Source organism: Rattus norvegicus, chromosome 4, assembly GCF_021556685.1.
Source record: "Rattus norvegicus strain SHRSP/BbbUtx chromosome 4, alternate assembly SHRSP_T2T, whole genome shotgun sequence".
In the NCBI taxonomy this organism is placed as follows: Eukaryota; Metazoa; Chordata; class Mammalia; order Rodentia; family Muridae; genus Rattus; species Rattus norvegicus.
In genome coordinates, this window is record NC_141537.1 from 59,326,602 (window position 1) to 59,398,088 (window position 71,487).

Consider the following 71,487-nt stretch of genomic DNA (forward strand, 5'->3'; position numbering starts at 1 on the left):
CAAACTTCTGTCGTTGTGGCCTCTGCTGATTATGGTCATCATCTTTACTATCTCATCCTCCTGTTCTCCTTTTCCTCCTCCTCTTTGTCTTCCTGTTCTGTCCTAATGCATTACATAAACCCAGTGGAATTGATGTACTTGGCCATTCCCTGTCAGTCTGTGCTTATTTGCTAGCATGAGTAATGTTAGAATGACCAATCTTCATTTGGTTTTGCTTATTAAGATACAATATAGCCTAGGCTGGCCTTGAGCCCTTGATTCTCCTTTACCTCCCAAGTGCTGGAATTAAGGGCTTGTACCACTACACCTGGTTTATATTAAAATTCCTAGGTGCTTAAATTCTTGACTTGAATAAATATTTGTCATAGGAGTCTAAAAATTAAACTAATTGATAAAAATCAGCTATCTATAACATTTGGGTAGTTATTGCCAAATAGTTCTTTAGAATGGTTGAATCCATTTATGAAACTTAATCTCAAACTTTGCATTTCCAACATATCTAATAAAGACATGATGATCCAGAGCATGAATCAGTGCAGCTCTGAGTACTCTAAAATATAATTATATGTCTTCTTGCATTATTCAATTGTTATTTCCAGGGAGGGGGAGAATGATTTTCTAAACATTAAGTGGGCACCCCATTGTATGTCTGGAGAGAATTTGGAAATGTAAAAATGAAATGATACTGGGTACTGTCTGTGCAGAAAGGGCTCACAGTCTTGTCTCAGCGTTTGTCCTTTATCACAGTGCCTAGAATTGCTGTGTAACTGAGCTGTTCCTCTCGTCTGAGGTCTAGTATTGGGCAGTGTATTTTTACCAGTATTTCCAGTTGTACCAGATGAATACGATTGGGTAGTTTGGGAATATGGACTCCCTTTCTGTTTCAGCCATTGCTTGTTGAAGAAGGAGGTAGTTGTCTAAGTCTGCACAGCCTGTGCCTGTCATTCCATTGCTGCTGATAATGAACTTTTCTTCTATTCTCTGAATATACAATACACAGAAGTGGAAAGAGGGTGAGCCACTGGGCGCTTTACTCTACCACTTGCACTCCTCTGAAAGCTACCTCACATTGACACTTAGGGCACAGAGCTTCTGTAGGGTAAACCAGCCTTTGAGCAGGTGCAAACCGGGACTTTGGGCCATGGGGGCAGAACCATGGTCCCCAGCATGCTCTTCAGGGCGTTCAGCCTTCTCCAGCTAATCCACTTGGCTCTGGTCTGCCTTTCTCTCCTCAGCACTTATGTATTCAGTTTGCACCGTATGAATCTGCACTCGTTTGCATGTTGCTTTGTATTTCCTTCTCACATATGTATTGTTTTGTGTCCCCAACTAAAATGTGAGCTTTCTGAAGGCAGAAACCATGCCTTTGGTTTCTTTTGTATTTCCCATAGCACCTTTTACTGTGCTCAGCAGAGAGTGGGCGCACAGTATATGTTGTGGAATGACCTCCTGAGTGATCCCTCCCTGGCTGGGCCTAAGATTAAATTCCCTGAAATGGAACAGTCCTAACCAACCCAGGACAGGTATTCTCCATCTGGCATGTTGGTTGCTTCTTTTGACTTGCTATTTAAAATGGCTCCCTTCAACTTCTTTCTGTCCCCAATGTGGGGGACTTGTCCCAGCTAATGATGCTCTCACTGTGTGTGTTCCAGGCCAGCCTGCGGACCCCAGAACTGACCTGGGAGAGAGTAAGATCCCAAGTTGACCATGTGATATGGCCTGATGGCAAGAGGATAGTACTGCTGGCAGAGGTAAGACCAAGGCAGCTGACAAGCAACTCCACTGACAGCACTGCTCCCCTCCCAACCCAGTGTTCCCTGATCCTTTCAACTCTGTCTCTTAAGCACAAGTTTAACTACTTTACCAATGGATTTTACTTGTAATTGTGAAAGGTCTTTTCATTCAGCAATTAAGAACCTATTCTGGTTCCTCACTTTCACCAATTATCCTGTCTCCATGTCACTCTGCAGGTTGAGTCAGATGATGACTATTATTACTGTTGAAGGAGTTAGCAGATAGTCAGTGCAGCTCAGAGAGAGAACGTCTTTTGTGGGTTTAATCAGTAAGCAAAGTAGATATTCCTGGCTGTAACTCAGGCTGTCTTTGGTAAGCTTTGGGGAGTCGTGTCTTTGCTGCTAGTGTCTCTATTTTAGTGTCTTTTGAACTGATGAACTGAGCCAGATATGGAGCAGGTACCCAGCTTTTTCTGTTAATGTTGCTTGATGGATAGTTCCCCGTCCTGTTCATCTAGCTCACACATGTGCACATGCTCACACATGTACACATGCTCACACATGTACACATGCTAGGCAAGAACGCCACCACTGAGCTACACTCTCCAACACTGAGCTGTGCACTCCACCGAGCTATAGATTTCCAGCCCTTTGGGGGCTGGGGGTGGGATATCTTGTACATGTTACCTTTGTGCTTGTGGAGTCAGAGGACAACTTGCAAGAGTAAGTTCTCTCCACCATGTGGGTCTCAGGGATCAAAAGCTGGTCCTCAGCTTGGCAGGCAATAGTTACCCTTACCTGCTGAGCCACCTCACTGGTCCTCATACTTAGTCTTGACTTTCAACCCTTGTAGCCTTTATCTCTGTCCTACCATTTTCCTGCAGTGAAGCCTCTGCCCACCTACCCTGGGATTCCTGGGTGCTGGTGATGCTTCTTTTCCCATGAAGCTTTTTCTTTTAAGCAAAGGCCCTAAATAACAAGGGGATAAAAAGACTTTTCCTAGGTTTCAGTTTCCTTTGGTTTTGTTTCTTGTTGTCAAAGAAACCAAGTATGAAAATGTAAACAACATCTTATGTAGGGACACATGGCCAACTTTACATGCCCTTACTGTTCTTTTTATCTTTTGTCCTCATTTAGCTGACATTCTTGAATGCTTTAGGGCATGTCTGGGAAGGCGTGTGTATAGCTCGGAGAAGAACAGGTTGTTAAATGTTTATTAATAGCCTTGACGTCACCCCTGTCTGGCAACATTTCTAAACTGCCCTGGGAGGTCCCTCTTAGCAATTTTGGTGATAAAAGCCACGACTAAAGGTGTTTTTGGCTATATAGCTGAGCAAAAACAGTAGTCAGGCTTCCTAGGAAGCAAAGCAAGAAAAGACAGCATGGGGCAGGGTTTAGCTCTCTTACTGTCTTCACTGTCCACTCAGATGTCAAGGCTCCCTGCCCCTGGAGCAGAGAAACAAACAGAAGCACAAAAATCATCACAGCTTCCTAAATCCATAGTTGTCTCCCTCCCAGCCTGGAGAGATTGACCCTTGCCCTCACTGCTCCTTTCCTAAGACAGTCAAAAGAATGCCAACCCTCAGAAGAAGGGTTATTTTGCTACAAAGAATGGGAAAATTGAGAGAAATACAAGCCTTTGCACAATCATCAGTTTCCTATGACTGTCTTTATTCCTTTTTATATAGTCCCAGAAATTGTTTAGAACATTTATCAGATTTTCAGTGCCGTCATTTGGATATTTCCAAAGAAGACATGCAAATGGCCAACAGACAAAGGGGAAAATGTTCAGCATCACTAATCATCCAGAAAATGGAAATTAAGCCACAGTGAGGTATCACCTCATCCCAGTAAGAATTTCCATTATCAAAGAAATAAAAGATAAATTATGAAAAACAGGATGAGCTCCTCAAAAACTTAACAACAAAGCTATTGTGTGTTCCCATAATCCTATTGTTATACATCACAAGAAAGCAAATCAGCTTATCAGATACATGCACTCCCTTCCTCGTTGTAGGCTGTTCACATGAGCCTGGGAATGGGACTGACTGACAGACATGTGGTACATGCAGTGGATACTGTTTTACCATAAAGTAAATTCCTGTCATTTGTTAATGTGCAATAATGTTAAGTGAAGTCAGCCAGGCATAAACAAGTAATGCATATTCTCAATCCTGTGTGAGCTAAAAACATTGGTTATGCAGCCAGAAGTGGTGGTGCATACCTGTTGTCTTGGTACTCAGGTGATAGAGACAGAATTAGGAGTTCAAGATCAGCTTTGGCTATCTTGTAAGACTGAAGACAGCTTGGGGTACATAATAAGACTATCATCACCAAAAGGAAAGGTTAAATCTACCGTGATTTATAATACCAAATAAATATAAATCAATAAGAGAATGCCCATGTAAGCCAGAATAGTGCTATCCAGTGAATTTATGAGCCTTTTGTTCAATACACTGATCTCATAGAAGTTATGAGAAGAATGACTATTGGTAAGCCAGGCATAGTAGAACATTTCTATAATCTCAACAATTCAGGAGGCTTAAGCAGGAGAATTGTGAATTATAGGCCAGCTTGCAGTTACATAATGAGTCACACACACACACACACACACACACACACACACGATTGCCAGGGTTTGAACTGTGGGTGGTTGGGGTTTGGCATAGGCTGATCAGTGGATGCTGAGTTTTAGGTAGCTGGGAATGTAGATAGTTCTGGCATACGTCAGCATCCTGTGACTATAGGTTAACTGTTATGTGCTGGAGATTTTTTTTTTTTTTTTTGGTTCTTTTTTTCGGAGCTGGGGACTGAACCCAGGGCCTTGCGCTTGCTAGGCAAGCGCTCTACCACTGAGCTAAATCCCCAACCCCATGTGCTGGAGATTTTTAAAAGTTGGAAGAAAGGATTTAAAAATGATGTGTTTTGAGAAAATAGATATATGTACTCTTGTATTGAAACATTACATGGTATCCTATAAGTAGTATAATTTTTGCTTTGATATATCAGTTAAAAAAATAGATTTTGGGGGCTGGAGAGATGGCTCAGTGGTTAAGAGCACTGACTGCTCTTCCCGAGGTTGTGAGTTCAATTCCCAGCAACCACATGATGGCTCACAACCATCTGTTTGTTTTTTGTTTTTTGTTTTTTTTTTTTTCCCGGAGCTGGGGACCGAACCCAAGGCCTTGCGCTTGCTAGGCAAGTGCTCTACCACTGAGCTAAATCCCCAACCTCCTCACAACCATCTGTAATGGGATCCAATGCCCTCTTCTGGTGTGTCTGAAGACAGATATAGTGTACTTGTGTACATTAAATAAATAAATATTTTTAAAATACATTTTGGATAAAAATCTTAAAACATTTAAAATATGGTGGCTCATGACTTTGATGCCAGCACTTGGGAGGCAAAGGCAGAAGGATATCTGAGTTTGAGGCCAACTTGGGCTACATAACAAGTTTCTAGGACAGCCAAAGCTATACAGAGAGACAGACAGACAGACAGAAAGAAAGAGGAAATAAAATGAATTGAAAAGAATATCAATTAATTATTTTGTGAGTGCCTGCTTTGTCTAGCAATCTCAGTTGGGAAGAAGTTGGAAGTTGGTTGTCATTCATCCATCATTCTTCAGAGGCCACTAAGGGTCTGGTCTTAGGGTTTCTATTTCTACACAAAACATCATGACCAAGATGCAAGTTGGGGAGGAAAAGGTTTATTCAGCTTACACTTTCCACATTGCTGTTCATCACCAAAGGACATCAGGACAGGAACTCACACAGGGTAAGAACCTGGAGGCAGGAGTGGATGCAGAAGCCACGGAGGGATGTTACTTACTTGCTTGATTCCCTGGCATGCTCAGCTTGCTTCCTTATAGAATCCTGGACTCCCAGCCCACCCTACTGATCACTGAGAAAATGCCTTACAGCTGGATCTCATAGAGGCGTTTCCTCTATGATAACTCTCCAGCTTGTGTCAAGCTGACACATAAAACCAGACAGTACCGGTCCTAATGCCCTTTCTTCCCTTTACTTTTGATCACCAGGGCCGTCTGCTGAATCTCAGCTGCTCCACAGTGCCTACCTTTGTGCTCTCAATCACCGCTACCACTCAGGTGAGCTCTGCAGTGGAACACTAGTGGGCTGAAGAGGGCCCTCAGAGAAGCCAGCTGTCACAGCTTTGAAAGGCGAATCAGCATCCATGTTTCTGCTCTTTTAGGCTCTCGCCTTGATAGAACTTTACAACGCTCCTGAGGGTCGCTATAAGCAAGATGTGTACCTGCTGCCCAAGAAGATGGGTAAGTTATCCTTTCTTCCCCACTCTTACCAAATTAGTTCACTGTCTGAAGCTCGGAGGTATTAACTTCCTGTGCTGTGGGCAGGGAGGGGAGGGAAGAAAATATATCTTTGTCCTATAAATTAGGAGCTGGGACTCTAGACTCTAGTCCAAGGTCGTTTGTGTACTTTCATAAATGTTTTTCTAGGGAGGGTCTTGCATTTTGCTGTGGTTTGGAATATCTACTGAGAATGATTTTGTTAGGGCCTGTCGCATTGCTTCACTTGTATGCTGGGAGACAGGGCCTCACGATGTAGTCAAGGCTGGCATCGAATGCACTCCTGTTTCCTGTCTGGGATGACAACATGTGCCTGGCCTACCAATTGAGTTTTAAAGATTTTCTATTTTAAGGCATCATGAATGTAAAAATCTAAAAGGAGGGGGAAGGTACACCCCCCCCCCAAATATCTCTGGCCTTGTGATATATGGCTTGTTGCAGTTCTAAGATGCTATAGCCTCTTCTTTTAAGGGCTTTAGGTTCCTGATGAGAGTTAATTATGTGGGTGATGGCTATAATAGAAACACTAAACTATCTTAAAGCTTTAAAGAGCCTATCTCAGGCACCGAGGTGACACATTGTATTTATAAACTCAGGAAATAAATCAGCTCTGGTTTTGCTGTTACAAGTAGCTATATTCCCTTTAATACAGTTTGGTTGGGTTTGGTATGGAGGTATAGGTCTTTAATCCCAGTACCCAGGAGGCAGAGGCATGTGACCCTCTGTGAGTTCAAGGACAGCCTAGTCTACATAGTATGTTTCAGGACAGCCAGGGTTACATAAAGAAATCCTGTCTCAAAAAAACCAAAACAATAACAAAAACCAAACAGTAAAAAAAACGACCAGAGATTGGAAGGGTGTGAAATGAATTAAATGAATAGAGCAGTCCATATTCTCTCTGTATGTGTAATGAAGCCGTGAGTGCAGGGTAGTCAAAGGATGTAGAATTACCTACACAAAGCATACATTTCTACACCCTCCCCCCATTCCCATGGGTGTTAGGGTTTCTAGAACATATACATAGTGTTTCTAGTGTAGTGTAGTGTAGATAGCAAGGCAAAACTAGAGGTTGAGTTTCCCATTTTTAAGTCTGGTGCTTCTTTTCTGGAGAAAAGGCTTTAGAGTAGGGAGAGTTACTGGAAGTTGAAGCTAAAGGCAATCATTCCTTAGAGCTGAGGACCTAAGAGCAAAAGTCAACCATTTTCCCATCACCTCCAAGAGCTAGAGCATGTCTTCCAGTGTTTTAGCCTAGCTTGAGGAGAACAGCCAGATAGGAAACGTGAATGCTTATCCCATCTGTGGTCTTTTTAGATGAGTATGTGGCAAGCCTACACCTGCCCACCTTTGATGCCCACCTGACAGAGCTGACAGACGAGCAAGCCAAGTATCTGGGACTCAACAAGAATGGACCCTTCAAGCCTAATTACTACAGGTGCCTTGGGCCCCCCAAAATCAGAGGAGGCTGGGCAGTGACGAGCTCCCCAGAGTACAGCTGACCCTTGCATCTTTTCCACATCCCTTTACATGAGCTCAGAAAACCAGCACATTTCTTCCATGTTTCCCACCTCAGACTACTCTGAGATCTGCTTTAAACATCAGTGTCCTCCGCCCCCCTGCCCAGAGCCCCATAAATACTAGCCTTTTAAAATTACGTTTTTGTTATTTATTTTATGATTGTGTGTGGAGGTGGAGGTGGGTGTATGCCTTAGTCAAGGTTTCTATTCCTGCACAAAATATCATGACCAAGTTGGGGAGGAAAGGGTTTATTCAGCTTACACTTCCACATTGCTGTTCATCACCAAAGGAAGTCAGGACAGGAACTCAAGCAGGTCAGGAAGCAGGAGCTGCCGCAGAGGCCACGGAGGGATGCTTCTTACTGGCTTGCTTCCCCTGGCTTGCTCAGCTTGCTCTTTTATAGAACCCAAGACCACCAGCCCAGGAATGGCAAGACCCACAATGGGCTGGGTCCTCCCTCCTTGATCACTAACTGAGAAAATGCCTTACAGCTGGATCTCATGGAGGTATTTCCCCAAAGGAGGCTCCTTTCTCTGTGATAACCCCAGCTTGTGTCGAGTTGGCACACAGAACCAGCCAGTACACTTCATGTTCACGATGCATGTGTCCTGGTTGCACATGTGGAGGTCAGAGAATAACCTGTGGGAGTAAACTTTCCTTCCACCGTGTGGGTCATGGGGAGATTGATGGACTTGGTGACAGGTGCTTCTATCCTGAACCTTCTCGATGGCCCAAGGCCTTTTTTCACTGGTATGAAAAAACCACAGATATCTATGCTTACTGTACACTAGAAAAGCCCTTGTCTCCCTGTCACACCTTTAGACAGGCTCCGTATGTTCCAGCCCCACCAACAGATAACATCAGTTTCATCTTTCTTTTTCCCTCCAGGTATTAAGTTCCTGTAATGCAAACCAGAAGACATGTTAAGGAATAGAACCAAGCCTTTTCTCCACTACTATCCAAGGAAGAACCCAGCAAGCTGCTTCTCCAATCAGAGCTGCCCGCCGTGCTCATCCTATGTGTTAGGTTATTTATTTATTAAACTCTAAAGTCCTGTGCCTGTAGCCTTGGCCCAGAGTGTGGTTACTACTCCTGGGGCCGTGAGAGCCACAGAGGACAGGCTGAGGAAGGAAAGAAATGGGCCAACCATTCCTAGTGCATCATTCGCATTATTGCCCATTAGTGGAGTCCTCAGCGATGGCCATTTTTCTTTCCAGGCTCAGGAGTTAGTTCAGGGATGCCAGACTCCTTGTTACTTAGGGTTTTCTGGAATAAATTTCAGCAGCTGCCTTTCTCAAAGCTTTGGTCCTTTCCCAGGTGAGGCCTTTTGGAAGCCACTGAATTAACAAGGCCTGAGTCCACAGCCTTGATAGTTACTGTCACTGCCTTCCTTACAAAAAGGCTGGTGAGGCAGGAGTGGTAAGGTCTTGTAAGCTGCACCAAGAACTCAGCTGTGCCTGTGTCCGTGCCTACTGGGACTTCTTCTCTCACCCAGGACTCCTTTCTTCTCCTTGAATACTATATCCATTTCAATGCTTTCTGTTTCTAAGAGGGTTGTGACTCCACGATCTTAACAGCTCTGCTGTTGGCCAGGCATTTGTTTTGCTTTCTAACCCTACTAAACTCTGCTCAGGAAGTAGCCAGCTCCACTGGGACCCATAGTTCTGCTTCCTTCCCATTTAACTGGACTGTTTCCTAGGAGGCCCCCCTAACTGGCACTGTCAGAGGAGAGCCCCTTGTGGACAGTGCTTCTGTTGTTGCCTGAAATGGCCTCTGGAGCTGAGTCGGCAAGTCTTTTCCAGGAAAGACTTTGGAGCTGGGCTGCGGAAGACAGGAGACTGTAATGTGTATCCAGATGATGAAACCTAGTTTGAGGTCTGGAGGTTAGCTCAGTGGTAGAGCCCTTGCCTGGCATGGATAAGGCTGTGTGCTCGATCATTGGGAACTCGGGAAAGGGATGGGCACTAGTTTGAACCTCATCAGACATCCATCCCTTTGGCTGTTGGCCGTGGTGAAAGTGAGATCTGCAATCTGATAGCTTATCTTTCTTTGCTGCTGCTGCATTGTTATGATCTGGCCCCTCTGTTTAAGGATTCTGTTTCAGAGAGTTTCTTAAGTAACTCCAGCATTATAAAATAGTAATGTAAACAGTGTGAAGTTTCTCATTCTACCCAGGAGTTGGATTTTCTTTGGAGATGGACTGAACAGTTTCAAGGTTTCCACTGGGATCAGTTGGTTTCAAGAATTAAAACCTGGAGTGACCCTAGGAATCTTGAGCTGAATGAGTCCCTCTCATGCCCCCCTATTTAGAAGTCTCCAGTTTGTTTCCCATGTCTCTCTTACATTGTTCTGCTGTAAAGTCTCAAGATCAAGGTCATTCAAACAGAGGACAGCCAGAATCACTAAAATCTTCAACTAGATCTTCTCCCCTGGCTACACCATCTCCACTGTCTCTTGGTGTTTGTGTGTGCCCCGGAAGCTAGTCTGGAAGTGTCCTTATTTTCTAAGCTAGGGAAACAGAACTGGGTAAGTGGCTGTTTACCTTATGAAATGGTATACATTCCAGCTCACCCCAGAAGATGTACTCTAAACAGGGCATGTCTGTGGCTGTATTCTGTTGTGCAAGGAAGATCACAAACACTGAAGAGTTCACCAAGATAGTCAGTCCTGATTTGTGTGTGAATAGAATGCTCACTCTCCCACTCCCACCCCGTGTTGGTTTTTTGTTATTGTTGTTGGGGTTTGTTGTTATTTTGAGATAGTCTCACTCTGTAACCCAGGCTGGACTCAAAGTCATGGCAGTCCTCCTGCCTTGGCCTCCTGAGGCCAGTGCTACCGTGCCTGGCCTCTTAATTGGATCTGTTTAGCAAAGATTCATATCTCCGTGCCTCATCTCCAGAGCAGATTCCATTAGGCAGATATCTGGCTTGGGACACCCAGGTCATAACTTGGTGATTTTTTGCAAAGTCTTGCTCTCTACAGAGCTTCCTCTGGCTGGTACTTACACACTACACTATGCCACACCATAGAGAAGAGATCTGCTCAAAAAAAAAAAAAAAAAAAAGCCATGTGGGTTTCTAAGTTAAGTTGCACCTGGCTGCCCATTGTGAGGTATCTGCCTGTGAGTTGCAGATGACATCTGTTCCCTTTTCTCTGGAGACCTCTGTGTCATCAACCATTAAGAAAATAGCCAGAAATAGGGATATAAGTCAGTGATAGGACACTTGATTAGCATGTGCCAGGCCCTGGGGCAAATCCCTAGTACAGCAGGCTTGTGGAGAGTTGGAAAGAAAGAAAGAAGGTAGCCCAGGACTCCTATGTAGGCTCTATCCTAATGTTATAACCAAATCATTGTTCCCTCTAACCTTGGAATAAGAGCAAAATCCTTATTCCAACTCTTCCTCTAACAAGCACTCTAGCTTCCAGGAGACAAGGAAAAGAAGGCTGGTTGTCTCTGGTTATGTGACCCTGGACAGAGGGGAAATATACCATTTATCTACAATGAATTTGTGCTACTTCAAGGTCTTCTTGCTGTCTCAGTGGAAATATTGTTTCCTTTTTCTTGTTAAACAAAATGCCTCTAATCTACCTTCCCTCTGCCCTCCTCCCTCCTCATGTTTCCCTCCTGGGAGAGCAAGGCTCCCCATAGCCACACACTCCTGCAAAGCTTTTGTTGCTGCTTGGCTTTTCTCTGAACAGATCTGAAATTGCTGCTCCTGTGGTTTCCTCAGAATTAACTTTGTCATGGTTTAAAAAAATCAGAATGCATTGTTGCATTAAGCTTTTTTAATAAAGGAGAATTATGGAAAGAAAATAGGTAACACCAGCAAATTATATATTGACATTGACAAGTCTAAACATATATATATATACATATCTATGTAAAACACATATCTATACCAATAATCATCTAGTTCTTACTGTCATCTTACTGAAAGGAACGAAGCCTCTAAGGATCACCAGTTCTGAGAAGCTCTTGGAAATCTTTATGTCTAAGTGATTGTATTAGATCAGCAATAATGACTATGTAATCTTGAAAAATAAAGTATTCTTAAAACTGATTTGTGTCCTGGGAATACCACTTGCTTCTGTGAACTGTGAATTCAGAGCTGAGAAGTGTGTGGGCAAAAAAATAGCAAAGCTACTGGTATGCCATAGGATGAAGATGTGAAAGCTGGTGCAGTTACCAGCAGGTGTTGGAGTGGCCATCACCCTGAGAGTCTTGTTTTACACTGCTATCAAGTACCTTGTCCCCCACCACCACCACCCCTCCCTCACCCACACCTGGCTTGTGTATGAGGAGCACACCTGGACCACAACCTTGAGGAGGTGAAGACTGGGAGATTGCGATTAAAACAAAACAAAACAAAAAACCCTAAAGCATGGATCTAGGTCACCCAATTCCACTGTTGCCTGGAGTCTGACTGTATCCAGCCATAGGAAAAAAGGAGGAAGGGAGGAAAGAATGAAGGAAAAGAAAAGGGTCAGGCAGAGGTTTATCTCTTAAATCAGCAGCTAGAATATGAGTCCAGTTACCTGTTCTGTCCCAACCTTTGTAAGGGTAGCCATTAGGGGTAATTTGGGAACTGTGTATTCTTTATCTATGTTAATGTTTTATTAGCCTGTTGTATTTTTAAAAAAAAATACTGCTCTGGACTGGAGAGATGGTTCAGTGGTTAAGAGCACTGACTGCTCTTCCAGAGGTCCTGAGTTCAATTCCCAGCAACCACATGGTGGCTCATAACCATCTGTAAGTGGGATCTGATGCCTTCTTCTGCTGTGTCTGAAGATAGCTACAGTGTATTCATATAAATAAAATAAATTTTTTTTAAAAAATACTGCTCAAAGTAGGCCTGGAGAAATAACCCCATGGTTAAGAGCACTGATGTCTTTCACATGACCCAGGTTCAATTCCCAACATCCATAAGTTAGCTCACCACTATCTGTTACTCCAGCTTCTAGGGATCCAACACTCTCTGCTGGCTCTGCAATATATGCTTTTAAAAGGTGGGGGCGGGGGGATACTGCTTAAGATACTAGCGCACACCGATTACTGCATAACCTCCAGTCTGGGTCTCACGCTAGGGCCCTATATAACCTCTGCTGCACCATGGGCCTCATGTGCTCTATTTTATCCTGTCTGCCTACTGGTCTAGAAAACATGGTACTTGAAGACTTCCTGCAACATATTTTTAAGCTGTCTCATTGCCAAGTACCATCTATTTAATAAAGTATTTTACCTTTGTGAATTAGCATACTTAAATGGAGAAAGGAGTGTGTTTTATCTCTAATTATTCCTATTTTTACCATTAACCTTCTGTCAGAAGCCTGAGTTTGGAGGTAAAAATCTGAGTTTTGGGATGAGGGAATTTGGTAGTATAGTGTTGTGGGGTTTATCATCATCATCATCATCATAGTTTAAAGGTTTTGTTTTTAAATTATGTATCTGTGTATGGGTACATATGTGTGAGTGCAGGTGCCTGTGGAAGCCAGAATTACCTACAGGTGGTTGTAAGCCACCAGATGTAGGGGCTGAAACTGAACTCAGGTTCTCTGGAAGAGCGTCAAGTGTTCTTAACCAATGATCATCTATACTAGCTCCAATGGTATAGGTTTAAATTAATGGCAGCATATAGCAGCCTTACGTTATCTCCCAGGTATACTTCTGGGTGCTTCTGTAGCCAGGGGTATCATGATTGTCACTCTTTGGTAAAGAAGTTGAATGGCCTACAGTTTCAGAGTTTTCAGTTGATTGAAGTTTCCAATGACTTCATCCAGTTTCTTCCCGAAGCACCTTCCTCTTCACGACAAGTTCTAAACATCTGTCTGGGCTTAGATTAAGCAGATAGATGTCCAGTCTTTGCTGTTTTACCATTCACTAGGAAACAATTACATTCTGAATCCTTGAAATCTTCAAGTCCCATTTCTAAAAGTAAAGCCAGATGGAGCTCTAGGCTTAGCAGTTGCCTTTGGATAGAAGCCATGAGAGAAGACCTCCTCAGTCCCACTCCAAACAGATCAGTCTTTGCCCTAAGGATATGCAGAAAAAAGAAAAAGGCCTCAAAAGCAGACCCTGTGAGGATGTTACTGACTGACTGGGATCACAGGATAATCACTTCTGGAACTGTTGATCCTAGAGTCCTAAGTATCAATCTGACTACAGGTACAGGAGAGATAGACAGTGAACTCTTTTGTAAGAAGCCCAGTAGGCTGTGCTATGGCAAGCACGTCACACTAAAGCAGGAGTAAACTGGGCATGGATTGTGAATTTTAATGTAGATTGTACATTTTTAAGAGTTTTAACAAGTTATACCCTGAAAAAATCCAAAATCAAATAGTTTGTGCCTTGAGCCAAAGACTTTCTTGGAAATTCACATGAGTTTATTTCCAAAGCCAAGGTATTGCAACAGGAGATTTTTGCTCCCCAGGGGACATATTGCAATGTTTAAAGGCATTTTTGCTTATCATAACTAAGGGGGAAATGCTGTTGGCATCTTTCAGGGACAGACAAAAGCTCTACTTAACAGCTTAAAACACATGGACACTTTCCCATAATTTTTCTGTCCAAAATGTTAATAGATTGCGAATTTCTGTATGTTAAACATATAGAAATGTGGTACGCAAGAACCAATGAAGAATCAGGCATAGTGGTGCACTCCTGTAGTCCCAGAACTTTGGAGACAGGAAGATCAGGAGTTCAAGGTCATCTTCAGTTAAACCATGTTTTAAGCCAGTCTGAGCTACATGAGACTGTGACTCAAAAAATAAAATAAAATAAAATAAAATAAAATAAAATAAAAGCATACAATCACAGTGAAGCTTGGTCCTCTAAAGACGCTTACATCTACAATGGAGAAGGGGTGGGAACGGAGGGGAGATGTTGGGAACCATGAAAAGTACCCAGAGAGTTCCAAGGAATATGGTCTTGGTTGATGTCCCTGCTTCCCCTGCCACCTACCAGAAACAGAAAGTGAAGGAAGAAAGAAAGTTAAAGAAGGCCTGGGGTGATGGCTCAGTTGTTAAAACCACAAATTGCTCTTGCAAGAGGACCTGAGATGGTGGCCCCCAACCATCTGTAACTCAAGTTCCAGGACATCCAACACCCTCTTCTAACCTCCATGGGCACCAGGAAGCATTTGATGCACAGACAAAACAACTTATATGCATAGTTTTTTAAAGAAATTGGGTTAAGATGTGTACAATGTCTCGTCTCGTGTCTGTAATCCCAGTACTCAGGAGGATGAAGGAGGGTTACCATGAGTTAGAGGCCTGGCTAGGCTATGTAGTTCTAGACTATTCTGGGCTACAATGTGAGAGCATGTCTAAAAAGAATGGAATTATCCCTAAGATATAGGAAAGGAGAAAAACTCCATTGTTTGAGGAGAATACAATTCTGTAGTTTGAGGTCCCAGCAAAGTTGGTTTGATAGCAACACATTTAATGCAGTACTGAGGGTCCAAAAAGAAGAAGTCTAGAGAAGGGGTCATCTTAAAGAGCAGCAGCTGTGCTGGCTGGTTTTGTGTGAACTTGACACCAGCTAGAGTCATTTTGGAAGAGGGAATTTCCATTGAGGAAAAAAAAAAACCAGCAGAGTGACCTATATTCAAGTTTATGGGGCATTTTCTTGGTTGATGGTTGATGTGGAAAGGCCTGGCTCACTGTAAGCAGTGCCACCACTGAGCAGGTGGTCCTGAGTTGTATAAAAAAGGAGGTTGTGAAAGCTAGGAGGGACAAGCCAGTAAGCAGCTTCTGCTTCCCTAGGTAAGGAACTGTAGGCTATCAGATGAAACAAACACTCTGCTACTCAAGTTACTTTTGGTCGTGTGGGTTTTATCACAGCAATTGAAGACTGTAGAGAACCAAGAAACCGGAAGTTTCTTCCGTAGAGCAGCATACTTTACTACACTGAGACAAGATTCAATATAATACTTTGGTGTTCTCTACGCTTCAAGATTTCCTCATCAGTAAAAAATCGATTCGTGAAAAATAACCTGTCAGAAAGAGGTGTGGTAAAAGACTTGGTACCCAGAAAATACTTGCAATGCTTGGCACGGTTCCAGCTCAATGATCCTTTCACTGTCTTCTTAAAGTCATGGGTTATCATAGTGTTCTCTCCTATTCCCTTCATCCATTGTCAAGCCAAACCTGCGAATATATTTAGATATTATTAGGAAAGGGACTAACCCACAGCCTTCACCTGTTCAGTTACCTTTCCGGTTACCTTTAGCACTTAGGGTGTAGGGTTGGTTTTTTCTTCTTAACTTAAATATGTATTTGTATATGTGGGAATGGGGGAGGGCATCAAGGAGCATGTGTGGAAGTCAGGTGTCAGAGGACCCAGGGATGAACTTTTGACTGTTCATTCTCTCCTTCCACCATGTGAGGACCCAGGGATCGAACTCAAGATTTTAGGCTTAGATTAGAAGGAAAGAGCAGCGGGCGAGGGTGGGAGCTTGCTATCTATGCACCACAAAGAAAGTGCCCACACTGCTAGGAACAGATGACAGAGAACAGCTCCTCAAGGGTGTCAGGAATTTCATTTATGTCCCTCCCCACAACTCCCATGCTCTTCGCCAAGAGTTCTCTTCAGAAGGCTTCCAGAGAGGTTATTTGTGGTCTATCCCGAAGGCCAAGCCCTTCCCTGAGACAAGCAAAGCGGGATGTTAGAGGCTTGCAGCATCTGGGATGGGGAGTCGGGTCTATGGTAATGATGAAACGTAGGTACTAGGTGCGTTGAAACAGGGGGGGAGACTAGGGCTCTCAGTAAAAGGCCGCTGTGTGGGACAAGACAGCACTGAAAGAAGCATGCGGCGCGGAGCTAAGCTGCCTTGAGCTCAGGGTCCAGAATTCAAATTGTGTAGCGAGAACCTGGAGCCTACTAGTCCCAGGCTGCCAGCAACTGAGCATAAAAATGCCGGGGGTTCGTGGGGAAAATATTCCTTGAAAGAGACCCCACCTCTGGCTGGCTGATAAGCCAATCGTATCGTGGGGCGGGGCCGCAAAAAATAGTTACAGCCAATCGAAGTTTAGGAGGCGGGGCTTGGTTCCGGGCGCGCGCTGTGGCGGGGTCGCCCGGGGCAGAGATCTTGAAGCTGCGGTAGGCAGCCGCTGAGGCGAACCGCTAAAGGGAACCTTCCTAGTATGGACGACCCCGCGGCGCCGGGGCCCTCCGGCTCTCCGGCTAATGACAACGGCAATGGCAACGGCAACGGCAACGGCAACGGCGGCAAAGGGAAACCGGCTGTACCCAAGGGCCGGGAAGCGTTCCGCAACCAGCGGCGGGAGTCGGAGGTGAGGAACCGGGAGATATCCGCCAGCGGGAAGCGGAGGCTGAGGTGAAGCGGCCCACAGCCTGTTCCCTTCCCGCTGCGGGTCGCCCGCTATCTAGCCTTGGCCTGCGGTTTTCCTAACCCGCGCGAAGAGCGTAACAGATACTTTCCAGATACTTGACAGCTGCCGCCGGGTGAAGCCTGAATTTGGATCCCGTTGTACGGACCGGGAACCAGCGCGTAGAGGTGCAGTGACTGGACGGAGGGGCGGGAGCCCGAGCTCTGCCGGGGGAGGGAAGGGTGGGCAAGCGGGCAGCACGCCCTCCCACTTCAGACTGCAGCAACTGGCTCTGGACTGGACCAGACCGGCCTGGAGTACCAGCCTTCCCTTGCTATCTCCTGCCCTCGGGTGATGGCGGTGGCTTAGGAAGCGCCTTCCGTGAACAGCCCCTTCCCTGTCTAGGAGGGTTAAAAAAGACGTGATTCAAGCTGGGATAGGACCAGGGCGACGTTTGAGTGCAGCCGTCCCAGGATGCAGCTAGAGGGATGACTATTTAAATATCTTCCTCCTCCTCTTAAAAAGAAAAAAAAAATCTAATTAGGACAATGAAAGGAATGGGTTATTATCATTCCCCCCACATCTTATCTAGCCATATTCTATCAATCAACCAAGAACAAAACTACATCCAAGCAGGGACTCGGGGGAACAAAATGTGTGTGGAAGGCGCTGTGAAGGTCATCTGGTTTAGTATTTATTTGATTCGATTTCATCTTAATTTAATTATTTGAGACAGCCCAGGGCAAAGGCTATTGACAACAGGGCTTCACTTGTTCTGGCTGGACTTGAACTCACTATGTGCTGAGGAGAGCTTTGATCTTCCTGTCTGTGTTTCCCAAGTGTTAGAGCTACAGCGCATGCTACCACAGGGAGCCTAACCTTTCATTTTACTACATATAAGACACAGTGTTGGGAGATGTGGCTCAGTGGTGGAGTGCTTGTGTAGCTTACGCAAGACTCCAGAAAGGGGGTCTGGTCATCTAGAGATAAAAGGTAAAAGAGATAAAGCCGGGTTGGGGATTTAGCTCAGTGGTAGAGCGCTTGCCTAGCAAGTGCAAGGCCCTGGGTTCGGTCCCCAGTTCCAAAAAAGAAAAAAAAAAAAAAAAAAAAAAAAAGAGAGATAAAGCCAACTCCTGAGATCAGACACTTGGCAGACAGACTGGCCAAGACCATCAAGTTTCAGTGTCTTCTGGGCCAGTGTTTGTTTGTTTGTTTGTTTGTTTCAGTACCTCCATTTATTATCTGTGTGGCTTTGGCCAAATTACCTAACCTATCTCAACTCCACTTTCTTTTGTAAAACGGGGTTACCACTGCGTAACTCATAGGGTTGAGATCATTGAACATAAAGCCTTTAAAACAGTTCATGTAATTAATTGGTCAGTACTTATAACTGTCATCATTCTCGTGGGTAAGGGGCAGAGGGAGTCCTAGTCTATGTGATTCATTTAAATAATATTTCACAGTTTCCAAAGTGGTTGATTTGTCTATTTGGTTATTTGTCGTACAGAGAACAAAACTAGCATATGCACTGCCATTAAGTGTTCATCCCCAGCTGCTAGTTTCTAAAAGGTAAAAGTGGAGGGGGAAAATTGTCCCCAAAGTCACCACCTTGCACAGACAAGGTTTCTTTGCTAGGAATTTTCTTTCCTAATTTTTCCCCCAAGAGAGACAGTGGTCTGTTTTTTAATGGGGGGAAAGATTAATTTTGGCTCTTGGTTTCAGAGCTCTAGTGTGGTGGTGAGGGCATGTTGAAAGAGAGCTGCTCACATCTTGGCAGCACAAAACAGAGGAAGTGAAACATTGTTCTTGATCAAATACTTTGAGGGGATAGCAATGAAGTTACTAGGTGCTAATTGATGTCAGTGAACGAGGCAGGAGTGCCCTTCCCCTTCTAGAGCTAGCACTCCAGGAAAGGTAGGGAGATACAATATGCAAATAAATAAAATGATGTACTGGCTCTCCGTTCTGAAGTAGAGGCACCATCCTCACCCATCACAGCTTCCTTCAGGAAAAGGCTCCCATAGTGCTTTTGCTAGTAAGCTCAATGTAGATAACCCAGAGTTTTCCCCGATACTGCTGTGTACCTTCTGAATTTCCGCAGCTGCACTCTTCATGCTTGGAAATAAACAACTGTAGTAATCATCTCTAGCTGGGATCATTGCCTCCAAAAGGCCTTCCTGGGAAAAACTAACTTTACTTCCAGCATCCAAGGCAGAGGATATGCTTGTCAGTATGTCCCCTGTCATCTTTGCAGTGCCCAGATCTGCTTTTCCTACCCTCTTTGTTTTCCAGTAGAGGAAAATCCTTAGGGGAGATAGTTTTCTTTTGCTGAAAATTTTGCTAGAAGGGAATTACAATTGGCACAGATCAAGAGAGCTCTATACATGCTGAGGGTGTTTCTTTACGAAGTCTTTACGATGACCCAGTGAGGAAAGTCTTACCATTGTCCTCTACTTCAGAAGGGAGAGCCAGTACATCATTCTGAGGTCATTTTATTTATTTGCATATTGCATCTCCCTACCTTTCCTGGAGTGCTAGCTCTAGAAGGGGAAGGGCACTCCTGCCTCGTTCACTGACATCAATTAGCACCTAGTAACTTCATTGCTATCCCCTCAAAATATTTGATCAAGAACAATGTTTCACTTCCTCTGTTTTGTGCTGCCAAGATGTGAGCAGCTCTCTTTCAACATGCCCTCACCACCACAATGTGGGTGAGAAAAACAAGCGTTTTCCAACAATAGTTACTGATGCCAACCGAGTGTCCTACACATGAATTCAATTCTGACACCGATTGCCCAGAGTTAGTGCACACACAAGAATGCCCCCAATTCACATGCAAGTCACAACTGAGGTTCCTGGATTATATACCTTTCTACTTGGCCAACTGCAAACTCAGGTTACTATTACCCCATTCAAGTTTGATTAATAATTTGCTAGAATGACTGAACTCGGGGTTGTTTATACTTAAGATTCTACTTTTTAAATAAACGGCAAACCAGAAACAACCCAATAGAAGAAACTCATAGACAAGGTATGGGCTTGGTTGGGTATGGAGACTTTGTGTTCTAAGAGTCACCACCCTCTTAGCACAGCCAGTCGTATTTTGTTTTGAGATGGAGTTTCTCTGTATAGAACTGGCTCTCCTGGAACTCACTGTGTAGACCAGGCTGGCCTCAAACTCAGAGATCCACCTGCCTCTGCCTCCCAGGTGCTAGGATCGAGGCCTTGGACCACCAAGCCTGAGCACAGCCATTTTTTTTTTTAATTAATACCAACCCAAACTGCAAGTCATTGTCTGAGGAACCTTCTCACCCCCACCCCACCTCTTTCTTTCTGTGCTGTTGGATGTGTACATGTGTGTGTGTGTGAGAGAGAGAAGGCCAGAGGGTAATCTCATTCCTGAGCCATTCATCTTGTTTTTTCCGAAAAAAGTGAAATTTGGGGTATATTCTTTCTTTGGCAACCTCTTTTCCCATTACCAGAAATTTTTCTCTATTATAGGGCTCTGTGGACTGCCCTACTCTCGAGTTTGAATATGGAGATGCAGATGGACATGCAGCAGAATTGTCAGGTATGAATAGATGGGTCAGTCGTGCATGGAATGTGGTCGGGGGAGAGGGAATAGGCCCGTAATATCCCCTGACGGAGAGCTAGTGAACGAGGCTGTTATCATTATCTTCCTTTCCCCACCCCAAGGGTCTCTTTCATGTCTCTCTCTGTGAATTCTTGGTAATAGTAGTCGTAGTTCAGGCTGTTCCTCTTTCCTGCTCTCAAATCAGTTCTCTCCACTTTCCAGTATTCACTTCTCTTTTCCTGTAATCGATGTGTTTGCATGTCTGGGTTCTCGGACACCTTTCTTTTAAAATCACGTTCTATCTCTCTCTGTCTACCCAGCCTTATTCCTTCTCCCAGTACTTGCCCTTATTACAATTCCAGCCACCGCTGAAGGGGATTATAGGTAATTGGCTGGCTGAGTAAGGCTGGACATGTCGCCTACATCAGTCATGGTCAAGCTCTGGTCTAGGTATTTCTGGGTCGGGGTTAAATGATTCCATTCTTTTCTCAACTCTGGGCTGCTTCTTCCTGTCTGGAATTTTAGAAGAGGGCAAGCGTGATCTCCTCACATTGAGGGCCTCCATATCACACGTGCCATGAATGCTAGTTATTAATAAAGGAGCTTTGGGTGGAGATGGTGTGAAAGTTAAATATTCTGTCACATGGAAATGACACTTCAAGACACGCTTTTTCAGATAAAAAGACAAACATTTTTTGCAGAAGTTCTGGTGAATAAGCACAGGGAATAAATTTTGCAATGAGTGACAGAAATAGCAAGGTTTAATAATGAACAAAGGATTAGAATCTAGAATGTGAATCTGTAGGGAAAGAAAGAGATAAAAAAGAGAATGACTAATCTGATAGAGAAGTAGACAAAGAATAAGAACTCACAGGAAAGAAAGTCAGAACGTCAATAGATAACATGAAGGGGCATGTATGAGACTCTCTGTTTAATCCACAGAACCACAAAAGTATGTGATATGTGTGTGTGTGCGCCCATGTGTGCATGTGCGTGTGTGCACGCGCATGTGCCTATGCCTGCGTCTGTCTGTATGTCGGTATATATGTCTGAAAAGATGTTCAAGGGTTTTTTTTCCATTTTATTTTTTATGTACATTGGTGTTTTGCCTGCACATATGTCTGTGTGAGGGTGTTGGATCCCCTAGAATTGAAATTACAGACAGACTGAGCCACCATGTGGTTGCTGGGAATTGAACCCAGGCCCCCTGGAAGAGCAGCCAGCACTCCTAACCACTAAGCCATTTCTCCAGCCCAAATGCTTTAATTTATGGAGAAAAAAATATTTTTAAAAAACAAGATACTATTTCACAACCATTAGACTGCAAAAGTTAAAGGCTGGTAAGATGGGTCAGCAGGTAAGGCCATTGTCACCAAGGTTCATGGCCTGAGTTTGAATCACAGACCAGATGGTGGTGGAAGAGAACTGACTCACACAAGTCATCTTCTGACTTCTATGTGTGCAGTATGGCACTCATGCCCATACGGGCACGCACAAAATTAATTAACTAATTAATTAAATGTTTAAAAACACTTCAAAGACCTAATGAGCATTTTCCTACACAGCTATGTGTAGCAGTATGAAGCCGCAAAGTATAAAATTGGAAAGCAATTAGGTCATATCTAATAAAGTTGAAGATGTGGACATATTATGACCCAGTAAATTTACTCCTAGATGTTCAATCTAAAGAAATTTATACTTGGGCACAAGAAAGTGTTTATTTCAGCTATGTTTTTAATTATGAAAAGTGGAAAACAACCTAAAATTTCTATTTGCAGGGGACTAGATAAACTAGCATGTAAGTATAGTTGGTCTGCATATAGCCATTAATATAATTGATTAATATCAATGTACTTCAGTATGAATAAATGCCCCAAAGCAAAATAGAAGCAAAGAAACAATGACAAAGTAATTTAGGCAATTATGATAATGTTAAGATTAAAGATAGAACAGTATCAGAGATAAATTTTTTAGATTTATTTTATTTGATGTGTATGAATGTTTATCCTGCATGCATGTCTGTGTACTATGCATGTGCCCTGGACCTGAGGTTATGGGTAGTTGAGAGCCACAATATGGGTACTGGGAAATGAATCTAGATCCTCTGCATATACCTACCCAGTTTATAGACACATACAAATGTAGTAAAAATCTAAAAATGGGCATGTGAGAAATATGTACCAATTTCATGATGGTGATTACTTCCAGAGAAGGAAATGATACTGGAGAGTAGTCTGAAACAAATAGACAAATGTTATATTTGCTTAATCTGAGTAGAAGATACATGGGTATCTTATAATTATCTGTAAGTGAAATGTCACTATCTTAACACTTTAAAAATAAGGACAAAGCTCAGCACTGTTTACCTTCCTGACTAGTGTTTCCTGACCTTTCTGGTCTAAATTAATAAATGTATACACATATAGTTATATTTACATTAATGAGCTAATGATTGATGTTTAAATTTTAAAGTTGAGATTTGTTCCTGGCCACCCCCAGATTCTGAAACACAAGATTTAAGAGTTCTAACTCCCAAGTAATTTTCATCCTTTAATTTAGTTGACTGGAGTAGAGGTAAATTTCTATTGCTTTATGGTATAGATGGAATAGATTTTGAGATGACCTGTTTAATTTAATTCATCTTCTGTAAAATGAGGGTGCAGAGTAGTGTCCTGGTTTCTGCAGGAGCAGGGGACATTGTTATCCTGTTTTATAGTCACAGGTTATGATCAGTAGGGTTACATTTTCCTGAACACAAAAGCCTTTGGCAGTGCTAGGTGCTTTCCACATAATTTGCCACCTCATCTGCCCTAGTGGACATATGTGGGAGCCTAAATTTCTGTACCCTTTAAGGAGATCAAAATGCCTCCCAACTGGTGTTTGCGTGTGCCTCTGTGTGTGTGTGTGTGTGTGTGTGTGTGTGTGTGTGTGTGTGTGTGTGTGTGTTAGTCCTTGTCCTGGCTTCTTAAACAGCATAGAATCTTGTCTCCAAAACTCTAAGTTTTGCTGCCCTTCTCTTCCCTAATTTTAGGCTGCTTCTAGCCTAGTTTGGTGGGACAGAATGGACTGCAGTCCTAAGAAACAGAAGTGATGACATTAAGCCCTCTGTGCTCCACCCCTCTGCCTGGCCCTTACCAAATGTCCACGGCTGTCTTCCTTCTCTGCTGCCAGCCATCTGGCAGGAGGACAGGTTTGATAGTTTAATCACCCAGGGGCACACGAGGCTATTTTTAACTGTTCCGAAAGGGAGGAGACTGGCTCTAGATTGAACTGGACACAAGAATGTGTTGGAAGCTTCAGCTCCTTCAAGCGATGCTCCCTACTCTATGTTCTTCATCGGGGGGTTCTAAATGTAACTGTTTTGTCTTTCTGCTACAGAATTATATAGCTACACAGAGAGCCTGGAATTTACCACTAACAGGAAGTGCTTTGAAGAAGATTTCAAGACTCAAGGTGATGCTATACCTTTATTCACAGAAATATGCTATTTTCCTCCATGATATCCCAGTCTGATCTAGTGAAAGACTAAAGCAGAGTTTGATTCTTCAGCCTCTTCACAACCGCATACTCTTCTTGCACATGGAATTCAGAATGCCTTCTACAGGGAAGATGGCATTCTACAAGAGAAGCAGAGGGATGGCTCAGCAAGGCTGAACTAGTACCCTCCTGCCCTGTGGAATCCTGTGCCTAACCTAATCCTTGAGGTTTACTTCTGTCTCTAACTCTGCCACACTGCCAGTACCAGCCGTATATTCCCTTACTGTGATCCCTTCAGATGCTTCTCTACTTTCTCTGGGGCAATTTAATTCTTAATTCCACAAATGCGTGTGGAGTATCTGTCGTGTCAGAGATGCAGGAGGCAGAGGTGGAAGTAATTTGCAGCATCTACAAATAAGTTGCATAGTCTGGTAGCAGTGGGAAGCTATGCGTGTCACAGAAGAAGCCAAGGCCAGGGGGAAATGTGAAATGCACGGTGAAGTAAGAGTGTTAGGGGCAGAGCTTTTGGTTGGGCATCAGTGTGGAAGAGGGCCTCTCGTGTTAGGATGTAAGGGTGCCTAGGAGTTGGATGTGGATGGACATGGAGGGGCACCTGAGGAAAGGCAGAGAACAGAGTATGCTGTGTGGACCAAAGTGGGAATGGTAAAAACAGAGTACAGAGTAGGTTTAGACGAGGACATTCTGGGTCCCTTTCCTGCCCGCTGTGTTTTCTTAGCTAAATAGTGAAATCTGAGCTAGGGGTGTAGCTTAGAGTTTACCTAGCATGTGAAAGGCCCAGGGTTCAATCCTCAGCACCTAAATAAATAAATAAGAAAAGGCTTTGGAGAGAAGACTCTTTGGGATCAGAGGTGGGTTTATGATCCGGGCCATCTCTAGGAAGACATGGCGGTAGCCAGTATTTTTTTTTTTTTTTCTTTTTTTCGGAGCTGGGGACCGAACCCAGGGCCTTGCGTTTGCTAGGCAAGCACTCTACCACTGAGCTAAATCCCCAACCCCGGTAGCCAGTATTAACTGTGTGTGGCTTTACATTCTAGTGCAAGACACTAAGGAATGGCTGGAGTTGGAAGAAGATGCCCAAAAGACCTACGTGATGGGACTTCTAGACCGACTGGAGGTGGTCAGTAGGGAACAACGGCTTAAGGTGGCCCGTGCTGTTCTCTATCTAGCCCAAGGTAAGATTTGCTGATTGCTAGGGACAAAAGTTAGGAAGGGACGTGCATAAAGCAGATCTTTTTGGGAAGGCAGGGTCCCTCACATCTCAATGATGGGTCTTCTATGTTAGGAGTGACCTGTCCTTATAAGGAAGATCAAGATATAGTGTGGATCCTGGTCTAGATCTCATGGGATCTACCCTTGTCTTACCAAACACATCAGGTTATTTTCTTTTTTAATTCTTGTTGAAAACAGAGTCTCACTTTGTAGCTCTGGCTAGTCTCAAACTCAGGAGATTCACCCGCCTCTGCCTCACAGATGCCAAAATTAAAGGTGTGCGCTACCAGGCCCAGCTCTCTCTTTTCTTTCTTTCTTTTTCCTCTGAGAATGATCATGAACTTTTGATCCTCCTGCCTCTGCCTCCTTAGATAGGATTTACAGACATAAGCCATACCTGTGCATGTCAGGATTTCTCACATAGATATTTCCCTTCTAATCTGGATTATAAATGTATATGAAAATTAACAAGAGAAGCCATGTAGGGAGAGCCGATGCCCGGCCACCAGCACTGCAGTTTTTACGGCATTTTAAAGGTTCAAGCCAATACAGCAGCAGAAAGGGATGCTGTGAGTAACTTGGAGATAATCAGAAGTAAATGAGATTAATTGGGAAAAGCTTGCCAACCGAAACCTGTCCACCAGGGCGCTGAGATACTCTTGCTACGGTGATGAAAATAATCTCTGAGCATGTGAGAATTGCTGGCGAACCAACAAATTGGGAACTAAAAACTTGTAGAAGAGGAAAAAAAGAACAGTAAGTGGGAAGTAAAGACTAGGAAAGGGAAGCTTGCAGTAAATAAGGTTGCACTTCTGAATCACTTAGGTCTGCTGCAATAACAAACTCCAGCTGCCAGTGCAAGGTCCTGTGGCTTAAAGGCTTTATCTGCAGCCCACACTGGGGAGTCAGGAAGTGGAGGGTTAATACACTCAGTTCTTATAAAAATGACTAATAAGGTTGAGAAGATCACCTGGATCATCTCACTCCTCTTGGGTGAAATGATCTGCATGGTGTGTCTCACACTATTTCCAGAAAGCCCCTTAGGGTTGAACTCTTCCAGCCGCCCCCCTTCCCTCTCTCACTTCCGGTATTTCTCCTCTGATGATTTCTGAGATGCATTCCCAAATAGACTATTGTCGTTTGAATCATTATCTCAGGATCTACTTGTGGGTGGGGTGGGGTGGGGTTTAAGATGGGCCACTGATGGTACAGGAGAGACCCACTCAGCTGTTAAGAGCACTAGCTGCGGGGCTGGGGATTTAGCTCAGTGGTAGAGCACTTACCTAGGAAGCGCAAGGCCCTGGGTTTGGTCCACAGCTCCGAAAAAAAGAACCAAAAAAAAAAAAAAAAAAAAAAAAAAAAAGAGCACTAGCTGCTCTTCCAGAGGACCTGAGTTCAATTCCCAGCAACCATATTGCAGCTCACAACTGTCCGGAATCCAACTCCAAGTGATTTGACACCCTCATAACAGACATACATGCAAGTAAAACACCCATGAACATAGAATAAAAATGAATCATTCAAAAAAGATTGGCCATTGGTGAGCAGCACATTTGGCTTACCCAGGAGACTACCTCTTCTCTCTACTGACTCACTCATTTAAGGAAGTCCTCGTGGGCCCTGCCCAGATACTGTGAGCTTCATTATTCTGTAAAGTATTGGCAAAGTTTTAAGATCATATGGTGGGGTAGAAAGAACTAAAATGCCTGCCCCCTCCCAACGCCAAGTCCTATAGCCATTATCTAATCCTCTAGGCACTTTTGGGGAATGCGATTCTGAGGTTGATGTGCTACACTGGTCCAGATACAATTGCTTCCTGCTCTATCGGATGGGGACTTTCTCAGCCTTCCTGGAGCTACTCCACATGGAAATCGAGTAAGAAGCCTTGGGGAGGGCTGGCTTAGAAACGTTCTTGAAGAATTCACATGTCTGTGGAGTTCCTCAGTAGATTTCCCTATGGGAATCCCCACTCACATCTCCACTCAAAGTTCACTGACAGTGTCCTCCTAGCCAGCGTTCTTCCCTCACTCTAGAATTCATAAACTTTTCCATCATAATCACAAGAGAAACAGACCACTTTCTGTCATCGAGCCTAATTATCTGTCATGAGTTATAACTGTCAAAGTGGCCTTTGCTGCTGCTGCTGCTGCTGCTGCTGCTACTACTGCTTTCTCTTGTGCCTGCCACCCGGGAGTTTTGAATACACTGAAATCTGCTTATTTCTTGTCAGATATTGCTTAGCATCTGTTTTGTCTCCAGCACAGCGGTAAGCATTGTGGGGAATCACAAGAGGAGTTGATACCACAGACTTTCTTTTTGCCTGTCTTCACTGTAGCTGAGGATTTACTGAGGTAGCAAGGGTCTCCAGGTTCCTTAGCTGAGCCTCACTGTCTCTGTGAGACAAGGAAGGGCAGGTGTTTGTGTTTCTGTGTAGAGTAAGTGAGCATGGGGAGGAAAAGGCCTGATGGGTTCCTCTTCTTTCTTTCTTCTGCATGGCAGCAACAGCCAGGCCTCTAGTAGTGCCCTTCGGAAACCAGCCGTCTCCATTGCTGACAGCACTGAGCTCAGGTGAGTGAAGGTGCCCCTGGGCTTTGAACAGAGGTGATAAGTGGCCTGTGTTACCCTTTTTCCAAATCCCAAAAAAAGTGGGAAGTTACCTTTTAACTAATCTTCTCTGGTTGGACTTCCACTGGCTTCATCTGTGAATTCTGCAACTATAAGCTGGGAACTGCATCTCTTATGATCCTTTTGTAACCTCAGGGTACTGCTGAGTGTCATGTACCTAATGGTGGAAAATATCCGCTTGGAGCGAGAAATAGACCCCTGTGGGTGGAGGACAGCCCGAGAGACCTTCCGAACTGAACTGAGTAAGAAGTAGCATGTGAGGAGGGGCTAGGGAGAAAGCTCTGAGGGTGGACGGGAAGCAGTAGAGGAAAGCAGTCCTTTTTTGTTCTTTTTCTTTTTTAAAAAATAGCTTCTTTTCCTTTTTAAGCCAAGGATATTGCATGGGGCATGAGGGTTGGGTTTGACTGCACCCCTGTGTGTCTTAGTTTCCTTGGTTAGAATTGAGAATAGCCATTCTTCCATTTGAATCCCATATTGAGGGAAAAAATGAGTTGAATTGCCTTAAAAACTGAACTTTGTTCTAATGTAAGTTGAAGTGGTCATCTGACAAGGATAAGATGTAAAACTATTTTTTAAAAAAAATCTATTTATTGATGTAAATAAGTTAAGAATGAAGTGTGGTTCATGAAATACCTTGATTCCAGAAAGCCACGTCATCACTGTTACTTCCTGTTTGCTAGGCTCCTCTAAGCATTTCCTTACCCTCTAGGGGTGGAGCACACAATTATACCACAACAGCCTCGATCCTGCCCTTCAGGGGAAGCCTTCTGGGTCTCACTGTGCCTCCTTTATAAGTACTCTGGAATTTGTCAGGGGAGGTTGAGTGCCTTCCTCAGCGTGCCCAGACTCAGCTACTTCCTCTCACTTTTCTCTTGATTCTCCTTATACCTCAGGTTTCTCCACACATAATGAAGAGCCTTTTGCACTCCTGCTGTTTTCCATGGTTACCAAATTCTGCAGTGGCCTGGCCCCCCACTTTCCAATAAAGAAGGTTCTGCTTCTCCTCTGGAAGGTGGTCATGGTGAGTGGCTGATCATCTCCATCCCTATCTCACCCAATCTGATCTTTCTAATCTGGGTTCTCCGAGCTGGAGCTTGGCAGCAGTTAGTCCCTGTCCAATAGTCAGCATCATCAGGCTTCTTTTTCTATTGGACGGATCTGTTGGATGCCACTCTCTGAGCTGAAGATCAGTGGCGCCTTTCCCTAACAGAATCGATGTTTCATAGAAAGCACACTAGCTGGCCACTGGGGATCTGGCTCTGTCCATTACAATGAGCCTCTGACCGTTCTCTACCTGTTTCTGTAACTGGGAAATGTTAAAACTAATGCATGCCTTTTCTTCCACTAGAGGATAGACATCCTTACAAGTATATAGTTAATAATTTGTTATTTATTTTTCAACCTGACCCTTCATCCTATAGTCTTCCTCTGGCTCGGATCCTATAGGGCTAAAGGAACAACATACCCTATTAGTGGGCTTCACAGAGTAAACCACCACTGGATTGCAGAGGAAACTGTGACTCTTGGGACATCCTGACATCTGAATGTGCTCCTTAAAATGAGAGATTGTGGCACGGATGGTGGCATATGGTTGTAAAACTTGATAGACTGAGGATGGAGTTTGCAGTTAAAGCCAGCTCAGGTTACACAGTGAGACCCTGCTTAAGAAACAAAACAAAGCAGGGGTGTCTTCTGTTCTTTAAGCTTTTTCCACCCCTGCTTCTAATTTCTGGGGCAATAAGTAATACTGTGTTTTATTCTGACCCTGGAGACATTCAGACTGGATCAGGTTTTTCCTTTTACATAACATTTTTTTTAAATCTTAATATAATTACATCATTTCCCCCTTTCCCTTCCCAGGCACCCATCCCTTGCTCTTTACTCTCTCTGAAATTTATGACCTCTTATTGTTAGTTACTTGTGTGTGTGTGTGTGTGTGTGTGTGTGTGCGCGCGCGCGCGCGCGCATGCACGCGCTTGTGTGCGTGTGCTTGTATACATGTGTGTGTGTGTGTCTGTATGTGCTCATGTGCATGCATGCGTGTGTGTCTGTTTCTAAATACATAAACTCAGCATGCTCAGGGCCGGCACTTGGTACTGGATAACTTCCCTTTTCCTTTTTACTCTTTAGTTTACCCTTGGTGGATTTGAGCACCTGCAGGCTCTCAAAATACAGAAGCGTGCAGAGTTGGGCCTGCCTCCACTAGCTGAGGACAGTATCCAGGTCGTAAAGAGCATGCGTGCTGCCTCTCCGCCTTCTTACACTCTTGATCTAGGCGAGTCTCAGCTGGCCCCGCCACCCTCCAAACTGCGGGGCCGCCGTGGCTCTCGAAGGGTATGGACAAACACACAGTAGTATTGGGGTATTGACTGTATTGGGGTATTGACAGGCCAAAAAATAAAAAATCAATATTGTAAGATATTGTGGATGTGATAGGAAAGGGCAGTAGATAGCAATCCCAGGTTGGCCCTATAACCAGCATGAATTCTTAGTGTCTATACTTAGGCCTCTCCTCTGGCCATGCATATGTTATTGGTCTGGATCTCAGTGACTAGAGTTGCTTATCATCCTAAATGTGAGTTAGGTAAGAATTCTGAGAGTAGGGACCCTGAAAAGAGCATCTAGCAAATCTACACGTCTATCATGAATCACCATTTTCTTGGCAGAAAGAAGTTTTATTTTGAGCCTCCATACTCCGTCTAGCCTTAGACCACAAGCTTACATCTAAGAGATTGCTGGTTAGGGTTCTAGGTAGTGTATAGTCCTGAGAAGTTCTAAGTAACTTACACTGAACCATGACCACATTTTCATGAACTCACCGGGCTAATCTACCACAGTTTGCCAATTAAAGAAGTCAGGATTCAATGCAGTCTAATTGTAGGCAGTATGGCTTTTTTTTTTTTTTTTTTTTTTTAGAAACCTTTCCTTTTTGTTTCATAAAGTAATGCTTACTCATTGTAGAAAATTTGGAACAAATATAAAAATGTGATAAAGAGAGAAAAAATCACCCACAAGCTTAACAACCAGAGGCAGTGACTGTTAACTTTTTGGCCTATTTCTGTCCAATCTTTTTTTCTTTATGCAATAAGATTTAGCATTCTAAGCTTACTTTCTTCTGCCTGGCAGCAAGTTTCTGTCATCTTCTTCCTCAGTCAGCCAGCTGGTGTATGCTGACAGAAAGCACACTCATTGAATGTTCACCTAAGCAGAGCATAATTAGGAAGGAAAGTGCTGGAGGCAGGCGCAGGGGGTGGGGGTGGGGGGAGGAGGGTGGGGGAGGGGGGGTCTGTGCTTTTGGAAGCCAGCTGGGTACCACACAGGTACCGTTTATGCTGTTCCTTGGCCACAGTCATTTTCCCTAGGAGCACTTGTCCTGTGATTGAGTCCAGTGAGTTATAAGAATGAGATGGGTAACGCTATGTTCTCATAGCAGATAGCTTTCAACCTCATGTTTCCTAAAGTTTAAAGAGAGCTCAGACAAGGTCGCTATACTCTCTGTATAATTTTTCCCTCCCTGCACCCTACCCCTAGCAACTCCTTACCAAGCAAGACAGCCTGGACATCTACAATGAAAGGGACCTCTTCAAGACCGAGGAGCCGGCCACAGAGGAGGAGGAAGAATCTGCAAGTGATGGAGAACGAACCTTGGATGGAGAGTTAGACCTTCTAGAACAGGATCCTCTGGTACCACCTCCACCCTCGCAGACACCTCTCTCTGCTGACCGGGTGTCCTTTCCCAAGGGCCTGCCCTGGGCCCCAAAGGTTAGGTAGGTTTAATGGCACCACTAATCCTGAGCCTTGGGATTTCAATCACTGAAGAGCCAGGGTGGAAGCACACATATTCAGTGTTCATTAACCTGGTGTGGTAATCAGAACCCCTGGGTCTGAAGTTCCTTCTGCCCACCTCTGTCGTCTTCCAAATGAAGGAGCAGGGGCTCTGAAAAGTTCTCTTTCTCAAGGTTTGTTTTGTTTTGTTTTCTCCTCTCTGATCCTGGTCCCTTCACCATCATCTCAGACAGAAGGACATTGAACACTTCTTGGAGATGAGCAGAAACAAGTTCATTGGATTCACTCTGGGGCAGTAAGTGACTAGCTACTGTAAAAATGTATATAAAGTATGTTAGAGAAAGCCATGAATCCTCCTGACTAGGACTCGTAAAACTAAAAAGGATTTCACTGTCAAAGGTGTCGTAGGCTACATAGTCCATTAAGTGGGAGTCATCACCTGCAGACCACATGAATAGCTAAGAGGCTATGTGTATAAATCTCCTAATTTTCAGAAATGCTTTGGCATGTGATTATTTTTGTGACCTTAAGCAAGGCGATGGACCTTGAAGCTTATATAAGAAGGTGAAGGATACCAGGAATGGATGCTGAAGTGTGTGGTCCCTGTGATTCCAGAGTATATGGGTAGCTTATGGTTTGGTGTTTTGTGCCTTTTACAGGGACACAGATACCTTGGTTGGATTACCTCGACCCATCCACGAGAGTGTGAAGACTCTAAAGCAGGTGACAGGGGTGGGCTTTCATTCTTCAGGGATATGGAACCATCAAAGCAAGCCAGAGTACCACTGCCCTGGCAACTCAGAGTTCTTCCAGAATATTCAGGACCTTCTGCATCTCCCCTGCAGGCCTTTTGGCCAAATAGGAGAAGTCAGGTCTCTCTCTATTTACCCAGTTTCCTGCATTCAGATAGATGAAAACACAATTCCTTTCTCTTGTTCCTTTTGCCTCTATCACATTCTTCTCTCTTCCCATTTGTTGCTTCCTTTGCTTTTATTTCTCTCTCCCCATAGGTCCACTAGTTTCCGAAGGCTACACATTAGGTAGGAATCTTCTTTATATCAGTGTACATTAACACACATAGAATGTGGAGTCATAATTCCATACATACATGCATGCTCATCAAACATGTATGAGCAGTAGTCCAAGGGAAAAAAAGGTCTACTCTTGGCTTCCCCTTGCATTTTGAAGGTAAATGACTAGGTATTTACTAGTGTCCAACAAATATGGAAATTTTTATTTCCATATAATACAGAGAAATATTGTCCATGAAGTACTGCTCAGTGCTAATTATTCAGAAGTGAGTTAGATTCTTTTCTTTTTTCCAGAGCTAAGGACCGAACCCAGGGCCTTGCACTTGCTAGGCAAGTGCTTTACCACTGAGCTAAACCCCCAATCCCCGTGAGTTAGATTCTTGCTTCAAAAGGTTTTATGGGTTTTTTGGGGGGATGATATATAAACTTGTAGAGTATTTTCTATGAAGAAGGAAAGTTAAGGAGGAGCCTGGAGAGAGGAGGAGACACGTGAGTTAGGTTCTCAACCTTGTTGCTGTTTTCTTATCTCTGCCAGCACAAGTACATCTCCATCGCAGATGTACAGATAAAGAATGAAGAGGAGCTGGAGAAATGCCCCATGTCCTTGGTGAGTCCTGCACACAGCAAGTGGGAGAAAGGAACTGTGTGCAGTGCTGTTGCAAGGCTGACATTGTGCTCACACTGATTAAGCTTGTTAAATACCCACACTGTATCAAAATTGGGGAAGACAATTAAATACCTAAGCAAGACCATCACACAATGGTAGGTCCCATGACGATGATTTAAATAGGACAACGTCATAGATAATAATCCACCACTTGTAGATTATTTTTGGCTGGGCAGTTGGGATAGATGTGTAAGAAGGTGACATTTAACCAAGATCTGAAGTACGGAAAAGAGTCAGCCATAGGAAGGAGCGTCAGGGGAGAAAACATTCCAAGTAGAGTCAGGGTGGAAAAGGCACAGAGTGCAAGAAGCAGCAAAAGAGGGCTGTCCTAACAACTCATCAGTAAGGTGGGCTTTGGAGATGATGTTGGACAGTGGCCTGGGGACACTTTACGTAGGGCCTGTTAGCAAAGGTAGAGAGCTTAAAGTTGATCCACAGCACAGAGGGCAACCTTTGGAGATTTTAAGTAGAGGTGAGACATTAATCTTTGGTTTTAAAAATAACACTATCTACTGTGCAAAGATTGGGCCAATCAAAGAGGGGGAGGCATCAACTCATCTCAAAACAGTTAAAGTGAAAGTTGATAGTGACCCAGATTAAGGTTGTAAAGTAGATGAATGTAGGTTATATTTCGAAGAGGCAAAGAGAAGAATCAAGAATAAGTGTCACCTGGAAAATAAGAGGCGTACCCAAAATCATGTTGGGTGTACTAAAGTTTAGATGTCATTAACTACTAAGCAGAACTACTGGGCAGTTAGGTATATAGGTTCTAAGGAAAGGACCCGCTTCAAGAAATTTGAGAGTCGGGGCTGGGGATTTAGCTCAGTGGTAGAGCGCTTACCTAGGAAGCGCAAGGCCCTGGGTTTGGTCCCCAGCTCCGGAAAAAAAAGAACCAAAAAAAAAAAAAAAGAAAAGAAAAGAAATTTGAGAGTCATTAATTTATTACAATGTTAAAACTATAGACCTGTAGAAGAAAAACTAGGAAAGCATCTGGAACACATGGGCACTGGAAAAAATTTCCTGAACAAAACACCAATGGCTTACACTCTAAGATCAAGAATCGACAAATGGGATCTCATAAAACTGCAAAGCTTCTGTAAGGCAAAGGACACTGTGGTTAGGACAAAACGGCAACCAACAGATTGGGAAAAGATCTTTACCAATCCTACAACAGATAGAGGCCTTATATCGAAAATATACAAAGAACTCAAGAAGTTAGACCGCAGGGAAACAAATAACCCTATTAAAAAATGGGGTTCAGAGCTAAACAAAGAATTCACAGCTGAGGAATGCCGAATGGCTGAGAAACACCTAAAGAAATGTTCAACATCTTTAGTCACAAGGGAAATGCAAATCAAAACAACCCTGAGATTTCACCTCACACCAGTGAGAATGGCTAAGATCAAAAACTCAGGTGACAGCAGATGCTGGCGAGGATGTGGAGAAAGAGGAACACTCCTCCATTGTTGGTGGGATTGCAGACTGGTAAAACCATTCTGGAAATCAGTCTGGAGGTTCCTCAGAAAATTGGACATTGAACTGCCTGAGGATCCAGCTATACCTCTCTTGGGCATATACCCAAAAGATGCCTCAACATATAAAAGAGACATGTGCTCCACTATGTTCATCGCAGCCTTATTTATAATAGCCAGAAACTGGAAAGAACCCAGATGCCCTTCAACAGAGGAATGGATACAGAAAATGTAGTACATCTACACAATGGAATATTACTCAGCTATCAAAAACGAGTTTATGAAATTCGTAGGCAAATGGTTGGAACTGGAAAATATCATCCTGAGTGAGCTAACCCAATCACAGAAAGACATACATGGTATACACTCATTGATAAGTGGCTATTAGCCCAAATGCTTGAATTACCCTAGATTCCTAGAACAATCGAAACTCAAGACGGATGATCAAAATGTGAATGCTTCACTCCTTCTTTAAATGAGGAAAAAGAATACCCTTGGCAGGGAAGGGAGAGGCAAAGATTAAAACAGAGACTGAAGGAACACCCATTCAGAGCCTGCCCCACATGTGGCCCATACATATACAGCCACCCAATTAGACAAGATGGATGAAGCAAAGAAGTGCAGACTGACAGGAGCTGGATGTAGATCGCTCCTGAGAGACACAGCCAGAATACAGCAAATACAGAGGCGAATGCCAGCAGCAAACCACTGAACTGAGAATAGGACCCCCGTTGAAGGAATCAGAGAAAGAACTGGAAGAGCTTGAAGGGGCTCGAGACCCCATATGTACAACAATGCCAAGCAACCAGAGCTTCCAGGGACTAAGCCACTACCTAAAGACTATACATGGACTGACCCTGGACTCTGACCTCATAGGTAGCAATGAATATCCTAGTAAGAGCACCAGTGGAAGGGGAAGCCCTGGGTCCTGCTAAGACTGAACCCCCAGTGAACTAGACTGTGGGGGGGAGGGCGGCAATGGGGGGAGGGTTGGGAGGGGAACACCCATAAGGAAGGGGAGGGGGGAGGGAGATGTTTACCCGGATACCGGGAAAGGGAATAACACTCGAAATGTATATAAGAAATACTCAAGTTAATTAAAAAAAAAAAAAAACTATAGATCTGGCTAAGAGAACCCAAGGAAGTGGGCAGAGACAGAAGAGGATAGAGCCCAGGAGAGTCCCTTGGACACACCAATATATGGACAGTGGGATGGGCAGGAAAGAAGCCACAAAGCAGGAGAAAACCACTCAACAAAGTAGAAGGAAATCTAGAAGTCTGATAGCATAAAAGCGAAGTCTTCAAGGAAGGGAGTGATCGCTGTGCCAAGTGCTGATAGATGGCACATAGGAACAGAAGTGCCTTTTGAATTAGCCAGCATTGAGATAATCGGTGACTTTGTAAAGGATGATCACAGTGAAATGGGAAAAAAAAAAAAAAGCCTGTTGCAAATACATTGAAAAGAAATGTAAAGAAAAGAAGTAGACATCCAACAAATATTATAAAGAAAGGGAGAAACATGAGATGGTAGCTATGGGAAAATGTGGAATAAAGGGAGAGTATTGTGATAAAACATTACAATTATGATGTTTGCTTAATTCCAGTACTTGAGAAGCAGAAGCAGAAGGGTCTGGAGTTTAAGGTCATCCTCAGCTATTTATCTAGTTGAGGCCTACCTGGGCCACATGAGACCCTTTTGGTAGAGAGAGAGAGGGGGAGGGAGGGAGAGAGAGAGAAGAGGAGAAAAGAGGGAAGAAGGAAGGAAAGAAAGAAAGAAGAAAAGAAAGAAAGAAGAAAAGGAAGGAAGGAAGAAACAAAGAAATGATCCAACAGAGCAACTAACTAAGACCTGATAACCATTATCGAGAGAAAGGAAAGAATAGGTAGGCTGGAAGGATGGCTCAGTGATTAGGAGTACTTCCTGTTATTCCAGTGTTCCTGAGATCAATTTCTAGCACCCACATAGTAAGGAACCTCTAAAATTAGCTCAGGACACCCCAAGACCAAGTTCTCAGCACAAAGGAAATTTATTTGCTCCAGAGGAACAAAGAGCAAGAAGCAAGAGACAAAGACGGGAGATAGAGGACAAGGTAAAAGGAGAAGGGAGCAAGGGGTCAAGGGTATTTGTCCTGGAGTGGGACAAAGGACTGCCTCTGGATAGAGAGGAAACAGATGTAGCCCATAGGCAAATGCAGTTTATAAAGGTAAAAGGGGAAACCGTGTGTTTGGATGAGGTGTTTGATTTTAATTGGACATTACAATTGTGAGAGCCAAAGGGGGCTTTTGATTGTTAGACTTCAATAATGTGATAGGTAGTCAGCCTCAGGAGGAGGAACTGGACAAAATGGGAATAGACCTTGGCAGCCAGCTTTGGGAAAGTCATCTAATGGTTTTAGCAAGGCAGAAGGAATCAGGGAGAAGGGCAAGGCCTGCCAGAGCCATGATGGCCACGCCTGAGCTGGCCAGAGTCCTCACACTTGGCAGCTTCCAACCATATGTAACTCTAGAGGATCCAGTACCTCTGGCTTCCACCGGCACCTGCACTCATATTCATATACCCATATGCACACAACTGTGCAAAATTAAAAATAGTGAAAATACATCTTAGAAAGAAAGATTGTAGGAAGGACCCCAAGCCCGAGTAGAGCACAGGAAGTCCTCTTGCATGTCAGATGGCAAGCAGAGACTGGCCAATCTGGTCTTCCAAAGACATGGTGTCTCTCTCATCACTCTGTCTTTGTGTGAGGCAGAGTCAACAACTTGAGGGGCTCTGGGGTGAGGGGATTGGTTGAAGAGAGAGAAAGTAGTGAGCCTTTTGGGGAGCAGGAAGGCACACATGATAAGCTCACCAGGCTCTTCTGAAAGACTATTGAAGGCTTATATCCATTGGCACAGTTAATCCTCCTTGCCTTATAGCAGTGACTCTCACTCTAAGTCACTTAAGGGAAAAAGGTCCTTAAGGGAAAAAGGACTGCATTGGTCAAAGATTTCAGTGATGCCTGGACTGCCTCTTGAGCATCTGAGACCCTACTTCTGATAAAGGGATCCATTAGGGTCATGAAGAAGACAGGGATATACATGGGGCACTTAGAAAGAAGAAAATGATGATGATAAGGATACTGGAGAGAGGGTGAAAACTAGTTTCTAACCCTTTAAAAGCTCCTTTTCATCTTTTTTCTCTGATCATGAATTACTTAACTCCATCAATACCCTCCCTATTGAATGAATCACCTACCTTTTTTGATCTCTGATTAACATCATAGGAAGTGCCTCTGTGTAGCATACCTCAATATGTTGAGTGTATTTATATATTTATAGCTTAGGTTAAACCCATATGTATCGTGTGTGTGTGTGTGTGTGTGTGTGTGTGTGTGTGTGTGTGTGTGTGTGTGTGTGTGTAACAAAGCAGTAGTCTGAGCCATTTCCTGGATTGGAGTTCTGACTCCTGATTGAGCCTGTGACACAGAAAGAGTGATTTAATTTCAGATACTAGGAATGGCACACTCAAAAGACTGGAAAAAGATAGCAGAGATCAACTAAACCAGCTCAAAGAAAAAAACTAGAGCCTAAAGAGGAATGGCCACTCATGCCAGGGCCAACTCCCATCGCAGTTCTCAGTTCGCACTACCCCTCAGCAACCAACATGTGACCTTTAGTCAACTGTGTTTTCTGCCATAGGGAGAAGAGGTGATACCAGAAACACCGAGTGAAATCCTCTACCAGGGCATGCTGTACAGCCTCCCCCAGTACATGGTAAGGAGCCGGCTAGACCAGAGCTGCCCTTTTCTACTAAGAGGGACTAAGGATCTGAACTTCCCTTGTGACTCCTCTGCAGGCGCCATTCTCCCTAGCCTTTCTACTGGGGCCTGGGGTGCAGAGTAAAGTAAGGTCCACCCACAGACGATGTGTCCGCTGCTAGCTAATTACCACCAGCATAAGTCTGCCATTCTCTACTACGTCTTTGGTAGCCTCTGGCGGGGAATAGTGAAGATGCTGATAGGGTCAGAGGAAGAACAAGAAGGGAGGATGTTGGGCTTATCTCTCCTACTTATTTCTCCACATTGCCCCTCCAAGTTTGTTCTTTCTGTTCACTTTGGGAGCAACCCTGAAACAAAACAGCCTAGAAACTTGCTTTGGCCTTCTCCCTTGGCCTCAGAGACAGACCTCAGGATACATACCTGTTTGCATTACTATATGCAAGGCTTAGTCACTGAGGGAAGATCTTAGATAAAGACTTTGAAATACTTTTCATTTGGGCTAGAGAAGTTTGGAAGAACCACCATTTTGCTGAGTGGGATAGACAATGGTGGCTTTCCTCTTTTTCTGTCTCTTAGATTGCTCTGCTTAAGATTCTGCTGGCTGCAGCCCCCACCTCCAAGGCTAAGACAGACTCTATCAATATCCTGGCAGATGTCCTCCCTGAAGAGATGCCGTGAGTACTTCAACTGGGGCGGCTGCGAGACACCAGGGTCTTGTCTTCAGGCCCTCTCTGTCCCACTGGTGGCACTGTGGTAACAGGAATGGTCTTAAGAGAAACCTCTCCTTTTCCACATGTACCTTCCTGTCTCCTGCAGAACCTTCTACCTACTGAGCTCTATGTAGCTCAGAACTAGGGTCCAACAGAAAACCTCAGTGCTGGTGACTAGTTGCCAGATGCATGAGTAGGCAGTGCCAGGGGATAAGTTTGCCAGAGACAGGACACATTAACAAAGATGATGAAAGCTTTTTCCTGGATAGATTCCGAAATGGGAACTTTGGAGACTTCCCTAGCAGAGAAGTTCAGGTTTCCTAAATTCTAACTATATATCTTCTGACTATAGATATAGATAGATAGATAGATAGATAGATAGATAGATAGATAGATAGATAGATAGATAGATAGATAGATAGATAGATATGTGTGTTTTATATATATCCCCATGACTATCTAACCCAACTCCTTGGGTCTTTGATCCTAGACATCCGTCCTTCATCCCTACCTTTCTCCTAATGCTTCCTCTTTCCCTTGCAGTGCGACTGTTCTCCAGAGCATGAAGCTAGGCATTGATGTGAACAGACACAAGGAGATCATTGTGAAGAGTATCTCTGCCCTGCTCCTTCTACTTCTCAAACACTTCAAACTCAACCATATCTACCAGGTGAGCAGCTAGGGACACTACGTCACAAGTTCCCAGTATTCCTCATACCACAGGGCCATCAGGAATCCTCGTACTGCTGTGTATTTTACTTCACCTTGGTTTGTCCCAAATGAGAGAGTCCAGCTACTTGTGGCATGAGTGTATGGTGAGGATATGGAGTGGGGTGTGGGGAGTCATCTTACAAAGGTGCAAATTCTATATTCTTTGTTGGTTAGCTCCAGGACTGCCTAGAGATTCTTAAGAGTACTCCTAGCAAGTTAGACTAATTCAGTCACTCAGGAAAGGACACTGGGCATATTGGCCATACTCATCTGTGTGTGAAACACTTTTCTGAATCTGAGATCTAATTCTAAATGAGACACAGTTCAGACTCTTACAGACCGTACAGTCTTGTAACAGATATCTAAATGCCCAATCGTAGAGTGGGGTGCTGTAGATAGGCGCTAGATGCTGTTGAAATACCTAATCCAACTTGAGGTAGAGAAGAGGCAACTTTTAATCTAAGTCTCAGAAACAGATGTAAGCCATCAAATGGGACTTATCAGGGAAGAGAAAAACCAATTCAAGCAGAAAACACAATATGTGAAAGCTCAGAGGAGAAAGTACAGAGAACATTTGGAAACTAATTAAATATTGCTGGAGTTCTGTCTCAGAGTGGGGTGACAGAGATGATCTGCGGATATGTGAAGTCACAGGAGTTGGCAGGGATCACATATCTGATTTAACACACAATTATGAAATTCCTATAATGTGCTTGACATCCTACAAAACTTTGTGAGCTTCTTACCCTAGGAGTCCTTATTTTATCCATGTTTTTTTGGGGGGTGGGAGGCGGGGGGGGACTGGTAGGCTTTTTGGATATTTTTGTTTTGAGACAAAGTCTCACTGTGCAGCTGTCCTTGAACTCATAGCCTCAAACTCACAGAGATCCTCCTACCTCTGCCTCCTGAGTACTCCAGTTTCTCCCTCCCTGGTTTATAGGTGAGGTGATAGGGGTTAAAGTCAAGATTTTGCTTTGCTTTCCCACAAAGGTATTTGCCTTGGGCCTGTAGGCATTATCGAGGTACAAGGACAAGATGAAGACAAGCGAAGTGAATGGAAGCTTCTGTAGGGAGAGTGTGGGAATATGGAGCCCTACTCACTTCTGCCCTGAGGCTTTACCCCGTTTCCCACCTAAGCACTCAAAATAAAGCTGACAAAAGAGTGAATGGTGTACAGGGAAGGGAAGGCCCACACAGGCCGTGACTGTGGCTTTGTCGAGTGTTTGCTGAGCAGCGTCAGGATCAGAAGCAGCAGACTGGTGGCTCCCTTTCCACTAGGACGTTTCTCAGGGTTTCTCTTGGTGGGCAGTAGATAGATTTATAGCCAGACTGACAGAGAGCCTGTATGGCTTGGCCACAGTGTATGTCAGTGTGGGTAAGTCCGGACAAAGCCTGGGCAGAGCTCAGATTTTTAAAACTTCCCACTTTTGGTAGTCGATATGAACTGGCTCCTTTGACCAGAACTTAGAATATACTTTTGGGTGGCTTCCGGGAAGAAAATATCAAGCAGAAGAGTGAAATAGTTATGACATAAGCTGACTCCCCACCTCCAGCCACACATTCAGGAACAGAAAGCGGTTCCCCTTCTGCTCTGCGTGGCTCCTTGCTGATGACACAGAGATACAGCTCTAGAGTCCGCTGCCAGTTCTGCCTTGTTTCTGTATTGTCCCAGCATGCTTAGGCTCAGAGTTGGAGGCGTCCTTTGTTTCTGGTGCCCCTCAGTGTATCATAAACAAAATGCAGGGTGACTAACTCTATACCTTAGCTTTTATGCCAGTTACCCTAGTAGGTCTTCCTGGACATAAACCCCATATGGATTTAAGAGAGCCAACTGGAACACCAAGTACTGGTATTTATCTCATCGAAGACATCCTGGATTTCTTGGTGCAGTGTTTGCTGGCTGAAAAGGCTCTTGATCATTCATTCATCAATACATTGGTATTCTAAGTATCAGAAATAAGGCCATAGACTGGACAGACTACTGAAACCTCCATTCCAGTGGGTACTTTGCACTGTCTCCAGTCTGACTGATGCCAGCAGTTGCCAAGAGTTAGCTGCACCTGTCCCTGTATATCAATCACAGTTGAAGCTGTGACCCAGAGATTTGGTATGGACACCAGCTCCCTCAGGGAGACTTTCTCTCCCACTGGGCTTAGGAGCAGAGTCACAGCAATTCCTGCTATGTATTTGGAGTGTTTTTCCTTCCTAGTGTGTTTACTATGTGGTTCTGATCAAAAGCTTGTAGCACCCACTGCAGGTCATAAAAGAGTCTGCAGGTAAGATAGGCAGGCTAAATATGGGTATCCCCATTTCAGAGACTGACAAACTGATACTCTTGTGACAGAAGATACTCTTGTGAGTGGACGTTATATTTGTACTTGCCTGTCTTTTTTTTAAATACATGCTTCATATCTTCCCCCAAATAAGCAAGCCTCTCTGCTTTGCTCTTTTAATTCAGTTTGAATATGTGGCACAGCATTTAGTGTTTGCCAACTGCATCCCCTTGATCCTGAAGTTCTTCAATCAAAACATCCTGTCCTATATCACTGCCAAAAACAGGTATGGGCTCTGGACAGATGGCGAGGGACTGCTTTGGATAACTGAGAAAATCCCTGCCTCTCTGCACCTTTGATTTCTTCCTGAGTCACTAGTCCCCCCTTCTTACAGCTTTTCCTGTCAGATTCTGCCTTCTTGAAGTATTAACTGACTGGAATGTATGAATTTTCCTCTGTGTAGATTTTGTATATTAATAATTTCAAAACTTGAAAAATATTAGATGAAGCTACAAGATGAAATGTTCTGTGATGGAAGGATCTAGGAGGTTTTGTGATGTATAACAGCTCATTGTCTGAACAGCTCAGATCTGAGTAGAAATTATAAGTTTCAGTATCTGGACTGTTACATTGCTTTGTAAACAAAAAGTATTTTACAAAATTCCTGATGATGAGCATGTGGAATCCTAATCACAGGACCCCCAGAGAGGTTCAAGATCTGTAATCAAAGGTAAACAATAGACCTTTACTTGGCTAGATTCATTTGGAGTTTAAATTTGTCATTTTTTGAATTTTCATTTTCAGGCCTGTGTATTGGTACACACACACCAAGGCGTAGGTGTGGAGGTCAAAGGAAAACTTGCAGAAATAGGCTCTCTTCTTCACCGTATGTGTCTGGGGATGAAACTCAAGGTTGTCTGTATTGGCATTAGGAGCTGAGCTATCTTGCTGGCCCAAAATACGATATTTTTGCATTAATAATTCCACTTAACATTGGCAATGCTAAGATGTAGTACAAGTTTTGTTCTCATCTTGCCACTTAGCAGATAAACTGGTAGATAACTTTAGAAAAAAGTGAATTGATTTGCTCAAGACTAATAAGATTATTATTCTTGATAGAAAAAAAGGTAGATCAATCAGTAAAGGGCCACACAAACATGAGGAATTGAGTTCTGATCCCTATAACTCATATAAAAAGTTGGATGTGACAGTATACAACTATATTCCCAGCACTAGATCGGTCAAAACAGACAGAATCTTGGTGCTCACTGGCCATCTAACATAACCAAATTATTGAGCACCATGTTTAGTGACAGTCCCTGTATCAAAAAAGTAGTTTGGGAGTGATTGAGGAAAATGTCTGTCTTAGTTGGGGTTTCATTGCTGTGAAGAGACACTATGACCATGACAATTCTTATTAAGGAAAGCATTTACTTGGGGCAGGCCTACAGTTTCAGAGGTTTAGTCCATTATCTCATGTGGGATGCATGCCGACAACCTGCAGCCAGACAAATCTATTCAAACCACCACAGTGTTGAAATTTCATTGGATGTTAGAAATGGAAGGAAAATTAGAAATTAGGTAGCCCAAATTCTGCATTGTACTCATAAAGGGGAAAGGAAACAAAACCAGCCACGTATTGAGTGACTATGTTCCTATGACTGTGTGGTGCCTTATTTCCTGTCCTGACCCAGGCCTGATTCCATGGGCTCACTGCAGGGCTTGAAGCTTTCTTGCAATTCCCACTGTTTGCGACAAACATTATTATATAGCGTTCTTGAGCTACTGTTTGATTAGCAATGTTATAAGAAGCAGCTCTGTGCTTCAAGCTTCCTCTAGGGTGGCATTGGAACTTAGCCCCAGAGTTCCTGGCTTTCAGAAGGATCAAGAGAAAAGCCAAGAGATCTTCTTTTCACCCTCATAACCACAGATTATTTAATGGAGTGTGTCTGGGCAGCATCTCTGGGAATACTTTTATATTCACACAGACGCTTAAATGCAGAAGCAAATGAGCATAAGTTTACATATTCCCTAAAGAACCTAAGAAAGCTAGGAAGGAATGAGTCTGTCTTTCTGCTTTAACTTTTTTTTGCATCTACCAGATAGGACCAGCCTAAAAGAACTCCACAGTCCCCTGTATCTGCAATGAGACTGGAGGTGGAGTTGCCCAGCACTAGTGCCCTCAATTTCAGCGAAGGTCATGAAGCAATTTGAGAAACACATAAGTCTGCAGAAGAGGAATAATTCCTGCCCTTTTCAGAAGCAGGCACTTCCAGCTGCTGTCATTTACCTAAAGCTTGTCTTTATCTCTGCCTCTCGCAGCATTTCAGTGCTGGATTACCCGTGCTGTACCATCCAGGATTTGCCAGAGCTTACTACCGAGAGTCTGGTAAGCAGATGGGCATTTGTGGCCTTTGAAATTGGCTGATGGCAGAGGCTGGCATTTGCTTTTTCATGTCTTCTCTGGCCCCATGATGCCATGGTTTGGGAGTCTCAGATCAATGAAGGCATATTGGCAGGAGCACAGAGGCAGCAAGGGTTTAAAGCTACTGAAGGAATTGGAAAAGCTGAGCCTGGCATCTTACAGAGAAGAGGAGAGTCAGTGGGAAACACTGAGGAGGAGAGGGAATTTAGAAAGATACTAAGACTGAGACACAATAGCTATGCTAATTAGAGAATCTCTTCTGATCTCTCTCTCTCTCTCTCTCTCTCTCTCTCACACACACACACACACACACACACACACACACACACACACAATCCATCTTCTTTGTGTTGTGCTGCAGGCAATTTGCTTCTCATTTTCATGTTAGTCACCAAGCCCAGGAGTATGTATCTTAGAAAATTCCTTGCCCAAGACCTTCATCCTGAAGCAGGTCTAGGCAAATCAGAAAAGTTCCTCTGAAATACTCTGAATTTTCTGAAACTGTCTGACAAATCATGTTTAAGATAAGGCACCTATTTTATTCTATATTGGCACAGCTCTTCAGAATACTGCTTTCATCCTGTTGCCTGTAATACCTTCTCTAGCCTTCTCAATTCAAGTATAAAGTCTTTGATGAGAGACATAGTATTCGCATCTATTTTTATATCTCTGAAGCCCAACACTACATCTGTACTTTGAAGACCTCAATAATGTAACTGATGTAACTCACCCATTGGTGCTACAGCCCTTTGTCCCCCAGCTTTAATACCTACAAAGTGCTGGGTCAGGAAAGTACATTATGCAAAAATAAAAAAATTCCTCTTGTGGTGAAGGTTTTATAAGTCCACAGAGTTGGATTTGGGGGGCGGGGCAAGTTAAGAACCATTTGACTCACTTCCTTATATTTCAAAGATGAGAAGCAAGTGCTCAGTGGATGAACTGATTTGTCACAATCCACTTTTCATAGGTGACAGACCCCTAGTTAGATGTGAGTCAAAAGATCCATGTCCTGAAAAATCATGGCTGGCACCTTCTGTCTCCTGAGCAGCCAAGGAAGCTGTAAGGTTTTTCTCCTTCAGAGATGTAAAAACTTACCTAACCTTTATCATTAACATGTGTATTGACTCTGTAAAACAACTCTATAAAGTTAATATTACTATTTTGTTTTCCTTTGTTTGAGACAGGGTCTGTCTATGTAGCCCTGGATGTCCAAGCACTTGCTATGGAGACCAGCTTGGCCTTGAACTTACAGAGACCTGCCTGCCTGTATCTTCCTAGCACTAGGATTAAAGACATGTACCACCACATCTTGCCCAATAGTACTGTTTTATAGATGAAGAAGTTAACTGCTAAGACTTTATAGTTGGAAATAGCAAAGATGGGGCTGGAGAGATGGCTCAGTGCACTGTCTGCTGGTCCAGAGGACCCAGCTTCAATTCCGAGCACCCACATGGCAGCTTACAGCCATCTGTGATTCTAGTTTCTGAAGCTCTGATGCCTTCTGTCCTCTGATAGCATTGTGTGCACATGGTGCACAAAATACATATGCAGACAAACACCTGTACACATAAAATAAATCTTAAAGTAGGAAAGCATGTCTCTGAGATTAAAACTTGGAAGGAATAATATATTTTAACCCATAAACAGTGATGCCTAGTAGCATTAAAATTCTACTAATGGCCTGGCATAGTGGCACACATCTTTAATTCCAGTACTCAGGAGGCAGTGGCAGGTGGTGCTCTGAGTTTGAGGCCAGCCCAGCTTATAGAGTGAGTTCTAGGGCAGCCAGGGCTACACAAAGGAACCCTGTCTCAAAAACAAAACACACGAAAGTTGTACTACTAGTAGAGTATTTCAAGTTATAAATTCAGCTTTTGTGGCCTAAATCTATTACTTTTTAAACTTTTTAAAAGTTTTATCACGTTAACTTACTTACTTACTTACTTACTTTCTTTCTTTCTCTCTTTCTTTCTTTCTTTCTTTCTTTCTTTCTTTCTTTCTTTATTTATTTATTTATTTATTTATTTATTTATTTCTGTTGAGTACCTGGGTGCTACAGCACAAGTGCAGAAGTCAGAGGACAACTTTCAGGAGTTGATTCTTTCCTTCTACCACAGGGGTTCCAGGAATCAAACTCAGGTCATCAGGCTTGGCAGCAAGTGCCTTAACCTTCTGAGCCATTTTGCCAGCCCCTGAATTTTTCCTCAGTAACAATGTGTACCTTGTCTCCATTCCAACCCCATTAGCTCCTACATAGGAATTAATGAAAATTTCACTTCCACATCACTTCCGACTGACCTTTTGAGATGTGAGCACATAATTGTTTATGTGGTAATGCCTTCTGTTAAGACTTTATTAGTATCAAGAAAGGGCAAAAGCATGTATCGTTAATTAAAAGTCAGTGAATTTTTAGTCTTTTCGGTGAAACAATAGTGGCATCTGGTGGTTTTGTTCAGTAACCACACACCTGTTTTTTCTAGCTCCATGCGGTTTATTCCATGTAGGTTCTCGCTATAGTAATTTATTTACCTAAACTAACAACTTCTCTAACCAGAAAAGGACTAGTAAGATTTATCTCTTTTTAGGATCACCAAACTGCAAGCACAAGAAATATACTGCCTTGGGCATATGCTATTTACATTGAGTAACTTCTAGTTTTTTTTCTAATTACAAAATTAGTGGTATACTTATGGGAGGAAAAAAAACCAGAAAAGTATGAGTAATAAAATAAAAATATCCCCATAACTATATAGAATATTGTTTATATTTTACTGCAACTAGAATGTATATAATCATTTATATAGAAATACTATCAACAAACTTTACAGTCGTATATAAGTCTATTGCATGTATTCTACTTAAATGTATGTTCTACTTAAATGTAGTTAATTTGCATGTCCACATTAGGATTTTATTAAACAATTTATTGTTCAGTGATATTGGATACAAACCCAAGTAGGTGCTAAGCATATACACTACCATTGATGTTTGGGCAGATATTGGATGTTTTTAATCATTTTTACACTGTGTGTATTATAATATATTACTAAAATAGCACACTTATCATTTATTAGCAAATATGCATGTATTTGCAAGTATTCATAAAATTACTTTATACTGTATATGTTTGATGAAAATATATAGAAATTACTGCCTTAGAGTATAGTTAAATGACAGCAAAGTTGCAGTCCATGTTTTTCTGTAGACCTGTTAATTTCAAAGAGAAATCCTATAGGTCTCCTCTGCCTTCCCTTTGTTCCTTGTTTGTTACTGAAATCAGCCTTACTTGTGTGGGCAAAGCTCACCTAGAATTTGCTATGTTGCCAGCTGCCCTCAAACTCAAAATCCTTTCTCCACTCCCAAGTGCTGACTGCCCTTTCCTCTTACCACATAAAATGGGGAGTTCCTCGGAAGCCCATTGTCAGTGCTGCAAAACTAACCCAGAGATAACAGAACACTCAAAAGAATATATATATGATATACATATATATATGTGTGTGTGTGTGTGTGTGTGTATATATATATATATATATATGGTCTCATTGCTGGGTGGGTTTATTTTGTCTCATAGTCACAGCAGGAAAGTCAGGACAGCAGGACTTGAGACAGCCGCGTATATTTCAGGAGGCAGAGAGTGAGGAGCACTGGTTAGTCTACTTCTGTTTATTTAGTCTAAGACTGTGGAACAGTACCACCCACATTAAAAATGGGACCTCCCACTTCAGTACCTATTCTTGACAGTCTCTCACGGACAGGCATGCCCAGAGATTTGTCTCCAAGGTGATTCAAACCCTGTGAAGTTGACAATATTTAACAGCACGGCCTATTTTGAACAGTATGGGTGTTCGAGTTGCCCACCTATAGATTAAAGATGAAGGAATAAAGTGATGGTTGTGTTTATGAAGTCCTGGAGCACCACAGCCAGAAATTATCGTGGCCCAGTGTCACCTTTCCATGCTGGGGACATAGGTGGAGTAGTAAAGGAATAGCCAAAGCCTTCTAAGGCCATGGGAAGTTAGCAGTGCTTCAGAATGTGCATGACCAGCCATTTGCAAAGAAATGTTTGCAATTTCCTTTTAGATCTAGGGGATGGCATTTGAAAGTTAATGTTTAAAAGGTAAAGCATTAGAAAAGTGTTCAAATTGGGCTTGATTTTTATTGAAAAGGGACATAAAATGTGTTTAGTTTACTTGAATTTATATACCAAGTCCTCTCATTAATCCTTTTCAAAGTTTTTACAACTTCCTAATCCAAGTACTTCTAGATGCTCCAGAATATTTCTATTATTTGGGTTTTCTTTTCAGGATGTAATCATTGCACTCAAATATCAAGGTGTGTAGCATTCCTTTCAGACACTGTTTAACCAGTTATGGCCCTTTAGAGAAAGGTTGTTGGGGGCCAGCGAGATAGCTCAGCAATAAGGGCATTTGCTCTCAGGCCTGGCAGCCTCAGGTCAATGCCACCCACATGGTAGAAGTGAGAGCTACTGCCTCAAGTTGTTCTCTCTCTCTCTCTCTCTCTCTCTCTCTCTCTCTCACACACACACACACACACACACACACACACACACAAACACACACACACATGCATACACACAAGCGCACAGTCTCTCTTTTCTCACTCAAATAAATAAATACGTATAAAAAACAGTTTTAAGATTTTGGTTTTGGTTTTGTTTTTGTTTTTGTTGGTGGTGTGTTTTGTTTTGATCAGGCATGGTGGTACACATCTATAACACCAGCATTCAGTAGGCAGGGCAGGAGAATTGCTCTATCTCTGAGGCCTGCATGGACTACATAATGAACTCCACACCAGCCCCAGGCTGCATTGTGAGACCCTGTATTAATAAACAAGATAAATCAAGTTTTTGTTGTGATATTCAACATCACTGTTCAAAACAATAGTTTCTTTAGTGTCAGTGTTTCCTTAGCATGAATATAGTGTGAACATAATGTTTATGTTCATTTTCCATGAAATATTTACACAGAGAAAGGCCCATAAATAAACAAACTTTTACATCATTTTGTCATTTTTCCTCTTGGTCACTATTTCTATAGCATGTCCTTCAGATGTCAATGTCCGAGGTGATTTTCTCAAACCCTGAGGCACATGTAGTTTGCTAAGATGCCCTAGATGGGTGATCTTGAAAGCTTCTTCTTTACCACTCACTCCACCTGAGAGCCATTTCTCCTTTATATTTATATGTAGGCCCCTTATTCAGCAGCAACTTGTCAGAAACCCACACAGTAAGGGAGTTATCCTGTATTGATGCGGGAAAGGAAAATGTGAAGTGTGTCTTCATTTTCAGTTATAAAAGAGCCATAGTAAAAAAACAAAGACTGGTTTACACACACAACAAAAAAAAGTTTTTAATTTGCAGTCATTAAGTATGAAGACCTACCAAAAATTATTTTAGTAAGTGCAGGGTAGACATGGTGTGGAAACCTAAAGCACAAAGTAACAGCAGAACTAGGGTTGAACACAGATCTCGAGCAGTTTTCCTGTCGGCTAGTAAAAGGGTGAGTGTTTAGACTCCTCGGGCTATCGCTCTCCAGGTGGATTACCGAGCACCAATAATAACAGCATTGGCTTCCTAGTGCAGAAGCAAGAGTCATGCTGCTGGACTTAGGTGTCTGTGGCAGGGTTCCAAGGGTATTAGATCTCACACCCTTCTTTAGCAGTCCTTCTTTAAAGGCTCCATTTGATTATCAAACCAGTCTGATGTTCTCCTTTGAAGCAGTAAATAAACCCCAGGGCTGAAAAGACGGCCCAACAGTTAAAGCATTGGCTGCTCTTGCACAGGATGGGTGCAATTTCTAGAACCCAACATGATGCCTCACAACTGCCGTAACTCCAGCTCCAAGGGGTCTGATGCCTCTTTGTACTGGGTACTGCATGCATTTGGTGCACATACAAACTCAGGTCACACACATACATATAAATTATATTTTTTAAAAAAGAAGAACCTTACTATTTTTCTTATTTTTCTTTTTCTGTAGACATTTACCTTCTGCTGATTTGAAGAATTAAAGTAGGCATAGAAGGGGCTTCTTTGCCCTACAGTCTTCAAGACTTTCAGAAAGAGGAAAATCAAAGAAATGTCTCTTGGCAATCACTTCCAGTGTTTAGCATTCTAGAACACAACTAGAAAAGGAACAGTGAAAAGACTCCAGATTCAAAGGAAGTTAAGCGCTCCTCATGGTTGGGCCATGTTTGGGCTCTCCTTTATGTGCAGTCTTCTGTATAAGCTCTCCCTCTCCGGGTCTTAGTTTTTGCTTCTGTGGATGAGCAAGTTTCACAAGAACCCTGAGTCCCATTTAGTGCTCAGACACGCCAAGCTGTTTCCTCAGCCAAAAGTCAAAGACAAGTTCTGTTCCTCCCCTAGTCATCTGAATTACCTAGACAGTTGGCATAGCCTATGTTTTTACTCAGTTTTAACTGGGCTATGAGCAGGGTTTTTTTTTGTTTGTTTGTTTAGTTTTGAGACTAGGGCCTGGGCATTGCCTTGACGATACTCTAAAAGGTAGGACAAACTGAAGCTTTAGACTCTAGGCACTCTACAGTAGTAATTTAATTGTGAGAGTAAAACATAAGCAAAATTTTTGTCGATTTTTTTCAGTGCTAGAGCTCTCACCAAGTGCTTTGTGCATTATAGGCAAGCCCTGTACTACTGAAATGTGTCCCAGCTCTGTCTGTCTGTCTCTGTCTCTGTCTGTCTGTCTCTGTCTCCCTCCTTATCTCTCTCTCTCTCTCTCTCTCTCTCTCTCTCTCTCTCTCCCCCTCTCTCCCTCGTGTGTGTGTGTGTGTGTGTGTGTGTGTGTGTGTGTGTGTGTGTGTGTGTGTGGTGACAACTTGCAGGAGTTGGTTCTCTCCTTCCATTAAGTAGATTCCAGAGATCAAACTTGGTCATCATTGATTAGGGGCAAACACCCTTACCTGCTGACCCATCTTGACAGTCCTGATTCTTTTCTTGAGACAGAGCCTTGCTGTCATAAAATTCCCTATGCAGCTCAGGCTGGCCTGAAACTCTCCTGCCTCTGCCTCTGCTTCTTAAGTGCTAGTATACAGGCATGTTATATATTGTATATAATGTATGCATATGTATTATAATATGTATTGTGATAATATGTGTATATACACAGGAGCACACAGATCACATATTTAATATTAAGAGGCTATATTTTTGTTCTTGAAAAAAATGACTCTGAGTAGATACCTATTTTTATCTGATATGATCTGTTATCTCTGGTTAGATACTCAGAAGCTTGTTGTGTTTTGTTTTGTTTGAAAGAGGGTATCACAGAGAAACCTGGCTGTCCTAGAACTTGCTCTGTATACCAGGTTGGCCTCAAACTCCAGAGATCCACCTGCCTCTGCCTCTCTCTGGATTAAAGGTGTGAGCCACCACTGCCCGGTACTCACAAGCTTTCATGCAAGAGGGGTGGAGGGATGCTCAGTGGTCAGAGCACTTGCTGTTTTTCCAGATCCTGAGTGTAGTTCCCAGCATTCACATCTGGAAACTTCCAACAGCCTGTAAGTTTACCATTGGGGGTTCCAACACCGTCTTCTGGTCTCTGCAGTTACTGGGACACATGTGGGCATATATTCAGACACCTAAAAAATAGATTTTTTTTTAAAGAAACATAAAGAGGGGCTGGGAACTGTGCCTCTTGCTGCACAAGCTTGACCACCTGAGTTTGATATCTGGAATCCACATAAAAATGGAAGAGAGCTGACTCCATAGTGCTGTGTTCTGACCTTCATACACAATAATAATAATAATAATAATAATAATAATAATAATAATAATAATAATAATAATAATTAATAAAGCAGAAACATATAATAAAAGTGACTGGGTTTTTCCTTTCCTATTACTTTTCCTTTTGCTGTGATGAAAACCCTAACAAAAGCAACTTACAGAAGGGAGGGTTTATTTTGGCTCAGTTCTAGCACAGTAGGGAAGGAAGCCTTGGCAGTGGACACTGACTAGTCATTCTGTCACAAAAGGGAGGAATAGGAATGGTTAAGCTTAGCTGGCTTTCCCTTTCCTTTTAATGCATCCCAGGGCCCAAGCCAGGGTCTTCCCATGTCAGCCTAATCAAGGTGATTCCATGGGCCAGGGCAATGGCCTCTCCAAAAGAAGCACTTGCCACCAACAAACCTGACAACCTGAGTTTGATCCCTGAATCCCATGGGGTAGAGCCAGCTCCACCCACACAGTTTACAGCCTCCCGGTAAGCTTAGCATCTCTTTCTAAGTGATGTCCACAGAACATCTTATAGGGCCCGACAGTGGTGGTGCATCCCTTCAATCCTAGTTCTCAGGAGGCAGAGGCAGGTGGATCTGAGTTCAAGGTCAGTCTGGTCTACAGAGCAAGTTCCAGGACAGCCAGGGCTCCACAGAGAAACCCTGCCTCACTCCCCAACCCCCCAAAAAAGTCTTGCAGGTTTGTCATTTGAGTGTCTGTTTTGTTTTCTGTTTATTTTTTATTTGTTTGTCTTGTTTGGTTGGGATTCAGGCACAGAGCTCGGCAAGTACTCTATTACTGAGCCCATGCTCAACCTAGCTTTTCAGATGAAGGATATTATGTCCTCAGACTTAGTGTGTAAAGGGCAGGAGTAAAGAGGTGCGTTTCCTACTGGATATCCCCCTGGCCTGACCAACAGACATGCAGTGTCATAGGGCATGGAAGCCTTGTGTGTGCTGAGATGATGATGGTGCCCTTATTTCAGGAAGCCGGAGACAACAGCCAGTTCTGCTGGAGGAACCTCTTTTCCTGCATCAACCTCCTGAGGCTGCTCAATAAGCTGACCAAGTGGAAGCACTCCAGGACCATGGTGAGGGGGGGCGCGCTCCAGGACCATGGTGGGGGGGGGCGCACTCTAGGACCATGGTGAGGGGACTCTCGGTCCCAGAAGCGTCTCCTCAGCTGACCTGTGCAACCCTTAGTATTGTACATTGCCTATTGGAAAGCACACGCATGCACACACACATACAGACACACACACACACATTTTCTAAAACTTAAACAAGATATCAAGCAGCCTAGTTGGCTATTACTTGTGTTAAATATAATAATATTTATGTGATTTTTTTTTCCCGGAGCTGGGGACCGAACTCAGGGCCTTGCGCTTCCTAGGCAAGCGCTCTACCACTGAGCTAAATCCCCAACCCCTTATGTGATATATTTTTTTCCTTTTTTTTTTTTTTTTTTTTTTTTTTTTTCGGAGCTGGGAACCGAACCCAGGGCCTTGCGCTCATTAGGCAAGCGCTCTACCGCTGAGCTAAATCCCCAACCCCATGTGATATATTTATAAGCAAAAATTTTCTCTAGAGCCAGTGAGATGGCTCAGCTGGCAAAAGTGCTTGCTATGAATCCCTGGTGACCTGGCGTGCCTGGTGACCCCATAGTGGGAGGAAAAAGCTAAAAGCTGTCCACTGACCTCTACATGAGTGCTATAAAGTATTTTCACACATGTGTAAAAACACATACATGTATACATGTGACAAAATTTAAATAGTTTTAAATCTTAAGAAAATAACAATGGCTGGAGAGATGGCTCAGTGGTTAAGAGCACTGACTGCTATTCCAGATATCCTGAGTTCAATTCCCAGCACCCACATAGTGTCTCACGACCATCTGTAATAGGAAATAAATATTTTTTTTAAAAAAGAAAATAACAAAAGGTCAGGTGGTGATGGCTCCTGCCCTTAATCCCAGCAGTCAGGAGCTTAGGCCAGCCTGGCTACAGAACAAATTTCAGGACAGTCAGGACAACACAGAGAAACCCTGTCTCAAAAAAATTTATCTCCAATGATACACAAGAAACTGGTAATAGTGTAAATGGTATATATGTCAGGTAATCTTTGTTTTGAATTATATGTTATAATTTAAATTTTTTTAATTAGATTTATTCATTTTATTTGTGTTTTGCCTTCGTGTTTATATATGTATCACTTTATACTTGGTACCTACAGAGGTAAGAAGAAGGCGTTGCATCCTATGGAATAGATGGTTGTGAGCTATGATGAGGATGCTGGGAATTGAACCCAGGTCCTCCAGAAGAGCAACTTGTTCTTAAATGCTAAGCCATCTTCACAGTGTGAATATTACAAACTCTAAACTAATTAGTTCTTCATTTTGTTGTATATCACAAGACTGACTGTGAACTCCTGATCAGCCTCTGAATATGGTGATTGTAGGCATGGTAGGCATGTGCCATCATGTCTGGCTTAATTTGTGTGATGTGGTGTGTGTGTGTGTGTGTGTGTGTGTGTGTGTGTGTGTGTTAGACAGTGTTTCACTCACCCCAGGCTATCCTCAGCCTCCTTATACAGTTCACTCTTATGTAGAGTAGTTAAAATTCATGGGCTTAAACTATTGGCAGACAAAAATGGGCATCTCTTTTTACAATTACTAAGTAATATGCTACTAGTATTTAAAAATCTGGACACATAAATTGAATTTTATGTTTCAATTCAAGACGCTAGGGTCTCCTAGGATAGCCAGGTTTGTCTATATTGTCTGAGTAGGAAATCCTGAGGGGTTCACATGATGACGGACTGTTTGTTACCCTGTCCCTGTTTCACTGGGCAGATGTTGGTGGTGTTTAAGTCAGCTCCAATCTTAAAGCGAGCTCTCAAAGTCAAACAGGCCATGCTACAACTTTATGTCCTGAAGCTACTAAAGATACAAACCAAGTACCTTGGGCGCCAATGGAGAAAAAGCAATATGAAGACCATGTCAGCCATTTACCAGAAAGTGCGCCACCGTATGAATGATGACTGGGCTTATGGGAATGGTGAGTACTCTCATAGTAGATGGTAGGTATTCTTTGTGAACTAGGAGCTCGTGAATTTGACTAGGCTGACTGGCCACTGAGCTCCCAGGATTTGCCTGCCTCTGCTCCTGCAACATGGTGGTTATAAATGCATACTGCTGCACCTGGCTTTTATGTTGGTGTCAGGGATCCAAAGTCAGGTCCTCATGCCATCTCCTGAGCCCCTAAATATGATACGAATTTTATGATGTGCTAAAATGTTTGCCTTCTTATACTTTTTGTTTGTTTGTTTGTTTTAGTTTTATTGTTTTGTTTTGAGACATGGTCTCACTATATAGCCCTGGCTGTCCTAGAACTTGCTATATAGACTACGCTGAGATCTAGTCTGCCTGCATCTGTCCCCCAAATACTAAAATTAAAGACCTGCACCACCATGCCCGGCTGAGTTGGTCCAGACTGATGATTCTTCATGTTCTGCCCCAGTCTTCCCTAGGAGAAAATCTCCCCTTTTAATCCACTATGGAAAGTTCAATAAGAGGAATTTAATTGCTCTTAACAATTATAATAAATCACTAGAAAGAAATAAACAAGAGATTACAATAAAAACTCATCTCCTTTCTCAGCAGTAACTACTGTTACCAGCTTCTAATCTGCCAAAGATCATTTCTGTTATAATAGTTTTATATGTGAGCATATGAATACTTTTAAAACCTGTAAGCATGCTATATGTCTACTTTATACATTGCTCTTAAAAGAACATTCTGAGCGGTTTCACTGTTAGGATCCCATAGACCATGCTCTATGGAGGAAGAGTAGCATCCTGAGCTGTACCTATCTTTTTCTTCCTCTCTTCCTATGTCAGACATCGATGCCAGACCATGGGACTTCCAAGCTGAAGAATGTACCCTGAGGGCCAACATCGAGGCCTTTAACAGCCGCCGATATGATAAACCGCAGGACTCAGAATTTTCACCTGTGGATAACTGCCTGCAGAGTGTGCTGGGGCAGAGGTTGGATCTGCCTGAAGATTTCCATTACTCCTATGAGCTCTGGCTGGAGAGAGAGGTGTTTTCACAGCCCATCTGTTGGGAGGAGCTGCTCCAGAATCACTGATGGAGGTTGGATCCAGGAACCCATTCAGCCTTCTCCGTGAACCCCAGGAGTGTGTGTCCAGGGGTGTTCCAGCCTGGCATGCAGCAGAGACACACAGCATAATTCAGGGCTATCCTGGGTGCCATTAGGCTTGAAGGTGGTTGCAAGACTGGGTGGGATCCTGAGTCAAAGCAAATGGACCAACTTGTCCTCGGCTCAGCTAGGTACCTAGATGGCCTTCACATCTCCTGGTGGATCAGTCCTGGACAGACTTTGAAACCTGCTTTAATCTTGCCAAGAACTAGGCCAGCCTTTTGTTACTGTGGCTGGCTTTGTTAGCCACAGTAGTGAAGGGAAGCTCGTTACAGCATTTGGCCCATGACGTTCATCTCAAGCAGGGGAATAGATACAGCCGTAAAATGAGATTTTTCGTCTTGCCCGCCCTAAATGCCTAGGACTTGTCATTTAGCAAAGCCAACTTTAGACTGTATTTCACATTTAAAAAGTTGGTGCTCACCTCTTTATAAAATAATCACTGATTCTAAGGTGATTTGAGAGCACTGTATCTTTAGAAAGGATGACTGTCTCCAAAACGCTGCATGTTACAGAACAGTGTATTGTGTAGGCTTTTTCCCTTAAGAGACTGGTGTTCCATGTAGAAACTATTTCATGTGTATTCTGTATAGTACATTGAATACTTTGTCATTTGGAAAGAACCACAACTAGTATAACCTTCTCTAAGAATGTCTTGGGTTTTTCAGACTATTTCAGTTTTTAAACAACAGAGTACACTGCAGAAAATTACTTTCTAATATAACCCCAGATCTTCACCTGAGTAAGGAGAGGAGAGAGACAGGATCTGGCTGTGTAGCCCTGACTAGGCCAGACCGTACTGTGTAGCCATGCTGGCCTTGACCTTGCGGTGATCCTCCTTCCTCTGCCTGCCAGTGTCAGAGGCATGGGCCGCGGCCTCCAGCAAATCCATCTTAAATGATTGCAGGAGGTTTTATTTACTGAGATTTGTCCATTTGCACTGAGTTGTTTATGAAAAGCAACAGCATCGTTTATATTTTCTCTTCTGTGTTCATTGCTTCTGACCTTTCCTTTGTCTTTCTTTTAACTGCTAGCAGTTTCAATATGGTTTGTACTGGACGCATCACACATTTCACAGGGGATTCTCTACTCCTCCTACATAGAGAAATCACATTTTCTCTTCTGCTTTTCAATTTAACGTTTCTTTGAACGTTTTTATTTTAAAGGTCTTCCCACTGCCCAGACACTAATGAATCTTTTTATGATGACACAAAGACACTTTATTCCTAGAGAGCTGGTCCAAACTGGCTCATCTACTCTTCCCTTTGTCAAGCACAGTCTCATTTGAGGTCACTATAAAGGCCAACATTATCCAAAGCAGCGATCAGTACCTCTGTGCGTCGGGTAGCAGGGTTTCTTTCCTACTGTGGAAAATGACAGAGAATGTTAAGTATGCAACAGATGAAATGTCTTAAAGTAATTTGCAAACCGTATCAAAGCACGGCAAGCCTCATTTCAAACAGTTTACTGAACATAGCATCAGGCGATTTTATTCATCTAGGGTCAGGCTACTATGATTTTAATATTTGCATAAAAAGGTAATTTTCCTGGAAAAAGCATCATCACCAGTCTACTTTAAAGTTATATCCTATTCAATTCTATAAAGAAAAAAACAAGTTGCCTTTTAAAAAAGACACATAAATGCTTTCTGAGGCACAGAAGTATACTAAGGTTTAATATGTTGTGTTTTATTATTTATAACTCTTAAGATTAATTCTTTTCCTTTTTTTTTTTTTTTCAGAGCTGGGGACCAAATCCAGGGCCTTGCGCTTGCTAGGCAAGCGCTCTACCACTGAGCTAAATCCCCAGCCCCAAGATTAATTCTTAATGCAGATGGAGAAACTATTGCACCTTGCAAAAAAGAATGGTTAATTTCAAATCACATCATTTTCCCCCAAAAGTTGCTGTGGCTAACTTTCTGGTATCAACAGCTAGCCCCACGTCTAAGATAACTAGGGTAGATCTCCCAATTTGAGAGCTGGCCTGTGTGGTTAGGAACAGCTTTAACCCGTAATGGAGATTCCAGTTCCTACATAGAGGCATGCCATCTGTATGATTTATAATACAAGGACTTTATCTGCGACCATCTCAGTGATGTTTGTGTTGATAATATTATTCATCTCACCAAACACTTTAATAAAAAGAAAGCCCTGAAATTAGAAACTTGGTCTCTAATTCTTTAACAAGGATAATCTTAAAGTCATGTTAGAAAGGGATACAGGAGAAATACAGAACTCCAAACCCGAATGATGTAACAAGTGTTTACTTCATCATCCTGGGTCTGGAGCCAGCCTCTTGGCTCACCCTGGACTCTGGATTGACTTTTCTCTAAAATTATTCTGGCATAGGCCGGATGGATGTCCCTACGACACATTGTTTCACTGTGAAAGGCAAAAGCAGGAAACAAACTGTACTGTGTCAGTACATTTCAGAGCCCCTGCTTGTTGTGGCAGAAGGGACATTTGTCATTGGCTGATGCCATGCAGTCAGCTCACATGGTCAATCCTAACATTGGGGGCCAGAAGAGCACACTGCCCGAAAGCTGGCAGGTATGGGTAGTGTGACGCTTCTATGGTCATGCTAATGAATACCTATCTGTTCCCATCCTACACAAAGTACACACAGCTCCTCCCCAAGGAAGGCCCCAAATCTTATCCAATGAGACCTTAACATCCAGAATCTCATTAGTCCCGGGCAGCATCTTTCTCTTTTTCAGAAACAGGGTCCCAGGCTAACCCTGACCATTGCAGAGCCTGTCGAGCCTGAGGCTTGAAAACTGAATAACAGTAAACTGAATTCCGTTTAACTGATTTAATAGTGATCATTTCAACTGTGTACATACACCAGAACATCCTTTCGGGGGTTTTGTTTGTTTTCTTCTGGCTTTCAAGACAGGATTTCTCACTCTGTAGACCAGGCTGGCCTCAAACTGAGAGATCTGCCTGCCTCTGCCTCCTGAGTGCTGGGATTAGAGGCCTGTGCCGCCACCACCTGATGCCAGGTCATTTTGTACATCTTAAACATATACAAATTTTTGTCAATGGTACCCCAATAAAGCTGTATTGTTTTGTTGTTATTGAGGCAGGCTCTCACATAGCTCAGGCTGGCCTTGCACTTGCTATGTGCTGAAGACAAACTTCGACCTTGGTGTATATCAGTCCATAATGATTCTGAGCCCTCAGTTGGTTAGGGAAGGTCTTTAGGCTGCTCTACAGAAGTAATTCCTTACCTTTCAGTGTTCTCTGGGGTTAGAAACAGATTTCTTTGTACTCAGAAACAGAGGCAGGAAGATTATGGTTTGGGGACCAGCCTGAGCTACATAGTGAGGCCCTGGTCTCAAAAGAGCATGAAGGTGCTTCCGGGTCCCATGCCAGCTGCGGTAGTCTCCTCTTCTTCCGCTCTTGGCTTCTCCACCTGAAGCACTGCCAGAATGTTGCTTTCTAACAAGCTGGCCCTGGACAAGCAGGACGTGAAAGGGAAGTGGATCATTATGAGATTAGACCTCGGTGTCTCTGTGAAGAACAACCAGATAACGAATCACCAAAGGATCGAGGTTGCTGTTCCAAGCATCACATTCTGCTTGGATGTGGAGCCAAGCTGTCCTTACGAGCCACCTGATGGCGTTCCCATGGGTGACAAATACTCCTTAGAAGCAGTTGCTACAGAACTCGAATCTCTACTAGGCATGAATGTTCTGTTCTTGAAGGATTGTGTGGGCCCAGAAGTAGAGAAAGCCTGTGCCAACCCGGCGGCTGGGTCTACCATCCTGCTGGAGAACCTCCACTCCCGTCTGGAGGAAGAAGGAAGGGGAAAAACTGCTTCTGGGAGCAAGGCTAGAGCTAAGCCATACAAACTAGACGATTTCCAAGCTCCACTCTCCAAGGGAGGGGCGTCTGTCAACAACGCCTTGGGGACTGCGTGCTGAGCCTACAGTTCCACGGTGGGAGTGAGTCTTCCACAGAAGGCTGCGCTGTTTTCTTTTTTTAAAATAAAGGAGATGAACTACTTTGCCAAGGATTTGGAGAGTTCAATCCTGGGCAGAGCTGAAGTCTGGCTGATTAATAAATGCAGAAGAGTCTAGATAAATCACTGGTAGGGGAATGGCCTTTACTTTCTTTAAAGTAAGCATAGAGATTTCGATTTCTCTGTATGATGGAGGAGGCAATATCATCTAAGGTCTTATGTCCAAAACAGAAAAACGGTCCTAAGACAAGGGAATCACCTCGTCTATTGGCTTGACAAGTTCGATGAGAATGCCAGGCCTAGCCAAGCTGCTGGGGCCTTTGGCATAACTGGATGGGCTTGGATTCACAATAGCAAGCAGTATTCTGAGGCTGTGGTTCCAACCGAGTAGATTGTTCCGATTGGGCCTGTGGGGGTATTGAAAGGGATGCTGTTCCCGGGAAACCAAGTCCCTCGTTGATACAGTGGTGACAGTCACTTCTAGGGTTTGCATTACCATCACGGTGGAGATGTACCAAATAGAATACGGGATGAGATGAGCCATGGGAACACTGTGAGTGGGGCCAACCTAAAGCCACTGGGAGGCTAAGTCCTTCTCAGCAATGTTTAATCTTTTCTTACCATTGCGTTCCTGCACACAGTGCTAAGTTGGTTTAGCATTTTCTACACAAAGTTCAGCTAATGGCCAGAGATGTAGCATCAGGAACCCTTAAACAGTTGCATGGCGTCTCCGCTCATCTCTATGGCACTGGAGCTTGTCTTTATTCTTCAAGACCCCCTTTAATTCCTTAGTGACTAAACCATCGCACGTTCTAGAGTACTCCTATTTATTGTACAAAAGAAAGTAAGCCATGATAGCTCAGTTCTTGTCTTCATGTATGTTACTGTTCACAGCTCTGCGTGGAATCGACATGAAATTCCAGTTGTGGGTTCAGAGAAATGGATGATATATTAAACAATAAAGATGTCCACTGTGGGCAAGGGTACATGGGGTTAGTTCCTTTTTTAATATCCCTTACTACATCTGAAGAAGGGATTAGAGAACTCGTCGTCTGTCCTCTCAGTGACTGAACATCTTCCTAACTGTACTTCCTGGTTAAGGACTGTTGAGGCATGGGAATCATTTATATTTTGAATAGTCATTATCAAAGACTTTTTCAAAGTCTAATTCCAGTTAGCTGTTTGCCAGTAGTTGCAGCTCCTTAGCATGCCTCTCCAGATTTGATTACAGGTCCTTTGTGTAGCGGGCCTCCGTAGAGCCTTTGTCTTTGAGCCTTTTTGTCCAGTGAAAGAATTTACTGGGTTTTTAAATACCACATTCTGTTTGGTATTTACCCTATGGCAATGTGTTAAAGAACCCTTTTGAGTCACACCATCTTCATAGTTTTTCTCATGAACTGGATAAACAGTTAACCTTTGTTAAATCTTGAAATTTCTGAGTTACCTTTCCCCTGCTTGATAATAGGCCAGTTTTTTGTCCTTTTTGTTTGTTTTGTAAATGCAGCTGATACTAGCCAACTCCTACTATGAACATTTCTGTTTTCAAATCTTTTCACCCAGGTCAGACATAATGACACAAGCCTGTAATCCCAGCCCTGTGGAGGCAGAAGCAGGAGGATCACTGGGAGTTCAAGGCCAGCCTAGGTTACTAGTGACTTCTGAAAGAGCCAGGGATACACAAAGAAACTGTGCCCTCAAAAAGCCAAAAGAAATAGGAGGAGGAATGAAGGAAGGAGAAGAAGGAAGAGGAGAAAGTAAGGGAGGAAGAGGAAGAGAGGAGGAAGAGGAGGAAGGAATGAAGGAAGGAAGGAAAAGGAGGAAGGGAGGCAGGAGGAGAAAGAGGTAGAAGGAAGAAGGCAGAAAAAGAGGGAGTGAGAAAGGAAGGAAGGGAGGAGGAGGAGGAAGGGAGGAATGGAGGAGGAAGAAGAATGGAGGAAGAGAAGAGGAGGAAGGAAGGGAGGAAGGGAAGAAGAGGAAGAGAAGGAGAGAGAAAGGACGGGAAGAACAGCAGCAGTGCTCTCTGGCACTCTAGCAGACCCTGGGGCACTGGTTTGTAATTGTAGTTACTCAGCAGGAAGACAAAGTTCAAGGCCAACCCAGGCAACTTAGTGAGACACCAAATAATTACCAAAGGGGGCCTGGGGCTTTGGGGGATATGGTGCAATGGTAGGGCGTCTGCCTAGCATATTTATAACTGAGGTTCAATCTCCAGTAGCACCTCCCCCCAAAAGGTGCATATCCATCTTCAAGTTATCACAGGCACTGATTTGCCAAATTTTTGGCACTTTAACAGTTGTGGTTCTTCTCCCTAGGATACTAGCCTGTGCACCAGTTGTGGGAGGGATTTGTGGGGGTAACCTCATGCTATTGGTACCAGGTCCTATATACAGGATATCTGACAACCCCCAATTTTCAGAGACTTGTAACAACAAACCTTTTGTGCATGTGGAACTCCCAGTACTCTGAGGCAGACCCACGCCTTTAGTCCCAGCACTGGAGAGGCAGAGGCAGGGGGATCTCTGTGAGTTTGAGGCCAGGCAAGAATATGCAGTGAGATCCTGTCTCATGATAACAAACAGCGACAAAACAAAGACACAACTTCCGGGTCTTTCTAACCTCAGGGTCTGAATACTTAGTGTGGGAGTTTGTTGTACCTGTCTTCTCTTCCTGGGTTCTAAGACGACTGACGGAAAAGACTTTGTTCTCGGTAAAGCAGGAACAAGAGACTAAGTTATACAAATAAATTTAGCACCTGCTACTTAGACATGGTGCAACACTCAAGGGTTCACAGCAAAGCACCTCAGACAGCCAAGCCTGATACCGTGTAGGGTGCTACTCCACTACAGGAAGGCACTCCTGGGTTAGATTTATAGAGGAAGGAGGTATATAACTAGGAACAAGAATAATGTCTACTGGGAGCGGGAGGGGATAGGGGGCTTATGGACAGGAAACTGGGAAAGGGAATAACATTTAAAATGTAAATAAATATATCCAATAAAAAAAGAATAATGTCTACCACAGTTGTATAATGTCTTCAGAACCTTTGAAGTAAAGAGGTAAAAAAATGCCAGATCAGCAATTGTGAATCATCACCCTGACTTTCCAGGGCCTCTGCACTGCGAAAGGAAAACCTGAACTACAATTCCCAGAATCCCCTATTCTCTGTGAGTCCAGGTTAAAAATCTATTTATTAGCAAGCCCGTTATCTCCTGGAAGCAGTTACAATCCAATTAGACATACAGATAGATATACAGGACTCACAACTCACTGCAGATTCTCAGTGGGCTCTGGGGAAGAGCACTGTGACCGCCTAGATCTTAGAATCTCAAGAGCTATCCCGTGGGCTTCTGAGAGCCATCCGTCCCAGTGACTTGTGTCACCTTCAGCTGTGACTTTCTCAACTTAGTATGACCTTGTCTCAAAATTAAACATAGCTGGAAAGAGAGGATCTTTCTGTGTCAAATCAATGTTTTCTGTGACATTTTTGTGAAACAATGGGTTTTGTTGTTGTTGCTGCTGCTGCTGCTGCTGCTGTTGTTGTTGTTGTTTGACAGCACCAGTGCTAGTCTTACCTGCTTAGTCATATTTATGAGGACTCTTCCCCCATGGCCTAATCGCACCCCATTTACTTTATTGTAACTTTATATGATGTTTTTCAAGATGACAAACAAAACCTAGCTTTTAGAGTAAGTATGATTAGTACGTACATAAAAAGTAACTTTTATCAGCCTTTGAGTCACTACCTATTTTCTCTCCCTCTGCCCCCAAATGTAACGTGAAGAGCATTTATCTCCTTTCTAATCTCAACACAGACCATTTAACAGAACAAGAAGCACATCATCTCTGAGATGGAGAGTGGAAGGGGAGGTCAAAACTCACCAGCAAAGCACAGGAATGTGCGATGGTTTGGTTTGGGTAAATCCTAATGGGGGACATTTGGAAAACACACGATTTACTGTTATAACTCCATATAATTTGGATGGATGTTGGGCCAAAGTTCATGAAGTGAAGGTGTGGAGTCTTAAGGGAAAATATTTGGCAATTGGGGAGCACACTCACAAAATGGATCATGGATTCTAACCCCTTCCTTTGTTTCCTGGCTCTTTCCGTAAGCAGTTGCTCTGTCACATGCTTTTGCTGTAATCCCTGCCCTGAGGAGGACACAAGCAACAGGCGTGGGACCTCCAGTACCCTGAGCCACGGTAACAGTTTCCTCTTACATTTCTGTTGTTGTTTTGTGGGATTTTTTTTGTTTTTTGTTTTTTTTTTTGGGGGGGGGGCTTGTTTCACAGGTATGTAGCCTTGGCTAGCCTGGGACTCTCTATGTAGACCAGGCTAGCCTTGAACTCACAGAGGTTTGCCTGCCTCTCTCTGCCTTTCAAGTGCTAGTATTAAAAGCTTGTGTCACCACGACAGGCTACCTTGGGTGTTTATCGCAGTGACAGAGGATTGATACAGAGTCTGTGTTTTTAGTCATCTTCCCCCAGCGAGCCTTCTGTAGCGTCTGGTATTCTGTTAGAAATCCTTATCTGCAAAGTTTATATAAGTTAAGCCCTGAGCACACTATACCTACTAGAACATAGTCCAGATGAATTAATTCCCCAAATGTTGTCAAGTATACTCTCCCTAAGACACCAAACGTAACATATGCAATGAGGTGGTTGTATCTCAACACATCTGTGCCCATTTACTCACGCGTGCAGCGTTAAGAGAAATTAAACTCACAGTGAGAACGCAGGAAACTGTTACCAGAGGAGGGAAGGGAGAGGCAAGGATGAGAACAGCCTTGTGTGGTGTGGTTTGCCCTGGAGTTATCTGTATTTTGATGCTAATTCCACTGCCCCAGGACAGCTGCCTAGTCACATACTCAGGACTCAGGTGACTTCACCAGAAACTTCTCCCCATTGAATTTGTAAAATACAAGTGAGGGGCAGGTACAGGATAGGAGGAGGCCTGTCACTGGAGGAGAAGGAAGGATGGGCAGGAGAAGAGTTTGAAGGAAGAGGAGGAGACTGGGACAGAAAGGAGGAGAGACAGGAGGGAGAGAAGCCAAGGCAGGACAAAATGGCTGGTGACATTAAGAGTCCACGCTGTATCTTTACAGGTTGTTACAAATGCTTTTAAGGGATGGATGTGTATTGGGCTTTGTATGTTTAGGTGGGCAATTATAATCTTATCAATTGGGCCAAAGGTTATTGTGCTGTGTGTTCTTTCTTGTAGTGATTTAAGTGTAAGAAAGTGTGCAGCAGCTGGTCTGGGCCGCCACAGAATTGCGAGGTGTGTTTCTGGCATGGAAACCTGCCTTGGGAACTAGATAGGTAGAGAGATTGCTGCCAGGCTCCGAGAGAGGCCTTCCGCAGTGTGATATGGGATGGAGCAGAGCGGGTGAGAGGCTTTGCTGAGGCTTAAGATATCCAGCAGAGGGCTGGAGAGGTGGCTCAGTGGTTAAGATATCCAGCAGAGGGGCTGGGGGGTTAGCTCAGTGATAGAGCGCTTACCTAGGAAGCGCAAGGCCCTGGGTTTGGTCCCCAGCTCCGAAAAAATGAACCAAAAAAAAGAAAAAAAAAAAAAAAAAGATATCCAGCAGAAATGAATAGCCTAGTAAGAGCACCAGTGGAAGGGGAAGCCCTTGGTCCTGCCAAGACTAAACCCCCAGTGAACGTGGTTGTTGAGGGGAGTGCGGTAATGGGGGGAGGATGGGGAGGGGAAGCCCATATAGAAGGGGAGGGGGAGGGGTTAGGGAGATGTTGGCTCGGAAACCAGGAAGAGGAATAACATTTGAAATGTAAATAAATACTCAAGTTAATAAAGATGAAAAAAAATGCATGAAAACACACACACACACACACACACACACACACAAAGATATCCAGCAGATATAGATATCTTGGGGCACCACCGTGTAGACCTAGTGGGGATAAAAGACATTACTTTTTTTATTTTTTTATATTTTTACAACAACACCAGTGAGACTCCAGGGATGGTGGAGTTTGACATAATCTTGATTGTGTTGATGATTTTGTTAAGTGTGCAACTAGGCTAAACATATCACATGTGTGTGCTTCACTGTATGCCATTTACAGATGAATAATTTTATAAGAAACATGAAAACTCACACAAACAAACCTGTTATTGGAACCCCAGCAATATGTCGTCCCGTGTACATTCCCGCTCCCAGTTCCTGTTGCACCCGGAGGCCCCGAATACTAGTCCTAAGAGGTGGGATCTTTGGGACATAGGTCATGGGGACAGAGCCTCCCAAGTATGATGAGTGTTTGTATTAAAAAACCCAAGAGGATGTTCACTCTTCTACTGCTGAGGGCACAGTGAGACACGGCATCGCCTGTGAATGTTACGCCAGAATCTGCTCTGGAATCTGCTCTGGTCCTGGATTTCCCGGCCTCCAGGATATGGTGTTCTGTTAAAGAAACCAGAATGACTATGACGCGTATCCCTGACATGAAAGGGGTCTGAGGCTGTGTACACTAATCTCCAGCCACAGGACGTCTGACTCCTAAGTGCTCATCCAACCTCTAGGGTTTTCATAGAAAAGAACCTCACCATTTAGAGGATGGACAGATGGCTCACTTGCTGCAGGGGTCCTGAGTTCAGTTCCCAGCACCCACATGGGGGGGGGGAACGGGACTCACAATTGTAACTCCAGTTTCAGGGGATTTGGTGCCCTCTTCTGGCCACCACAGACATTACACTCACATGGTGTGCTTGCAGGTAAAACACACACATACAAATAAAAATAAATACGTCTTTAAAAAACCCTACACTTCAGTATCATTAGTAATAACTGTCAGAACTAAGCAGTACTGACAACTTTTGGGTTGTGGATCAGAAGAACCATAAATCTATCTCTATGGAATACAAAACCCAACTAGCCATTAGCTGTATATTTTCCTTACTTAACTTCTGACATTGTTACAAGTTATTGGGAACTGGGTGAGCTTAAAACAACACAAATGGGACTGAGAACGTATAGCTCAATGGTAGAGCAGCTTCCTTGCATCCCAAGGCCCTCACTTCACTCTCCACCGCCACAAACGAAGCCTGCGATGAAGGTCTCACAGGCACTGCACTCCTCCAGAGGCTCAGACCGAGAGGTGCTTCCTGCCTCTTGCCACTTGCAGGAGTTCAGGGGTCTGTTTCTGCCACACATCAGGCCAGCCTTTGCCTCTGTGGTCACCATGCACCTTTCTCTCCAAACGTTTTGCTTTCGGAAGGATCTGTGTGGTTGCATTTAAAACCTACCTGGATAAACTTGCAAAAACTCCTGAACTTGAACACTTCTTTAACTGATGGTTTGCTCTACAAGATATTATTCCCAGCTTCTGGGGGCTAGGATGTGGACCATCTATTTTTGGAGCCACCAGTCAACTCACTATACTAACTAATGCTCATCGAAAGTCCAAATAAGACTGGGGAGGCGGCTCAGTTGATAAAGGGCTTGCTTTACAACAATGAGGACCCCGGGTACCACATTCGGCCAGAGGTGGTAGCACAAACCTGTAACCCCTGTGTTAAGACATACCCGAGTACCTGGACAGAAGGGTAGGGGCTCGATCGACAGCCAGTCTAACCAAATCAGTGAGCTCAGGCTCAGTGACAGACCCTGATGAAAGATAAGGAAGAGCGTAATTGAGGAAGACAGCCAACATTGACCTCTGTCTGTCATGTTGTACATTCATGTACACATACATGTTACATGTATTCTTCAACATGTGTGCATATGCAACCCACTCCAAAAATCCCCTAAAGCATAGCAAAATTGTTTTTCTTTTACTAGAGATAAATGGCTTATTTTGTCTTAAAAAATAAACAGATAGAATCAAGTAAAATGCTTCAGGCTTGGGGAAAGGATATCGGAGCCAGGGTCAAGCTAGAGTTTTTCGCTAGCATGTTTGCTGAGAAGAAACATGTGAAGAACTCAGACACATAGTAGCACACAATAAAGAGGGCAGTCTCCCCGGCTACTTTCCTGTCTTGTTCCCCAGAACGTCATCATTACCACGATTTTTCTAAATCCTTTCGGAAAACTCCCCAAATCCCTTTATTTTCTTACCACGTTTTTTGGTAAACAGTTGGGAATGCAATGTGCTCTGCTCTGGACACCTTTATCATTTATTTTCCTGTGGTTATTCATTTATATTTAGTTGAGGAGCTCACTCTATAACCCTGGCTGACCTGAAACACCTAATCCCCTCCTGCCTCGGGCTCCCAAGTACTGGGATTATGGCGTGAGTCACCATGACTGGCCTCTTTAGAGACTGTTTTCTAATACTGTGCTGGCTGGTTTTTAATGTCAACTTGACACAGGCTAGAATCACTTCAGAAGTAGGGACTTTTGAGAAAATATCCCCTTCCTGGTTGGCCTGTGGGCATTTTCCCAATCAAGCTTGCTGTAGGTGGACCCATCCTACCGAGGGCAGTCCCATTGCTGCATGGGTGCAGGCTGGCACAACCACTCTGGAAATCAGTCTAGCGGTTCTTCAGAAAATTGGACATAGTACTACCTGAGGACCCAGCTATACCATTCCTGGTCATATACCCAAAACATGCTCCAACATATAATAAAGACACATGTTCCACTATGTTCATAGCAGCCTTATTTATATATAACAGCCAGAAGCTGGAAAGAACCCAGATGTCCCTCAACAGAGGAATGGATACAGAAAATGTGGTACATCTACACAATGGAGTACTATTCAGCTATCAAAAACTTCATGAAATTCGTAGGCAAATGGGTGGAACTAGAAAATATCATCCTGAGTGAAGTAACGCAATCACACACACACACACACACACACACACACACACACACACACACAATACATGATATGCGCTCACTGATAAGTGGGTATTAGCCCAAAAATTCAGATCCACAGACCACATGAAGCTCAAGAAGAAGAAAGATCAAGGTGTGGATGCTTCAGTCCTTCTTAGAAGGGGGAACAAATACTCACAGGAGGAAATACAAAGACAAAATGTAGAGTAAAGACTGAGGGAAAGGCCATCCAGGGACGGCCCCCGCCTAGGGATCCAACCCACATACATAAAGCCACCAAACCCAGACAATATTGCGGATGCCAAGAAGTGCATGCTGACAGGAGCCTGATATAGCTGTCTCCTAAGAGGCTCTGCCAGAGCCTGACAAATACAGAGTCAGATGCTCACAGCCAACCAATGGTGTCCCCAATGGAGGAGTTAAAAAAGGGACTGAAGGAGCTAAAGGGTTTTCAACCCATAGGAAGAACAACAATACCAACCAACCAGACCTCTCAGAGTTCCCAGAGACTAAACCACCAACCAAAGAGTACACATGGAGGGACCCGTGGCTCCAGCTGCATATGTAGCAGAGGATGGCCTAGTCAGGTATCAGGGAGAGGAGAAGCCCTTGGCCCTGTGAAGGCTCAAAGCCCCCTTGTAGGGGAATTCCAGGGCAGGGAGATAGGAGGGAGTGGGTGAGTGGGAGGAGGAACAACTCATAGAGGCAGGGAGAGGAGGTAAGGGATAGGGGGACTACAGAGGAGAAATTGGGAAAGAGGATAACATTTGAAATGAAAGTAAAGAAAATATCCAATAAAAAGATTTTATCACATTTAATATTTTTTTTTTTGTTCTTTTTTTTTCGGAGCTGGGGACCGAACCCAGGGCCTTGCGCTTCCTAGGTAAGCGCTCTACCACTGAGCTAAATCCCCAGCCCCCACATTTAATATTTTAAAAACCAAAAAAAAGGAAGGAAGGAAAGAAGGAAGAAAGAGAAAGAAAGAAAGAGAGAGAGAGAGAGAGAGAGAGAGAGAGAGAGAGAGAGAGAGAAAGAAAGGAAGGAAGAAAGCAAGCAAGAAAGCAAGAAAGCAAGCAAGCAGGCAGTAAACCTCGGGGAGCGAGCCAGTACACAGTGTCCGTCTGTGGCTGCTGCTTGGGTTCTTGCCTCCAGGTTCCTAGCCTTAGTTCCTGCCCTGGCTTCCTTCAATGGGGGATTTATCATCTGTAAACTCTCTCTTGCTCAAGTTGAGTCACGGTGTCTATGACAGCAATAGAAAGATGTGGGAATTCAATCATTAAAGAACTCTTCCCAAAAACTAAGTATTTCAGAAAAAAAACCAATGATATAAATGGAAAATGAGATGTGTGTGTGTGTGTGTTTGTGTGTGTATATGTGTGTGTTTGTGTGTGTATGTGTGTGTATGTGTGAGTATATGTGTGTATGTGTGTGGTGTGTGTTTGTATGTGTGTGTGTGTATGTGTGTATGTATATGTGTGTGTATATGTGTGTGTATATGTGTGTATGTGTATGTGTTTGTGTATGTGTGTGTTTGTATGTGTGTGTATGTGTGTGTGTATGGTGTGTGTGTGTTTATATGTGTGTGTGTGTGTGTGTGTGTGTGTGTGTGTGTGTGTGTTGGATTGGGAAGGAGCATTCACTCAATTCCTGTAGGAGCAATAGGTCAGCACAGTCTGAAATATTTCCTTCCAGCAGGTCTGGAAATGGAGACTCCCAAGTCTTATAAATGCAAGATTACGTCTGGCTGTGTCATGACGAGGGGCTTGGGCTTCAGGCTTTAGTAGCTGGATTTAGTAGCCAGATTTAAATTTTACAAACAAAAGTTTCAAATTTTTACTTGATAAGAGACAGCAAAGTCTTTGGAACTGCAGAGTGGAAAAGACATCCCACCCCTGCTCCCACACCTTTGGTGACAGTGACTTCCTTTCTAAGACAGTGCCATCTGTCCCCTTGCCTCCAAATGGAAACATAACTTTGTATATTTGGTAACTTTCTGTTCAAATGCCTGTTAGAACTTGCAAGACAAAGATTGTTCATGTGATAGTACTTCTGAGCCCACAATATTTTCCCCAGAAAGTCAGCACAGTGCCATGGTCCAGAGGGTCGCGGACTTAGTCAC

The 71,487-nt window shown here is 43.4% G+C and overlaps 2 protein-coding genes and 1 pseudogene across 10 annotated transcripts in view; all 3 read left to right on the plus strand.

Annotated features, from left to right (window-relative positions):
- The window catches only part of Ahcyl2 (adenosylhomocysteinase-like 2), a 148,723-nt gene extending 137,086 nt beyond the window's left edge, over positions 1-11,637 (plus strand). For all 5 annotated transcript variants that reach the window (NM_001173510.2, XM_087657193.1, XM_087657190.1 and 2 more), the window contains 5 exon segments: positions 1,653-1,751; positions 5,774-5,842; positions 5,947-6,025; positions 7,373-7,493; positions 8,465-11,637. In NM_001173510.2, the coding sequence (NP_001166981.2) occupies positions 1,653-1,751; positions 5,774-5,842; positions 5,947-6,025; positions 7,373-7,493; positions 8,465-8,471 (375 nt within the window). In that variant the 3' untranslated portion in view covers positions 8,472-11,637.
- A 5,018-nt stretch (positions 11,638-16,655) lies between these two features.
- Strip2 (striatin interacting protein 2) lies at positions 16,656-58,774 on the plus strand. Of its 5 annotated transcripts, none has more exons than XR_015685750.1 (22): positions 16,656-16,867; positions 20,405-20,474; positions 23,856-23,930; positions 25,010-25,147; positions 26,939-27,059; positions 27,684-27,752; positions 27,945-28,051; positions 28,703-28,830; positions 29,940-30,143; positions 31,341-31,576; positions 31,825-31,890; positions 32,255-32,318; positions 33,162-33,233; positions 38,444-38,518; positions 39,100-39,197; positions 39,777-39,903; positions 42,403-42,503; positions 44,540-44,606; positions 53,378-53,482; positions 55,243-55,447; positions 56,289-56,742; positions 58,353-58,774. XR_015685750.1 is itself a non-coding variant. In XM_087658663.1 (22 exons), the coding sequence occupies exons 1-21, from the start codon at positions 16,718-16,720 to the stop codon at positions 56,537-56,539; spliced, it is 2,529 nt and encodes an 842-aa protein (XP_087514789.1). In that variant the 5' UTR covers positions 16,656-16,717; the 3' UTR covers positions 56,540-56,544; positions 58,353-58,774.
- A 1,168-nt stretch (positions 58,775-59,942) lies between these two features.
- Positions 59,943-60,700, plus strand: Pgk1-ps1 (phosphoglycerate kinase 1, pseudogene 1; annotated as a pseudogene).
- Positions 60,701-71,487: the final 10,787 nt, after the last annotated feature.

What these genes read in the sequence shown, in the direction of transcription:
- Strip2 (XM_087658663.1), top strand. Translation starts at nt 16,718, where the DNA reads ATGGACGACCCCGCGGCGCCGGGGCCCTCCGGCTCTCCGGCTAATGAC. An exon ending in ACATGCAGCAGAATTGTCAG is followed by an intron (nt 20,475 to 23,855) that starts GTATGAATAGAT and finishes TTTCTGCTACAG; the next exon opens with AATTATATAGCTACACAGAG. An exon ending in AGAAGATTTCAAGACTCAAG is followed by an intron (nt 23,931 to 25,009) that starts GTGATGCTATAC and finishes TTTACATTCTAG; the next exon opens with TGCAAGACACTAAGGAATGG.